The sequence below is a fragment of the Alligator mississippiensis genome, chromosome 10, assembly GCF_030867095.1.
Source record: "Alligator mississippiensis isolate rAllMis1 chromosome 10, rAllMis1, whole genome shotgun sequence".
Taxonomy (NCBI): domain Eukaryota; kingdom Metazoa; phylum Chordata; order Crocodylia; family Alligatoridae; genus Alligator; species Alligator mississippiensis.
In genome coordinates, this window is record NC_081833.1 from 37986651 (window position 1) to 38057794 (window position 71144).

Sequence of the window (71144 nt, forward strand, 5' to 3'; positions counted from 1 at the left end):
GAGAAGTTAGATGGGTACCACCTCCAGAGTATAGAGAGGAAATCATAACTGCTTGTCACAGCCTCAGGCACGAGGCATCTGAAGCCACAACAGCTAGGGTGCAAGAAATTGCCTACTGGCCAGGGATGTCCAAAGATGTGAAGGTGTGGGTGCAGAAGTGCTTGCACTGTGCAGGGGAGGGAGCAAAACCAAAAGACCCCGGACTCCTTTTCCATCGAAAGTTACTGGTCCGTGGCAAAGGATCCAAATGGATTACATTGACAAGCTCCCCCGCACAGCACGAGGAAACCAGTACTTGCTAGTGGTTATAGACTCCTTCAGCGGGTAGGTGGAGGCATTTCCTACGCGCACCCACACTGCTGAAGCCACAGCAAAGAAACTCTGGACAGAGGCAATATGCCGGTTTGGAGCTCCTAAAATCATAGACTCAGACCGAGGTCCCCATTTCACTGGGGCTGTTGTTAAACAACTGCTGCAAGCCTTAGGCATCAGGCAGCAGTGGCACATTCCTCACCACCCTCAGGCATCTGGGCAGGTAGAGCGAATGAATAGGACAATTAAGGAGTCATTAAGGAAGGTGGTAAATCAAACAGGTACAGACTGGGATCTTAAGCTTCCTTTTATCTTAGCTGCTCTCCGGAGTGGGAACCGCTTGGGAGCCAGCCTCCAGCCCTACCAGATCCTATTTGGCAAGCGGATGGCTCTAATACCTACCGGGCTTATCCCATACCCAGACAATCTGGACAATCCACAGCCTGAGAAATTATTGAATGGGTGAAAGAGCTCCCATATCGTTTGAGACATCAGGAGTTGCAAATTAACGAAGCTATTCAGCAAGCTCGGCTGCGGATGGACAGGCAGCTCGAACAGCTTCCCAGGCTTTGGGAAATTGGACAGTCAGTCATGTACCTTAGACTCACCCCAAAGGCACATGTCCTGGAGTCCAAATGGATTGGACCCTTCACTATTATCAATCGATTAAGCCCAACCGTGGTCCAAATTGATAAAGGGGAATCAGGAAAATGGGTATATGTGTCCCAACTGAAACTGCTTAAGGGGGTGGAATAGATCTAACCCTGAATCTAGCCTTGTTAACAGGATTCCTGGTGTCATGAGAGCATCCCAGTGACCCAGCTTGGAGAAGAGAAGAAAAAAAAAAAAAAGTGAGCCACCAATCTTTTAATCCTGCCGGCCACCCTTCTTGGCTAGCAGGAAGGAACGGCTCTGAGTCATTGGACAATATGCATCGGACGGGTTGATCAGTGCCCACCTTGATGTTGAGGCAGGAAAAGGCCAAAAATCCTTAACTTAGGATGGCCACCCTCCTGTAGGTAACTGCTCCACTTTTTCAGTATAAAAGAAAAGCACCCCAAGAATGGAAAATGCTGTGTGCACTGCCACTGCACGTCAGCATTGCACTTTGTAAATATGAATAATCAGCTACTGCAAGGAGTTTTCCTTGGCAGGTTTGTGTGTGTTTGTTTTCTTTTGCAGAAACCAGGGTGTAGTCAAAGGTGACCGACAAACCACGAGGCTTCGCTACCATCAGCAGCATCTTCCTCATCACAGCCATGGCAAAAATTGTCTTGTCTGTTTGTGTTGTCTTGTTATATGTTTTGTGTTTGTTTGTTTGGTTTAAGTTGTCACAGTTTAAATACATATGATATCATAAAGATATAATAAGGGTAATTGGTAATACCCCCTCTAAAAATTGAACCTGTTTGTGGATCCCAGACCAGAACACTTCTGTCCGGTTGGACTGAAAAGTTGTTCTGATATTTGAAACAAGAGCAGCAATTCTCAAAAGGTTTTATATTCCACTTGGTTAGCAAAAGGATATTTATTAAGGGTCATGTGTACTTTCTTTTTTGGGTTTTGTTTTGTTTTGTTTTTGTTTTTTCTCTGTACTTCTCTTAAGGATTTAAATGCTATTTAGAATATCAGTAAAACAAGATGTGTGTAAAAAAAAAACTGCATTCAAAGTCATATTTTAATAAGCAAAGAGACAACTATACCACTGTAACTGTTCAAATCAACCTCGTTATGTTATTTTCTCTCTCCGCCCCCCAAGGCTTTTCTCTTTCAATATCTTTTAAGTTTTGTTTTAACTTCAAACCAGCTGAAGATGGCACACCTCCTGGCTATATAGCTGAACAATGGTGTTCAAACAATATAGTGACATCACCCTTGTGTAAGGCCGATGTCAAGGGGGGGAATAATGTAGCAGAAAGCCCCCTTTTTCCTCTTGCCTGCATTTGCTCTCCCCTCTTTGGATATGTTTCTCTTTTTCTACCTTTTCTTCCTTCCTCTCTCTTTCACTTTAAGATAAGGAATTGTGTTTTAAAATTTGTATGTGTGCATTTTGTATCTCCCCTTGTATTTTGGTATTTTTATCTATTTGTGTGCCATGGCATTTGTAGCTTATATTTTATACTCCTCACCTTTCAACTTTCAACTGAATGTGTTTAGTTTCATAAGTAAATTATACATTGTAACAATGTTAACAAGGGCAGGAATCAAACTGCCCTTCCCTGTATCAGGTTGGCCCCTGAAAGAGCGAGTGAATCAGTGATTGAATGTGTAACATAGTAGCAGACAGCAATTAACACCTGGAAGCTGCAGATCAACCAAGGGAAGAACTCAACAGAAGACAACGTAACAACCGGGAAATCTCTAAACATCACTGATCAAGGGCTAGAAGCCCTGGCCTGAGTTAATCAACGCTAGGGACCAACTTTTGGGCTGAATATCTCCAGATCGACCACTCCCAGAGCCCTATTCTAAATTCATCAACGGACTCCCAAACCTGCACATACATGTGGACGACCCCTGGGGCTGACAGATGCTGTTCAGTAGCCACCGAGGGGGGGGAAGTCCCACGAGGGTCAACGACCCCTGGATTGGGCAAACCTGAAAACTGGGGAGTCACCAAAGTCTGCCAGGGACAGATAAAAGGCAGTGAAAAGTGACCCTCAGTGGCGCCCTCTTGATCTCCAACTCGACCAGACCTGTCCAACCAGAAGGACCAGCCAGCGACCCACTTCTGGAGGATAACACCACGCTGAAAGAAGCCTTGACTGGCCATCGATGGCAGACTCCAGAGCTTGTAGGATCGGTATACCTGACTCTGTAGCTTGCTACTGTGTGTGTGTGTATGTGTGTGCATGTGTGCATGTGTGTGGGGATCAGCCCCAAGGTTTATGATTTAACTCATTACAGTGTTTCAATCCGCCTAATAAACTAGAATTTTAAGGATCCTGAGTTGGACATTTGTAGCCAACAGGCTCATTCATTGCACAGCAAATTAGTGGACTCTTAACTGCATGCTACAATGCGTCTTACGTTAGGTGCATTGCATCCCACCCCACTCCCATGGTTACCAGTCCTCAGTAACATTTCTCCCACTTATTTCCACTACACAAATACTTAAGTAAACTTAGTAGCCAGACTTCATGATAATCCTATGCTGCCGGTACACTAGGACATATTCCACCTACCAATAGCTCAGCTCCCCTCAAGACGTCCAATATGTCCACCCTTTCAAAATCTTTTGATTTTGCCTTACATACTTGATGGCATGAAGAATGGTCAGCACAAGCACCAATCAATCACCACATCATCTCTAACCCTATAGTCAGTCAACCAGGATTTAACTGCCCATGCCATTATTGGGCACTTCTCAACCATTTTTGAACTGGACAGGGTCACTATGCCTCAAACCTATACCAATGGGGTCTTTACAGTGACAGCACATACTCCTGTGGACAAGTTCAAACCATGTCCCACATTACTGACTTGTGTCCATTTACTATGCTACCTGGTGGCCTTCATGCTCTTCACGCTGATGATGACATCATCAAAAGATGGCTGAAAGAATATGCTGAAATAGCATATGCTAAATAAATAAATAAACAACCTCTTAAAGACAACAGCTCACAAGGGATTGATGTGGCAGGCATCACATCTAGCCACCTTTGACTCCATGGCCCAATGTGGGGGAAGAGAGGAGGGACATCCTTCAGCAAAAATATGTTACCACACCCCACTTCGACAAGAGAAGTGGCATCAAAACCCCAGGTAGTTTGGTAAGTTTATGAAAGTGATTCTATGATGCTATCCATGATATCAGGGGACTGGAGTCATTGACCCAAAAAGTCCCATCCAGCCCATTCTTTTTTTACTGTTACTGGCCTCTGGATTGCCCCAGGCAGCAGAGGAAAGTTCTTCTCACACTTACCCTTTAAACAGGGAGTTTCAGCAGTCTTCTGATAGCTGCTGAAACTCGTTCTTGAGCTCAAGGAACTTGTGTGGGCAGGTACTGGGTAAGTGTCATACCCTGATCTCCAACCCCTTTCTACCAACACCCTTCAATCCTGCCTTGAAGCCCCTTTTGCTGTTCCAAGCCTGATTCAAGCACCTCACACAGCTCTGCCAATGAACCTTGATCATATCTTTCAGCATCCCATGCTGGGTTCCTCAGATGAGATGAGCCTTCCAAACATGCCACCACAGGTCAATGGCTGTTTTGTGGGAACTACAGTCCTGGAGTTACATTCCATAGGCCTTGCACAAAGGTTGGATTTTTTTTAAATGGTTGCTCAGTGCCATTCCTCTTGAATGGATGGTGGTATTTTCAAACTCAGGAAGAAAGCCATATTCACTATTTGCTCTCTAAATCAGGATCTGAGCTCATGTATCCAGGGTTATCCCACTGACAACCTTGCTTATTCCTTCACCTAGTAAACAGAAAAGAAAGCATGTAGAAAAGAGGGTTGAAAATAACTGCACTGGCTCATCAACCAGTGCTGTTCATTTCAGAACTAAGGAATGCACCTGGTGTTTCAACTTTCAGAAGGGGGAAAAAGTGGTTTTGATCTGAAATGCTTCTCAGAAAACAGCTCTGAAAAGTACAGGATGTGGAAATCTACTTGCTATAGAAATCTACTTGCTGTAGAAATCTACTTGTGCAAGCCCCCATGCAAGAATTTGTTTAGCCATGATTAAAAGCTCCTTTACCAAGTAATGGCCTTACTGAGGGCCAGCTCTTCAGGTGACACACCCCAGCATGGCTGTACTGACTTTGGTGGCACTGTCCCTAACTGCATCAGCTGAGGACTCAGCAAGTTCATCATTTTGTTCTCTCCTGCCCCCTCCTCCCTCCCCTTCTTGATTTACTCTCTGACTTTGCATAAGAACACTTCCTTCTGTGCTGCAAAACCTGCAGGCACAGCTCAGGGCAGAAAGCTGCTTGTGGAAACCAAGGCATCCTGCAGTGGACCGTGTGCAGAGCCAGGAGCTAGAAGACAAGCATAGGCACCTAGGGCAAAAGCAAAAATTGAGAACGACTTGAAGACCTTGTCAACCCTGCAAAAAATCAGCAAGTAAGTGCTACAGTCTGGCTGTCCAGGCTCAATTCTGATTTTGCAGACAGTAGAGTATGTCAGGATCAGGTTCATGGCAATCACAGATCTAAAACTAGTACAGGAAATGGGTGCATGGTAAACTGCAGAGTGAGTTTACAGAACAGGAGCTACCCTACCTCCTCAAGAGAGTTAATTGAAGTTAGGGAATTTTTGCAGTGTTCCTTCCCACTTTAAGATGCCACCACAACTCCCTGCTACCCTCCCCAGCTCAGATCTGTTCTGTGGTTTGTCATGTATTTCCTTTCTATTCTGCTTCAACCTGGACAATTCATTTGTTGCACGCAGGAGGTGGACATTTCTTCTGACCTCCTCTGGTTCCAAGGAAGCCTTGAGTGCACCACACAATCCAATATTTTGGATCATTCCTTGGCCCTTCTCCAAGGGCCTGTTATTTGAGCATCTCAGTCCTCAGCAGGTCACCCCACAACTGCAAAGCACTGTCCATGGCGGGTCCTGTTCCTTACTTCTCCTGAGCTCCTCAGGGGCTGGTCCAGTTGTTTCTTTTTCTTCTTAGCATTCCCCCTCCACCCCACCTATTCTGCTTTACTAAACAGAACATTTTTTTCCCTTCATCATTTTCATGCAGTCTTGTACCACTTAAGTTAGTTTGTGTGCTCTCTGCCTGCAGGGTAATGAGTATGTTTGTGTCAGGGGGCAGCAGGTGTGTCACAAATGGATTTCAGGATGCCTCAGCTGCACTCCCTTTGTTAACAACTAAAGGGAGGGGATACTAGAATTGCATTTTAGTGTAACAGGAGATCAGGATATGAGGAAAAGCTGATACTAACTGTATTATTTAGCATTCTGCAGCTTTCTTTTCTTGCTCAAAAGAAATACGAAATGTGTATGTACTGTATGTGTTTGTGTAGAATTATAGGGTTTGAAGGGATTTTTGTGGTTGTCTACTTCAGCATCTGGAGAGAGGCAGGATTCACTATTCCTAAACTATCCCAGACATATACCTTTCCAGCCTTTTGTAAACGAGCAGTGAAGGATATTCCACAACTTCCCTAACCAGCTCATCCCATTGCTCTACAGCTTTTATAATTAGGAAGCTTTCCTTGAGTTTTGAACTAAATCTCCTTTACTATAGTTTAAAATCTACTGTGTTGTCCTCCCTCCTGTGATAATGGAGTACGCTTCTGCAACATAATCCCCATAACTCACTTTCAAATACTGTTTTTTCCTTTCTGAGACACAGCGCTTTACACATGGCTTTATTGAGTTACATATTGTTGATAGCTTGATTCTCCAAAAAATATCCTGTACCCAGGATTCTGAGGTGGTGTCCCATCCAAGTACCAGTGGGACCTGAAACTTCTGAGCATCTGAGATCAGACGCATTTAGTCTGAAATATATGTCTGTGACTTCAAGAATGGCAGCCCACAAGTCCACTGGCAGTCGGTGTGTCTGGCCTGGTGATTTCCTGCCGTAAGGACCTTATATCATAAGCAGCAAAAATTATTTTTGATTTATTTTTAAATTGTGCATTAGTTTAGTCCCATTAGAGTGACTTAGTTGAGCTACTCTGTGAGGGGAAGAATTCAGGTTTAGCTTGATCACAGGGCATCCATCTTGATTAGGAAGAAAAAGATTAGAAAGCCCGAGTGACTGAAATGTTTAGAATGGATCCCTCTATAACTGAGGTTCATTAGCAGAGCAGCATGCCAGAGCCCAGCAATACTTGAAGCTTTGATAATAATCCTTAGCTGTTAGAAAACAGGGATATGCTGGCAGAGCTATTAACTCATCTTTCTATAGCTCTAAGGGACTGAGTTCAAGACCTCTTCTAGACTCATGCCAAAGGCTTCTGACAGTTGATCCAGCTGCAAATGGGTACCCAATCATTAGGGATCCAAATTTTCTGTTTGCTATGGAAAATCATGCATTTTTCCCTTTAACAGAAAAAAATGAGGAATTTCTCATTTAAAGGAGAAAATGATGAATTTCCACTTTAAAGGGGGAAATCACATGTTTCCCTTTAAAGAAGAAAAGCCAGGAAACCATGGGTTTCCCCTTGCAGGCTGGCAGAGTTCTAGCCTGCAAGGGACTGCTTGGAGTTAGGGAGCTGGACACAGGGGGCAGGGGGTGCCACCTGCATGTGTGGGGGCACAGGCAACATGTTGGAGGGATGGGGGCCCAAGGTAACACAGCAGGGAGGCACATGTCCCCCCCAGATTTCTGTGCCCACAGCAGAGCATGGGGTTGCAGCCAAGCCGGACCAGCTCTGGGCAGGAGCCACCTTCACGCCCAGCACGCAGGACCTGGTATGGGAGGGAGTGCTGTGCTGCCATGGCCACCAAGGTGAGGTTCAGCAGCAGTGGCATGGAATTGTGCCCTTACTGCTACCAGGTGGGCAGAGGGAACCTCACCTGGGTGGCCATGGTGGCACAGTGTGGCACTCCCTCTTGTACTGGGTCCCACCCACTGAACTCTGGAGGTGGCAGTGCCTGGAGCTGGTCCGGGCTGGCTGTAGCGATGTGTGCCACGGTGGGGACATAAATCTGGGGGGCATGTGCCAAGCAGGGCTGAGGGGGCTGTGGGTCGGGAGTGAGGGGCACTGACAGGGCTGGAGGGGCTGTGGGTCAGGATTGAGGGGCAATGGCAAGGCAGGGGCAGGGCACCAACATATCAGGGCTGCTCAGCACCACAAAGCTGCATCTGGAACTACATCCTGGTGAGCGAAAGGGGCAGGATGAACTCTGATTTTCTATGACAACCCCCCCCCGCCCCCCATCATGCCAAAATATATAGGTATTTAGAATGTATTTTATTATAATGATTGAAGCACTGGTAGGCTTCCAAATTGATTTAACATTGTAAATATATCAATAAAACATTGTGTTCAACTGATACCTGTATATATAGTGGTGTTTCATTTTAATCACTGAAAAACACGGATTTTTAATCAGAGAATCTGTGATTTTTAAACAGAGAAAACTAGGATCCCTGATGATCATTCAAGCTGCAGGGTCAAATGTGGCCAGATGTGATGATGGTCACATCAACCTTTTATGTATCTTACCCACACCAGCATACTGGGCCATTAGGCTTCCTTCCTTTACAAAAGCACTTTTCATCTGTGGCCTTCAGAGCAGTTTCAGTATTTTACAGGTGGCAGAACTAACACATAGGATCCATCTACACATGCAATTAATTCAAAGCAATAAACTCTGGAGCAGTTTGAGCCAGAGTAAACAACTCCTGGGTGCAGCATCTCCATGTATGCAACAGCAGGAATTAGAGCCAGGGCAGAGCAGTTTATGCCAGGGTCACTCCTGCCCTGCCCTGCCCTGCCCTGCCCAGGGCTCCAGGTGGCGCTGTTGGGCAGTGGAGGGGCCTGGCTGGGCCACCAGGATGCTGAAAAGGTGGAGCCTTGTAGCTAGGCAGCAGGAGTCTGGCCCCGACCTGGCTGGGCTGACTGGGTACAATTTATACCTGTGCTCATCGTCTACATGTGTATTTAAATCACAGTAAATTACTCCGCCATAAAATAGTACTGCCTCTGTAGACAGTGTAGACAATGAGGCTTTATTCTGTGGTTAATTAGTATACTCTGCAGTAAAACACATGTGTAGATGTAGCCATAGAAATTTGTCAGCAAGTTAAAAACAGCACATAGGCAGATTAACATACAGGCCAGCGAGGCCCAGGCAATATTGCCAAGTCTCACAAGAAAAAAAAGTGGCACTGCCTTTAAAAACAACCCCGAAACAAGCCCAACCCATTTCAAAGAGAGGGGAATGGGGATACTTGTTCAAATTCCATATTTTTTTAGTAGTCCTAGTTTTGCTGCATATAATATTAAATTACACATAAAAATATTAAAATAAATGTATGTGTATTTACATTATTTAAAAAGTTCATCTTCATACTCTCTACCCTCAGTGGTCTCTGTTGCCATCAGATATATTCCCATGTTGAACTGCTGAAGCATATCCCAGCTTGGGACAAAACCCTTGCAGCAAATCCCCAGTCTTTGTAGCCCGCACTGAGGGCATCCAAGCTGCAGATCACAGCTCTGGCCCAGCTCAAGACCACACCAACATCACTGTAAACCCAGCCCAGCCCTGGAACAGTTCCCCACTGTGCCAGTGTTGCTAGGAAACCCCAGCCCTACCCTATCACCCAAAATAAACCACTTCAAAATAAAACAAGCCTGAAAAACCTCAATCCACAGCTCCCTCCCCCCCCCAAAAAAACAACTTTAAAAAAACCCAAGCCAAATTCTACTTATTATAAACAGACTTGGCAACATTGGGCCTAGAAAACTAGATTCAGTGCTACCAGATATATGAAAATTATTCTTCAATTTTGACTCACTTCTCATTTGCTCACTGGCCAGTTATGGTAAGCAATGTAAAGCAAATAAGAAGAAGGCTTATTTGCATACCAGACACTGGAAATATGCAAATAAGTCCTCTTCTTATTTACTTTATATTGTTCACTGTAACTTAAAAGCGAGCGAGTGAGACCTGTGTCACACACCTCCACAGCACAAGTATTGGAAAAGGAAGAAAGGAAGAGGTTCTTCTCTTTGCTGGAGCCTAGTTTGGGGTTCCAACAAATTATAACCTGGCTTTGTAGAAGTCTCACCCTCTAGGGCATTGATCCAGCATCCTATAGCAGCAATGATATAGTGAAAATCAACATGTAAAAATTCATCACTGAATGCAGTGATAAGACCACATTTCTACCATCAGTAAAAGTAGACAAGTGTAGAAAAACTGTTTTCTGTACATAAACCTTATTAACAGCTAACCCAAGAAGCAGAACAGCAAGCAGAGATTTTTAATCATGTTTCTTCTTATTTTTATTCTTGTGAGTCTCTTCCACCTTACCAACAGACCTACCTCTTGTAGGTTTGTGTAGTAAAGCTGCACACTGTACTGGGATAGCAGCTGCACTTTTCCAACTCAGAGAAAACTTTAACATTCAAACTGTTCACCAAACACCTGCACTCTTGATGGCTGCTTGTGACATGTGTGCTGCATTGCAAGAGCCAGTCAGTGAAGAGCACACACCAACTGCAGATGCTTTCTCAGCCTGGTGAAGGATATTTATATGTGAAAGCTTGCAAAGAAGAATTTTTCCAACTATTTGAGTTGGTCTAATAAAAGATAACAGATTTACCCAAAGAACTTTGTCTGCCTATGTACTTAGAACAACATGGCTACAACCTATACCTCTGTACTGCAAAAGCACAAGGCAATTTTAGAGCCTGCAGCATAAATAAAGCTGAGGAACTGGAAAGAGATTTTGTTGCTCTTGGTGAACTTAGTTTCCTTCAGGTGCAAGGGATTGAAAGATTTTACAGCCATAATGAATAAGGCAGATAGAGGCCGTGTCACCTCTCCATTATACAAACCAGGGATCAAGGCACATGGAGGTTAACTGTGTGCCACGGTCACACACAGGAAGTCTGCACTAAATCTAAGAACTGAAGTCTGGCACCATAAAATCAAGTTATCTGAAGCACAAAACCAACATTTGCTAATTTAGACACCTGATTGCTAGTCCCAGCTGCAGGAGCCCCACTGGTAAACTTTGCTATCTATGACCTCTAGTACTGCAGTGCTATTTGAATTTTTGATCTGAACAGTACTGAATCTGATGCTGCACCTGCTTCTGTCTCACTCCTGCACTGTCATCACCAGCCTGACCAGAAATATTTCCCTCCTCCACTCATCCAGGCCTCCATCAGCTTTTTCTCCCACTGCTCTCATAACTCGCTCCTTTCCTTGGTCAGCCTGGCAGCTCCCCTCTCCTTACTGAAACCTTCCTCAATGCTCACTTCTTTACCTGAGTCCACACACACTAACTTAGCTCTGGGCAAATGCTGGCCTACATTTTGAAGAGTGACTACTGATTTAGGTACTTTAGAGACATTGTAAAAGAGACTGAATGCCAGGTTGTGTTGAACATCCACTTGCTGAAAGCAGACTTTTTTGAGAGGAAGGAGATCCTAGGACGCGAGCTAACTAGCATTAAGATGGAACTTGACCAGTCTGTGAATGACATATATGCTAGAAATGCCTGCCACAGCCTTGGACTGGACTCACTGTTCCAGGAGGTGTCTTCCAAGTCTGTGTTCCCACATGTCTCATTTGGCCCATTAAATCACTAATTGTTGTTAAAATGCTGGCTGCTGTGACACACCCACTTGATCAGATGCTTTTAAAAGTGTCCTAACATGGGACTTCAATGGATTTGGTTTAATTTATTTTCAGTGCATATGGCAATGGCTGTACTTCCTGTTGTCTTGGGCTGTCTCTGAAGTTTAAAAGCAATGGTAATGTATCAATTAAGTAGAGCCTGGATGTGTCTTGTAGGATCTGTGCTGCATTTGGAGCATCACTGGGATGGACTCTTGTCTACTGATTTGCCTCCTACTGCATCTCAGAGCCCCTCTTCTCCAAGTCACAGGTACCAATTCTTTTGTCCTAAAGCTCTGACTTCTCTGGGAATAGTTTTACCTAAAAGCCCATGCTGACACCTGCAACCAGTGATTGCAGCAAACAGGAGTAGTCTCTGGCATGCTGATCAAAGTAACTGTATCTGTGACTGGAATCACACATTTGGTTGCTTAAGGTACAAACCAGAGAGGGAATGGAGAAGAGCAGCAAGGGAGGCCCATCCATGCCAGCTGAGAATACATGCTCCTAAAACTGCTGAAGGCATGACCTGTTCTTTGTAGCCACCTGGCTTACCCCCCTGTTCTTTCAAGAGACCCTCACCCTGATGTATGGACAGAACCATGGTAGGAAGCAAAGTGCCCACCCAGCCCTCTGTTCTCTGCTCCCATGGCTCAGAGAGGCACTGGTCCAGTCTTCCAGAGCCAATTATGAACCCTGCTGCGCAGCAGAGAATGGGGAGACAGCCCCCCAGGCAGCTAGGCAGCTACCACCACTGGAAAGAGAAAGGCATAAACATACAGCACAGTGGAATATGGAAATAGAAATCAATCAAATTTAAGGGGAAAATATCAGAGAAGCAAAAAGGGACAAGGGAGAGAGAGAAACACAGTAAGAGGGTGACGGCATCAGACAATACTCTGGAGGTACCCATCTGCCAAATATCATGAGAGGGCAACAAAGAAAAAGGGACTGCTTACAAAAACTCAAAGCAAGGACAACTGGAGCCCGCTCTGCAACAGGAGGTAGATGTGAAACTGCAGTGAGAGTGAAAGCAGTTTGCTGGGCCCAGGGTCTCCTGTAATTTCTTTAAATGCCATTCTTCCTCTTTTGTTACTCTTTCTTCCTCTTCTGTAGGCTATTTCCTCCAAGCACAACTTAAATAACAAGGGACAGCAATTAAAAGACTTCAGTGGGGAAGGAAGCCTCCTATACCCCAGATCAGAGGTGTGGGAGCAGCTTAAGGAGAAACCACTTAATCAAGCCAAGCAGAAATAAGGGAGCATTTGCTAAACCTATACCCCTTTATTTTGATATATATGCCAAAGTCTGGGTTTTGCCATGTGGTGGCAGCAGCATCAAAACTGTCTGCATGGAGTCAGGGCTGCTGCTGTGATATCCTGACTTGAATTGCTTCCTTCCCCTCCCACAGAAGGGGCCCAACTGCATAAAGTAATAAATGAGTCAGAGGTGAAAACTGCCCAGCAACAAACTGATGCCCAACTGCAAAAGTGTGCAGCTGTTGGAGAGGCCTTGAAACAGTGAGTAGAGCCATCTCTGTGGTGTTATCAGTTCATGCACGAGAACCAAGTGAGGGATCAAATATGCCTTCACTGTCAGGGGTACAAAGGGACGTAAGCTATCGGGTCTTGACCCTGGAGGTTTCACAACCCAGGGATCAGGAACAGACAAGATCAGGGAAGCAAGGGGGGCAATTTGAGTCTGAGGCTCAGGAGAAGATGCATCAGAAAACCTAAGGGACCAGGATATAGGCAGTCACCCTGAGTAGAACCACAAACCACAAGCAGCCTGAACTGGTTAGAAACTTCCTTGTAAATGTTTTCAGTAAAAAATGGCCTTCCGATAAAATGGAAGCTGACACTGAAATTATTCGGGTTTGGTTAGAAAATGTGTGGGTTTTATCAACAAATAGAATTTTCTTTTAGTTTTAAAGCAAAAAAGTACGGTTTTGCAATGACAGCATGAAGAAAATCACATAAAAAAGCATGCTAAATTTTCTTTTCTGTTGACATTTGTCTGAGGGGAGCTGTTCATTCCCAGCTCTACCAACAGCCTCTCACAACATCCAAAGTCTGTTACCCCCTCTTCATGCCCCTCTGAAGTAGTTTAGCTTTATTACCTTCCATTTTACAGATGGGGAAGCTAAGGCCTAGCGTAAGCAGATTAATGAATCGGCAAGCTGGTCACAAGCCTAGGGGCTCCTACCAATTCAGGCCCCGGGATCCTCATCAGCAGGGAAGTGAAAGCTGTAGGTTTAAACTCAGCGCCCATTTTTCGCACCAAGTTTAAAACTGTGGCTTTCACATTCGCTTCCCTGGGAGCTGGAAGCAGGGCCTCTCCACCAATGGGGCTGGGGGAAGGAGAGCCATGCCACACCTGGGGGAGGGGGATGGGCCAGCTGGCACTGCATCTTGGGGGGAGGGGGCCAAGCCGGGCTGGGTGAGCTGTGCCCTACTGGGGAGGTGGGGAGAGGCAGGCAGTTGGGGCCGGGCCAGGCCAGCCAGGTCAGGAGCACCACACTGCACTATGCCATGCCTTTGTGGGCTATAGCCCCCCCAAATTCATCTTAGCCCAAGCCCCACCACAGCTACCCCTCCCAGTGCCATCGCCTACCTGCAGAGACATGGCGCGGCGTTCCTGGCCTGGCCTGGCCCAGCCCAGCCCAGCCCAGCCCAGCCCAGCCCAGCTCAGCCTGGACCTCTGCATCTGCCTGGCTGCATGGGACAGCTGGGCAGCAACTCTCTGCACATAAGTGTAACAGTGGCCGGGCAGGAAGTGAGACTGAGCCATTGGGAAGCTGAGGGGTGGGGGGATAGGGCAGAGGGCTGTTTGTGTCTGTGTGTGTGGTTCTGTGTGTGTGTGGGTCTGTCTTTGGGTCTGTGCATGTATGGGTGTGTGGGGGGGGGTCCATGTGCAGAGAGTGAGAGTAGAGTGCATGCACCCGTTTCTGCACACCTGTGTGTGTGCATGTATGTGTGGGAGGTGTAGGTTGTAGTCATGTTGGTCTAAGGACATGGGTAGACAAGGTTCTTTGTGTAAATCTCATATCTTTTATTATTTATTTTAAATAGTTGGAAAAACTTTTCTTAGCCAGGTTTGGGTTTGAAAAGGAGCTCTCTCAGGGAAGAGGGGGGAAGCCTGACTGCAGGAGCAGCATCTGACTGCTGAGGGATGGAGTATTCCCTGGTAGGCTGGAATGAGGTTTTAGCTGGGTGGCTTTAATCTATGTTACAGCCCAGGGGCTTGTGTTTTGTTGCTGCTTAAAGACCGGTGGTTTGGGTGAGGCTGTTAGTGGTTGGAAGAGGCCTCATAGGGGACCCCAGTGCCAGCAAGGGCGCAGCATTTGGGGTGCACTGACCCCAGCCCCAGAAAGGGGGCACTTGAGAAGCCCCAGAGAGAGGACATTGATGAGAAGCCCCAGTGTGGGTGTGGTGAGCCCCAGAGGAGGGGGCAGCATTTTGGAAAGCCCCAGAGGAGGGGGCAGAGCAAGACAGGGCCGCGCGGGGCCCAGAGAGGACAAGGGGGCCAGATTATAACAAGGTCCTGACTGAACAATGTCAACTCCAGCTGCGAGGCTTGGGGTGTGGTAAAAGGATGGTTGGAGCCACGCATAGCCCATAAGGCTAGGGTGCCCCTGAAGCACCCATTACAGAGCAGGACCCACAAGGGGTCCAGGAGTCCAGGGGGTCAGATATTACAACAAACCGTGTCCAAGAGGCCATAAGGCAGCCTCCCATATATTTATTCTCCATCAAAGACATGGCAGGAGAGACATGAGGGTGCCCTTTGGGCCAACTTGGCACGGGAAGGGGGCCTTGGGGAGATCACGGCCAGCCCACAGGACCCTGTGCCATGACAGCAGGTTTTGCATTTCTTGTCCTGGCATGGTCTGGATCCATCTGGTGTGTTTTGAGCTGTTGGAAGTTTGCTTCTGGTGATGAGGTTAGTGAGGTTCGGTGCTTGTTTAAAGGCTAGGATGAGTGGCTCTGGGAAGATCTCCTTAAGAATTGGGTCTCCTTCTAGTATGGGTTGCAGTTGTTTTGAGGATTTTCCATATAGGTTCTGGGGAGGGGTGATATGTCATAACCAGTGGTCTGCAATTTGTGGGGGTTTTCCTTCTGTACTGCAGCTGTTCTTCATGTGGTATCCAGGTGGCTCTTTCAAATGTGTGATCTATCTCTCTGGAGGAGTGTCTTTGTTGCGTGAAAGCTGTCTTAAGATTTGTGAGGTGACGATCCTGGGTGTTCTCCTCAGTGCAAATTCAGTGGTATCTGAGGGCTTGGCTGTATATCACAGCTTTCTCAGTGTGTTTAGGGTGATTTCTGCTTCTGTGCAGATGTGTGTTGGTTTGTGGGTTTCTTGTATAACGTGGTCTGTATTTTACTATTCTGGATGCTGATCATTATATCTAAAAAGGAGATATTGGTGCTGGAGTACTCAAGAGATGGCTGGATGGAGGGGTGATGATTGTTGAATTTCTGATGGAACTCAATCAGATTGCAGGTTTTCAGTCTAAATGATAAAGATGTCATTGATATATCTTCAGTATAGCAAAGATTTAATGGCGCAGTCTTCAAGGAATTCACTTAAAAGTTAAATTGTGTGTGAGGATGAAGTATATAAGATCAGTAGTATCTTTGGGTCTGTACTCAGTTATCATCTTGCTCCTGTAGGTATTTAAGGCAGGCTTGGATGCTGTCCTGGTGTGGGATTTTGGTATATAAGCTGGTAACATCCTTGGTGGCTAGGAGGATATTGCTGGGAAGGTGGTCTACGTTTTTAAGTTTTCAAAGAAAGTCTGTAGTATCTTGGACAAAACTCATTCTTTGGGTGACAAGCGGTTTAAGGATTGGTTTGACGAAACACACTGACTCCTCAATTTACATTTTCACGACTGGCTTTCCTGCAGGCATACCAGCCTCTGGCTTCTTTACTATTCATTCCATCCAGGAAGAGCACACACCAACTTCAGATGCTTCCTCAGCCTGACAAAGGGTTTTTAAATGCAAAGCTTGCTAAGAAAAATTTTTCCAACTATTTAGTTGGTCTAATAAAAGATATCAGATTTACCCAAAGAACCTTGTCTGCCATGTGTGTGTACATTTGACTGTAGTGGGGGCAGTGAACAGGGAGAAGAGGTGGGCATGTCGTCCCCCCCCCCCCGGCAGGGTCCACCCAGTTTCTTCCGCCAGCATGAGGAGGGGAAGGGCCCCTCTCCCTCTGCCCCCCCCCCCCCCCCAGCCCAGCTCCCATGGGGGAGGGGGCCTCCAATTTTTTTGCTTGCTCAGAGCCCCAGTACACCTTAATACACCTCTGAGGCCTAGAGAAATGAAAAAACTCATATTTTTCCAAAGCTTGGGGCAAGTATTTTGGCTCCTATCTGAAGACTTTCCTTGGAGCTGCCCAGGGACGCCCTGAGCTGGTGACTCACTGCCCAAGCTGTGCTCCCTGGCTTGAAGGCAGGATTCACTGGGCAGACACCACTTTCTGAAGGTCTGAAGAGCATTCAGAAACAATGCTCAGAAGTTAATGGTGTCAGGGGCAGGCTTAATCAAGGAGGAATTACTGCTTAAGGAGCCCAAGCAACGATCACTTATTGCCAGCTCTGCAGCCTGTGCATTGGAAACGTACACGGTATTGCTTCACTGTTCCTTCTTCCCTCCCTCAGTTCCCCTTGGGAGGCCAAGCCCTATTTTGCTATTTGCCCTTCTGAGCATAAATTTTCCTTTCTCTGTTACAGCATAAAAATACTAGAAAATCTGTTGCTGGAAGCCAGGTTTTGCAAGGGGAACTTCACTTACATGGCATCCACCATCCAGACATTTGTATTCAGTATCAAGTCCAGAAATTTCCCAGGGTTTTCTCTCAGCAGTGATGAACAAAAGGTCAGTATCAGCTTCATATCTCGTTTTGCACTAGATGCCACAGACCTTGCCATTTCACAGTTCTTCCCATGACAAAGGCTCTCATCTTGACCATATTCCACGGGGACTGAATGCCAATGCTAGCTTTCATTTCCATGGGACTCGGGCCTGTAGTCCCACCCCCACTGGGCTTCCTTTCCCCTCTTGTTTGGATGTGAAGCTCTTGTAAGCTCTGCAAATGAGTGATATCCCATCAGGGCCAGATTAGTTTAGTGTACCAGCTGGCTTCCCTGGTGATGGAGATGCTCCTTATAGACCAGGACAACCCCTATTTTGAAGCAACCTGAACACATGGGCTGCACACAAACAGCAAAGCCGGAACGCAGAGGCTCAACTTTTGCTGGGGGGAAGAATTCAAAGTGTCTCTTTCTTTTATACCTTAAGCTCCTCCCCTGAACAAGGCTGTGCATTAGAGCCTGATCTGAGATCCAGGCTAAGGTTTTGAGTGTTTTATTGTGGAGGCCCAACATCAAATATTTGAAAGAGCCACTCTGGCAGTCATCCCATCATGGAGTAGCCTGCAGACACTGAACTTCACTGGACAACCAAACCTAGCCAGCACCTTCCATAAGGCTTCATGACTGATGGAGTCGAATGCCATAAACAGCTCCTGGTGTTGCTCTTTACACTTTTTTCTGGATCTGTCGTGCAACAAAAATCATGCTGGTATTACCCTGAGATGGTCTAAAGCTACACTGGGATTCTGGAAGTACATCTTAGGCAAGGGGTTAGGAGGAGATTCAGAAAGATGTGAGTAAGAATCTTCCTGGCAACAGAGAGGAAGGCAATGCCTCGGTAGTTCCCACACTAACTAGAGTTCCTGTTTTATGTGGCTTATTATATTGTGTTCCTAAACACACCACCTTTTGGGCACGTGCATGGTACTGACAAAGCCCATCTAAAGTATAAAGTAGACAAGACAAAATTAAATAGAAACCCTAGGTCCTCCCAAAACTAGCAGCCCATTGGGATAGCACAGTCAAGACACATCACCCTCTTCAGCCAATGGCACACAAGAGAGGAAGATGACTAGCATCATATCTGGCTGCTTCTGACTCCTCAACTTAAAAGACCAGATACCTGCTTGGGGGTAGATCTGTACAGGGCAGGCTTCGGCACAAGTTCAGAGCTGGACTCAATCTCAAACTGCTGGTGCCACGGCAAAGCACCTTAACCACTCTACCACCATATCCATGGGCTAGAACCCACAATAAAAGCCTTTTCAAGTCACCCAGAGTAGGAGTCTGTTAATACTTGCCCCCATTCATTCAGGTTGCCCTAGCAAAAAACATCTGGTAAGAGAGGACATTACAAAATACCCTGATGTTCACATTCTCACTCTGCTGGGCCAAGGGGAGAAGGCATTCCAGAATAAAGGGCTTCTTGATGAAAATATGGTATATATTCAAAACTTTCTCTGGACTTGCATCTGGATATGAGTTCAGTCTATGAAATCATATCTGCAATGTGTTCCTGCACTAGGTGATGTGGACTATTTTGCACTAGTTGTGTGGACTGTATTGCCTTAGGGGAAGTGGCTGAGTGGAACCGTGAGTATCACTGTATTAATTCAGTCTGAAGCTGACAAAGGCATGCAGCCTTATGACCCTGCATGAAGCTGTAAGGAAGGGTCACAGACTGTTGTCTAAATTAAGGTTTGGTGTCTCCTAATTTCTATAAGAATCTAAGCAATGTGGAGTTCGTAGGGCAGATTCTCATCCATTGACTTCATTGAATGATTTTTCATTGAGAAAGAAGTGGAACTGCAACAATTCACACCAATAGAGGTGTTTTCTCTACTGGCATTGTTGCCTTGGAGAGCCATTTATATGATCAAAATCAAGACAGATCTGTTTTTATCACAGTCTTTGTCCAGTTGGTAAGTGAGCACACCAGGGTTGCAATCTAGTCCTACTTAAATCAATAAGATTTTTGCCATTGGCTTTAATAGGGTCAGGATTTCCTTCCAAATTATTGTGTTTTGTTGCCCTGATGAATCCCTGAGAATTTAAAAAAAAAAATACTGGGAAAAGCAAACACCAGTGCTAGACCTGTACTAAGTGTTGTGCAAAATGGGTCATGCTCTTGACTCTTGTGTCCCTAATACTTAATAATGTTCTCTCTTATGTCAATCAGTGTATACAGCACTATAAAATAACTTGGTGCCTAGAAACTTAGACATTTTCATTTATCACCCTCTGTTCCTCATCACTCCCGTCAGTGTGACAAGGTAGAAAACCAATGCCAAGCCTCCATTCCCATCCTGCTATGGATCAAGCCGCTTATCTCTACAGAGGTAAACACAAGCCAATGTAAGAGACAGCCAACAGTTTCCAGCAGCTTTTTCACTATTTCCTCTCCCAGCAACCCTCTCCCTCCCTTTTATCTGGTAAATTCTCAACTTAGCATGTTTCCCCGTATACCCGACAGTCATTGGTCCTTGGATTTTTCTCAGGCAACTCTCAGGTGTCTCCCCAGCCACCCAGCAGAGATGCTTTGGGATCTGAGACATTCCACTTCTTCTCACATCCCAAGCCCCTTGCTCCTGCCTTCACAGTATGGTCCTCTCTGTTCAGTACTGTTCTCCTATCATTTCTGTCTCCATTGGCAAATTGGGGTCTCATGCTTCATTGTCTATCATGACTACTTTGTGCCTTGCTGCGTGTTCAGTATGCCAGGAGTGTGATGTGCTCACAATTTGATGCAAGGAAGAACTTTCACTGGGGGCCGAGGCAATGAGGGAGAGATTTTGGCTTTATCCCCCCCTTGATTGAATTACAAGTGCAGCAGGCACTTAAATTCACTTACATGGCCATGAAAGAGTCTAGGAATTTCCTTAATGCTAGCCCCTGCATCGACTGCCTTGGGGGTTTCCAGTATTGATAGTCTAATAACATTTTGGCTCAAATTTGTTTACCCTGTAAAGCAGCCCTTTGTCTGAAAGAGTCTTTGCATTATTATTGCAAGAAGGTTTGCTGATCTCCATCCTAAGGAATGGAACTGGGGCTCATCAAAGCCAAAAGCATGAACTGCCATCTCTTGAGCAATGTGTCCCACAGCACACCTATAACAGATCTATATCCACTGCAGATCAGCATAGGGGCCGGGGCAGGGATAGTAGACTCTTCAGGGAGTTACCCAAGCAGTGCAGCAAAGTGTCCTTCCCAAGCTTTCTCAGATATACACAGCCTGGTGGTGTCTGGCCAGCAGCTCGTCCTCAGTGTATACAACTAGAGAAAAAAATGTGTTATAACTGTGCAAACTTCTCATCTGGATGTGTCTGCCACTCAGGTTCCCTACACAAAGAGCAAAAGATAGACTTTCAACCTCCAATTAACTAAGGAAAAGCAGAAGAAGACAGATTACACAACTCTAAGAGCCTAGAGAGGAAGGTTGGTCTAGGGGTTAGGGCACTGGCTTGAAAGACCTGTGTTGAAGTCCCTGCTCCACCACATGGGTACTGTATTACCCTAGCAAGTTCTGTTGGTCTAGCTCCACAAACGTATTTATGTGCTTAATTCCTGTTGAATATAATGGGTGTTGCACACGGTAATATCTTTGTGAATTGGCTCTTAGACTTTTGTGTCCCAGTTCTTCACATGAAGATCAAGCTTACCAAAGGGTAGGGTAAAGTGAATCCATGGCGAAGGTGGGCAATTATTTGGGCCTGCAGGCCTCATAAGAAGTTTTGCTGAGCTGTTGTGGGACAGGTCAGCATCTCCAACCCCTCCCTCCATGCAACAACTCACCCAGGGGTGACTGGTGCCTCCTGAGTCTGGGGGGGGCACAATTTTTGTGTGGACCAAAAACCCCATATCCACTCCTATATTTCTGTGTAGTAGCTTAGTACAACCGCCCCCCCCCCCCCCCCCCCCCATGCCACCGGCCCACGCAGCAAAAAAACTGCCCCATCCAGAGTGGTGCCAAGTCAAGGGCCAACCTCGGGGCGGGGGTATATCCCCCCCGCATCTTCCCCCTACCAGTCACCTATGAACTCACCAAAACTCCCTATGTGGGATGGGGGCACAGGGGGGGTGGGGAGCGGTGTTCAGGAGTGGGACAGGTGGACAAGGCTGGGATCACAGGGCAGGGTCATGGTGAGGTGACAGCATGGGGCTGGGGCCCAAGGCAGAGTCATGATATGCTGCCTGCATGTCCCTGTGACGGGTGCTGGTTCTGCAGGTAGGGACATGTGGGGAGTGGATTGTGGCCCCAACTCTGTGCTGTCACCATCCCAAGATCCCGGCCTCAGCCCCAGCCCCAGCCCTGGATGCAGTTCCTTGCCCACCTGCAGCCCCATGCCAACTGCCCAGCCATACGCCCTGCCCATGCAGATCCCAACCAGTCTCCATGGGCATGCAGGCAACAGATTAGAGCTCTTCCCCTGTCCTGGGCCCCAGCCCTGTGCCATCACTGTCCCAAGATCCCTGGTCTTGCCCACCCATCTCGCTTCTGGATGTTGCTCCCTGCCCTCCCACAGCTCCATTCCAGCCGAGCGCTCTGCCCGCAAGGGCCCAGCCTCTAGAGGTGGGTGTGGAGCAGACAGACTGGGGTGCCCAGGCAGTGGGGCTGGGTCTGCGAGCTGGAAGGAGCTACTGCTGGTGGGGCTACCAGGAAATAGAGTCCAGCCACCATACTCCCCCAGCCTCACTGTGCACATAGGAGTGGCAGGACCAGCTGCATGCAGCACAGCTTGGGCTGCGACCCCACTCTGCCTCATCCCCTGGACCTGGGAACCAAGGGATCCACCATGGGCTGGACAAAATCTCTCAGTGGGCCAGGTCTGGCCAATGTGCCTTATTTTGCCCACCCCTGAACCACAGGAATCAAACCCAAGCAGGGATGGATTGGGGGGGGGGGGGGGGGAGGGTAGGGAGTGCACTGGATGTGCATCTCTCTTTGATTCCTGGTCCATCCAAAGTTTAAGGCCAACTGCCTAGCAGTGGCAGCCCGGCTTCTAGTCAGGCAACACTGAGGGAGTCAATTGACTTAATAGCTCATTATAATTTACTTGTTTCCTTGTAAACTCTTCATTCTATAGGTGTTAACGACCCTATTTTCTTTTAAATTGTCCTTAATGGTTCCACTTCTTCAGCTATCCTTACTGCATAGATTTCCATAGATTTCATAGATGTTAGGCTGGAAGGGACCTGGAAGATCATCAAATCCAGCCCCCTGCCCCAGAGGCAGGAAGTGCTGCTGTGCTTCTGCAGTGCAGCTGTCTGTTAGTTGCTTCTAGTAATGTAGCTCCTATTTCATAGCCCTGCAGACTGTTATTTAACTGTAGCTAAAAACATTAACCCAGGTGTGGAAATATTAAGTCAGGTAAACTTTAGCTCAGGTGTGGAAATCACTTTCCATGTAACATTGGAGGCACTGTCCAGATGCTCAGGAAGATTTGATTTTGTTTTATGATCCTGAAAAATAGATCTATATTTAACTATAATGATTCCAGGACTAATAAAACAATGTCTTTGGATTAATTTGTGACTAGTTTGTTGTGTTTTATGTGATATAGTAAATTAATGCACATTCCAATATTTTTTTCTTTACTCTTAAACTGAATAATATAGCTCTAAGCTCCTACTTAATAGTGAAACTTCTAGTTTCTTTTTAGCTAGAGAAAAATGTGTGCTGCGTTGTACTGGTGATGCCCTCCACCCCCTCCTTTCAAAATCCTAGGTCTGTCTATGAACCCAAGCATAAGGAAGCATCAAGCATGTGCAAAGTGAATGTGCTGGTATTTTTTTACAATTCTACTAGTAAGAAAAGTGAGTGGTGATTTTAAGTTCCTCAACTTTCCAGGGGCCCAATTTGAGACAATGCTGAAGAGGGCAGGTGTGCAAATCTTCTGCAAATCAGGCCCTTTTAAGGTGTTTACAGTAAGGTCTTTAAGCATCAAGACACCTGGAATCATTGGCTGCTTGCCAAGATCTTGGTACAAGCCCTAATGCAGTGATTGATCTGAAGTAAACCCTCTTATCCAGACTGCACTATGTTAAGGTGTATAACCAAACCTTCAAACTAGGCCTCATCTCTAAAGCAAGCCATTACATCAAAGAGTCCAGCAAACTGCTTCTGTCTTCATACATTTGGTGCAGCTGAAAATTTCAGATAGCTCTAAAGCTTCTGTAAATAAAGGTGTGAATCAAGGAAACTGAGCAGGCTGCCTCCATCCTTTCTAATACTTTTGCTATTAGGTGACTGAGAAAATTATCAGCCTCAGTCACATTCCTAGTCAAATGTGCACTGTCATCAAATTAAATCCTAAACCAGTTAGTTATTCTCCACCAGAGTGCTGTGGGGTGCCTTGAGATCCTTTCAAGGGCGTCAGAGGTTGCCACACAATATTAGCACTGTTAGGTGTGGAAATATAGTTCAAGTGATAAACCCAGAGATTTCAAATAGGAATTCATGGCGTTAAAAACATTAGGACCTGCTGTGGTCTTTCTGAGTTCTTTGCAATAGGAATTGCTCTAGTATTTTTCTGTAGTCAAAAGTCATGTGTAGATGAAATGAGGGGCACGTGTGCATAACACTTTAAAGTGGGTTAAATGCTTTTGCACCAGTTTAATGGTGTTGGTGTTTGCATGCATCCACAGTGTATTGTGCAGTACTTCTAGCCACTGTAGCAAATTTGGTGGTGTAATGAGCCTTAAATGACTTGGGGCACAGCAAACTAAAACTCCTACAGCTGCAAAGCGAAGCACTATGCAGCCCCACGTCTCTACAGGAAGTTCTGCAGGCAGCCTGGTACCAGCCCAAAACCTGCCTGCCTGACAGCGGAGCCTGCCTGCCTGCCTGAGCTGCGCAGGGGCCTGGTGCTTCCCTCCATGGCTGCAGTGCCCCCCCAGCACCGCCCAAGGTGGGTGCCTGTGGGCAGGTGCTGCCTGTGGGGGGGGCTACTGCTGCCATGGAGGGAAAAAGCAGACCCCCCCCCCCGCTCCACCCGCCGGCAGCTCACCCTCCCCTCCACGCCACCAGAGAGCCAGGTAAGTGCATGGGTGTGTGCATGCAATGGGGGTTTACTTCACCCTAAATTGAAGTGCTGTTCTAAAAATCCCACTGCTTCAATTTAGGGAGCCTGTTTCATCTACACACGGCCATAAAACAAGTGAAAGCTATTAGCTGGCATTTTCTGAGCACTGCCTCAAGTCTAAAAAGGTTGAGAACAACTGTCTTAAGCTAACCACAGAGCAGTGGGAAATCTGAGGTCTCCTGATTTCCTTTCTCCACTTTTTAAACTATTCCCTCTTTTAACCTAATCTTGATTCCTGGATAGTATTTCCCCAAAAGCCCTCAGCAAGATCATAGTTTGCAGCTGGGCATTTATGCTACATTTATCACCTGGTAGCTGACCTGCTGCAACCCTATCTTATTTCTCTTTGGGTGCCTATAGATGTTCTCCAGTGTGTTCTAATTAGAATGCGTTGAAGCAGACTCAATTAATTGAGCCTGCTGGAGCATTCTAGTTACAGTGCGAAAAGCATGTCTCACCATCATGTGTATTAAGTGTCCTGCATTTCAAAATAGCTGCAGGGGAGCTTTAACTAAAACTCATCAAATGAGCTTTAGTTAAAACACCCCCACTGCCATTTTGAAATGTGGGACACTTAAAATACATGACGGTGAGGCATTTTAATTAGAGTGGCTCTCTGGGAACAGCTCTAATTAAAACGTAACTCCTCTCCTTCCTTCTTCGATTACATCTAGAAGCACCCTTCATTTCTTGTTCCTTCAGCTTGTCTAACACTGGCCTCCACTCCGTTCCTATATACATCTTTGCCACTTTGTGCTCTGCATATCCTGTTATTATACTCAATCATCTATTGCAGATAAGACTCCAAAAGCAGCAGACAGGAACAAGCTGCCACTGTGGTGAGCAACGCACAGGCATAGAAAAGACACCAAAGGGAATGATGGTCTTTGGCCTCCTCTGCTGGCTGGTCCATATAAGAGGTTTATTTTGGCATCTTTCTACCAGCTTAATCCTCTAGCTCAGCTGCTAGGAGTTTGCTTATTTAGTGGTCCAGATAGGGTCAGGTAAATAAGAGAATATTTCTGTCCCTCCAGCTACTGTTAAATCTCAGCTGAGCACCCCTATTTTTATCCTTTGGTTGCTTCACTTCTCCCTTCCTCAGCTATTATCTAATGAACAGTGTACTGAAATGCATGTTGGGTTGAAGGGTTTGCAAGGCACCACAACGATCAAGTTTCATCACAGCAACCTGCTCCCCCTACTTCAGCTATTGTCTTTTCCTGGTTTTTAAACACTAACCCTATTTTTGTTGGATGCAGTTGACAAACATTTCCCCCCATCAGCTCTCTAAGCAGATATCCTCGTCCAAGAAGAAAGGACATGCCATGAGTTTCCCACCTGCGCTGTTGGAGGGAGTCCGGCAAAGGACTGAAGAGCACAGATTCATCTGTATTTACATCAATACCTCTTGTGCCTTCCAGGTTAGACATGCTCTGAGGTTTTAACAGAGGGTGGGGCAGGTGGGAGGGAAAGACAGTTTGCATGTACAAACTTTCTTTCAAGCCCCTTTCATTCAGAGATCTTGGCAGACCAGTTCAGCAGAGCATGCTCATGGGTCACTGCACTAAGATGCAGGCAAGTTCAGGCACAGCATGGCAGCTGTGTCACAGCACACAGCAACACTGCTGGTTTACAGAGAGGAAATGGAAGGGAACCTAGTAGAACTGGAAGTTTATAGGAATTCAGACAGAGCCAGGGTATGAGGTATATTGTATCCAGCCTAGGTACCCCAGGCTAACATACCTCCTCTTGCAATGAAAGCCCTAGGAATTTGTAAAGACGTGGCCAGCTTGCGGCCAAGCTACAGCAAGAAATGCCAGCTGGGTTTATCAGCTTGACTGCAGCACACAGCCAGGCCTCCTCCAACCTTTTGAATGTTAAGTGAATAGCTTCCTACAGAGCTTCACACTGGAAGGGAGAGAAGGGGTCTCTAAATAATGTCTGTCTAGTCAGACCTAATACACTATCTGTAGGTGTCCACAGTACAAGCACCCATAGTGCATAAGTATCTAGGGCTAGTGAACAGTGCTGGATTGAGAGCCCCAGAGAGTGCCTTGCCCACAGAATAAGTGTAACATGGGCAGTAGCAGTGTGAGATGCTCTTTGCTGCCCACCACCATGCCTCATGGTTATGCCCAGCAGTGACAGGATAGCTCGGTCCTTATGGCTGTTCAGTCTCAGGAGCACGGTGGTGGTGGTTTTCATTGTGGGCATCTGCCTAGTGAAAAGTGAACTGAAATCACTCTGGTCATTTTACACAGGCCACCAGAATGCCCACAGATAGGAGCAAATTTGGTCATGGCCAGCCGATGGGGCATTTAGAGCAGCAACCTTCAGAGGAAAGGTTCCTGTTCCATTGCCTTCTCTGTCCCTGATACTGTCCTGGTCACCTCTCTCCTCTGGCTTTGCAGAATGAAAATAACAACACACTGCTAAACAACTACATCTTAGGGGCTACTCTAAGAAATACCTCTGTAAGGAACCTCAGCCACCCTGTGGAGATGCGCTTCTGGCATGACCGTGTGCTGGTAAGGGACCTGGTGTGGCTTTAGAGGGCTCAAGCAGGTTTCTTTGCTGTATACGGGTGCAGGGGCAGCTACCAGGAGCCATCTGTCTTGGGGCAAGTGAAGTAAAACAGATCTCCAGAATGCTGGAGGGAGAAAAAGGACACCAGTGAAGTTAGTATCTCATGAACTTGTCACAGCAATCACTCAGATTCAGTGTGATTCCAGTCTGCTGCTTTTGGGGAAGACTCTGGCCAGTGTCTGGCTATCCATGCAAAGGTGACAGTGAGGTATAAAGAGTGAGTCTCAAAGGTAACTGTCATCCCCTGCTCTCTCCTAGTGGTCTCCCCTGGTGGAGTTGCCTGCCAGAGGATGAGAAAAGTCAGGCTGACAGCTAAGTCTCCTTCACTCTGTACCACGTGGTAGTACTGCCTGGGCACAGCAAAGGAACTGTGTTCCTCTTGCAATGAAGGGATGTGGCAGACATGCCCTGCACACTGCTGAGGAGCCCCTCAGATAAGTTCTAGCAGAATAAGATGTACCAGAGAACAGAAGCTCCTGCTTCAGGGAACAGTTCTTGGAAAATGACCTCCCCCTGAACCCAGGAGGGAAGGATGTGTGCAGGGTGGGAACAGAGTCTGCATGGACCTGGGTAGAGCTGCAGCAGGGACAGTCCCTGGAACACAGCTAGGTTCTTTGTGCAAACCCAGTACACCTCATTGCCTCCTGCCAATTCCTATCTGAGAAAAGGGGCTGTTGAGACTCTGAGGGCCAGCCCCTGTGTCTACTATCTTGGTCCAGACTGGGGAAAATGTGGTAGCCCTTGGGTGAAGAGAATGCCAGCCAAGTCAGTATAGGGCAAGGTAAACAAATTGTGTGGCCCTATAAAGAATCCATTTGACTTTTAAGCCCTGCTCAGTACTGTGTGCTCTCTTCCATCTTCCTGCAGGCACTTCTGAAAGAACCAGTGTACAGGTTTCCCTCGCTTTATGTATGTGTAAATTGGTTCTTATGCAATGACCCTTTTCATACCAAAAAATCATTATATGCAAGGTAAATTCACTCTTGTGCAATCAGTGTGGTGGAAGCCCAGTTAGCTGCTTTATGCGCTGCATTGCGGGAGTGACGTGCACCAAAATATAGTCTCCTGTATGGATTTGTGCTCCTCGCTTATTATCTGCAACACATGTTTCTGTAGTTGCCATCTCCATTATGGTAACATTCACCACCACCCTGTGCTTGTGTGTACTGTCTGCTGTTGGTGAGTACCAAAATTGTCTTGTAAAAGTGGTAGAAGTGGGTTTGGGGGTCAGTACAGTCGAGATTTTGGAATGTATCTCTATTTGTTACATTGTAAAGTGGGTTCCCTTTATGCAAAATTGAGTTATGTGCTGTTTTCCAGGAATGCATGTACAGCATAAAGTGAGGGAAACCTGTAGCTGATTTTGGGAGAGAGGGACTGAAACTGAGGGAAAGAACGCAAAGAACAAAAGGATGTCTGTTAACCAAACAATAACTAATAAGCTGTAGAATAACTGATAAGAATGGAGGGCTGGATCACCAGGCTGTTGTATATCTGCTTTATGGAAGCTATATTCATTTAAGCCAGCTGGAAATCTAAGCATGAACAAGGAAAGAAGGAAAAGGTATAGGGTGCTCCAATGCATAGCAGCAAGCAGGAGTAATGGATGAAATAGGCTGAGTGGGCTGAATATCCAATATTGCCTTGGTACATTATGGGAGCCACCTAAGGGAGGCTGCCTCATCACAAGCTCCAGTCAGTACTGGCCTGGGCAGAATTGCAAGGCATCCGCTATGGAGGACAATGCTGCCCATCTTGGGGTGATGGACAGAGTGATCCCCCATAGCAAGACTTTTCCCTCATGAGACCAAGTTTCACTTGTCACAGGGAATGAAGGGAGCACCCCCCCCCTCACCATTAGGGCTGTGCAAAACAGAAGCGTTTAGTTTCAACCAGCGATTTGACATTTCAACAGAACAGTGTTTCATTTTGACTTTTGTTTCGAGCCAACATGGCTGTTTTGTTTTGTTTTGTTTCGTTGAAATGTTTTGCCGTTTCGACCCTGTTTCGACATTTTGCCCATAGGATATAATGGGGAAGGTCAAAACAGGCTATAACTTTGTCATTTCTGGCCAGATTTATATGGAACTTGTAGGAATGGTAGCCCCTTCTGAGGGCATGATACATGCCAAATTTCAAGAAGATAGGTGCAGGGGGTTCGGAGAAACTGCACCCCAAAATCTTGGGAGTAAAACTCATGTCATGTGTATGTGTGAAGCCACAATGGGGTCAAAACTTCAGGGGTGCTAGCTGCAGGGATGCTAGCCCCTGCTGCGGCAACACAGCCTGCCACATTTCAAGGAGATAGGTATAGGGGGTTGGGAGAAACTGCAGGCCTGGCTGCTAAGCTACTGTGTTACCAGTTACCAATTAATCATGATTCACTCAGTGACCAGCTCGATACACAGGACCTAGCTACTACATGCTCGACTTAACGAGCATGGATTAATTCCTACAAAACCACAGGCTAAGGAGAGGCAATAATGAATACAGACAATCAACTGCCCCAAGAGAGACATGGTCAATTGCACAAGCACGCATGTCATAAGTTTTGCCTGCCAGCAGCTAGGGGTGCAGGGCCCCAGAACCCCCCTGCACCTTTCTCCTCGACATCTGGCAGGCTTTGTGGCTGCAGCAGGGGCCACCATTCCTGCAGCTTTCACCCTGCTGCGCCTTAACACACACAGTGTCACCCATGTCATGAGTTCTGTTTGTCCTCAGCTTGAGGTGAAGTTTCCCCCAAACCCCTGTACTTATCTCCTTGAAACTTGGCAGGCTTCATGGCGTCAGCAGGGGCTAGCACGCCTGCGGTTTTGACCCTGCTGTAGTTTAACACATACACGTGATATGAGGTTTTCTTTCAGGATTTTGGGGTACAGTTTCTCCGAACGCCCTGCATCTATCTCCTTGAAACTTAGCAGGCTTTGTGGCCTCTACAGGGGCTATCAGGCCTGCAGTTTTGACCCCACTGTGACTTAACACATACATGTGACATGAGTTTTGCTTTCAGGAATTTGGGGTGCAGTTTCTCCAAACCCCCTGCACCTATCTCCTTGAAACATAGCAGGCTTCGTGGCCTCAGCAGGGGCTAGCATTCCTATAGTTTTGCCCCTGCTGTGGCTTAACACATACACATGACACAAGTTTGGCTCTCAAGATTTTGGGGTGTAGTTTCTCCAAACCCCCTGCACCTATCTTCTTGAAACTTGGTATGCTTTATGCCCTCAGAAAGAGCTACCATTTCATGTGTCTTCTGTTTTCCTTCTCCCATCAGGACAACTCCACTGCAACCTGTGTCTTTTGGTTGGAAGAAGCAGGTAATTACAACTCTCATGGACCACCCCCTAGCTCCGTTAAAGCATCCTTGACCCTCACGGTGCCACCTGCCAGAATAGGGAGAGTAACAAGGAAAAAGTTCAAGTCAGTGGAGACTGTGCTGCCTCAGAAACCTGGATAAATGTAGGGAGAACATATGCAGCTGAGAATTACCAAGATTCATGCTATGGCCTCCCATGCCCACTAGCCCACTATGGTCACCCCTCTAGCCCTGAAAGATAGGCCTTATGACAGTGACAAGTACATCAAGTCCCCCATGTCTCCTCCCTCTCCACATTACTATCTATGGAGAGTCCCCAGCACACTCCACTTTGGCCAGGACCCTGCAGCTCCTAGGGCTACCTAGCGGTCAACCCAAACACCTAAAACTGGTGGCCAAAATTCTATACCCCTTATCACATATGACAGGGGTGCAGATCTGGCACCAGAACAGGCAAGGCACCCTGCACACAGCCAATCAGGGCATTGGCAGCCTCTGCACACTCAGGAAAGCAATCTCCACTTAAAGTTTTGCTTCCTGGCAGGGTCCCTCAGTACAGAAGCTTCCAGGGCTTGGCAATGCTCACAGCTGGATCTGACAGGATGGGGGTGCAGGATATCCTGCCTGAGCAGGACTGAGGAGCTAGCTTGGGCATGTTTTCTCTTGTCAGCTTTATCCAGACATTCCTCTTCACACTTTGAGAACAGCTCTCAATGATTCAGCACCAACGAACACAGATCCTGGTCCTGCTTTAGCCTTGACCCAAGCCCTGACCCTGAGTCCCAACTCAGCCCACATCCCAGGGCTGCCTGGCTCTTCTGTTCACACTCCCAATGCCACAGGAGCAAAATATGAAGCTACAGTTGGAAAGACACTGAAATCTTATTGAAAATCATTGTGACTTGGGCTTCTAAATCACTTAAATGCTTTGCACTATGTTGCTTATGGCCTTTTACAGGGCTGGTCTTGTTGCTCTGTAGCCACCGGCTGTTTGTTTGTTTTTTTTAAATAATTTCTCCCTCTTGCAGAGAGTGACAGCCGGGGGACCTGGAGCAGAGAAGGCTGCAAGACCATCCATGAAAGGCACATGGTCCTGTGCCAGTGTAACCACCTCACTTACTTTGCTGTGCTGCTGGTAAGGGTGCCATTTCTCCCCATGGCTCTTGCTTAGTAATGGGGGAGACAAATGGAGCAAAGACAGACTCATTTTCTTAGCTGCTCTAAAGAGTACTGGCTTCTGTGGCTGTTTCCCACTTCCATTTTCCTTCACTCCCTTCCTCTCTTCCCACCCCTGTCTTGGAACTCCAGAAGAAATGATCCAAGAGCACCTCCCACTGCATTTGCACTGTTCTCTCTCCCCTCTTTCCCTCAGTGCAGCCAGACACCTTCAAAGCCCCCCTGGTCTCCATCACAAGGTTGTTTCCACTACCCTATTCTTCTGTCAAGTCTTCCCTGGCATTTTCAGAATGATCCCGTGCCAGGGAGCATCACCTCTTTCCCCAGTGTGTGCAGGATTTCAGAGGCACACATGGCCATATTCTAGGACAGCCTCACTCCATAACCTCAGTTCTGTGGGGCTGATACATGTGTGTGCAGGACTACAGGAGATAGTTTGGTGATCAGACAGTAAGGTGCAGTAGGGCAGGGCATGTATCTGGAGAGCACCTTATGGACGTGACAAAGTGCCTTTCTTTTAAACAGCAGCAGAGGGTTGGTGCAGAAGTTTCACAGAAGGCTCCCCCTCAATCACCCACAGAGCTATAAAAACAGGCATGAGATAGGACAGACAGACACCAGTGGTACCTGGAAAGCTTCAAGGATGTGTTGCCAGGCTCAGGGAGTGACCTAGCTAGGAGGTCAGTGAGAAGTTTGAGGAAAGGATCAGAGATCAGGGCTCCAATGAAGAAAGAATGTGCACAGAAGGCCTTGTCCTTTATAATCCTAATCCCTGCCCTCTTCTCTTTTATGCAGCAAAACTCCTCAGAGGACATCAATGAGAACCTCCTGGCTCCTCTCACCTATATCACCATCATAGGTTGCAGTATCTCAGCTGCTGCCTCTCTTCTCACCATCCTCTTATACCTTGTCTCCAGGTAACTGTGCTGTAAATCTCATAAAGCTACCCTTGCCATTGGTTTTTTTACGTCTTTGAGGTGAAGAAGGGAATTCTGGCTGAGCTGGTCCAATGGATGCCCCCTAGAGCATTTCTGAGCTAAGCTGAACCCTGAAGATGAATTGCTCCTGATGTCCATTAGAGTTGCACTATGGCTGAAATCATCCCTCTCTTCACAGACACATTTGCCTTTACAATCTCCAAGCTGTCATACTCTTGCCTTAATATCTTCATCATTGACTCATTTTCTCCCATGCCCACTCCAGGGAGGGATCCAGTTACCCCTTTCCATTGTTGTGGCCTTTACAGTAGAAAAGTCAAGAGGCCAACTCTTCAGCTGGTGCCAATCAGTATAGTACCATTAAGGTTTATGGAGAGACATGAGTTCACAAAAACAGGTGATTTAGTTGAGGTCTTGGCTGTCATGGTTATGAAGTAATTTACTGAGGCTGCTGGGCACATATCAATCTTATGGTTGTGTCTGGCTTTTTAGCTCACAAAGGAATCAAGGAAGGCTAGGAAGTCTTCAGTAGAAAGGTCTGGCCTATACCAGTCAACCCTCCCTGTGGAGAGATACCTTTTACCACCACAAGGATGACTGGCTCCCCAATAAAATAAATTGTACCAGCAAGAGCACTTTAAGCCAGCATAACTGTCACCACTGGGCTATGGCTGGTAGAGAATTGACACAAATAGCACCCTCTCTAACCCACACTGCTAGTGTCAAAAGTCTCTAAAGTACATCTTGCCCAACTGTGTATACTGCCTGCAAATAACATACAAGGTCTCCTTAAATCATGAGCTGGATTTAGCTTGCATGGAAAGAACTGCCTACTACACTACACCTGGGAAATATGCAGTTTCCAAATACCACGTGATGAGACCATCTTGCATTGATCAGCAAGATGACACATGTATGGCATTCTCCTGAACCTCACACTGACCTTTCAAAACTATACTTACCTGAAAAGGCAGGGAGGGGTGTTAAAGAAGGAAAAACTAATTTGAGTAGGTGTATGTTGTCTGGTTTTCAACCCATTCCTATCCCCATAGCATGTGCAGCCAAAGGGAAGTCTTCCATTTTACTGACTTTATTTATTTCAGAAAAAAGAAGGGTGATAATACAACGAAAATCCACATGAATCTCCTGGGTGGCCTCTTCTTTCTGAACGGCTTCTTCCTACTCAGCGAGCCCCTAGCATCGTTTAATCTCATGTGGCTCTGCAGGACTGCTGCTGTATTCCTCCACTACTCCCTGCTCTGCTGTTTTACTTGGATGGCCATTGAGGGCTTCCACCTCTACCTGCTCTTGATCAAAGTCTACAACGTGTACATCAGGCGATACATCCACAAGTTGTGCATGCTTGGCTGGGGTGAGCACAGGTTCCTTTGTCCTGAAATCTCCCTACCTGACAAGTTATTTCCCATAATGAGTCGTTGCTATGCAGGCATCTAGTATTTGTATACACAAGTACTAAATGACTGTTCAGAAACTGGAGTTACTGCACAGTAGTGTCACCAAATGACTTTTAGGTGACACTGACTGCACAGTAGCTCATTACTGCTCCTCCTCCGGTCATTCTTGATGGGCAGTTGGCTAGTTCATCTAAGAATTGTTTAAAAATTGTGTCTATTGCTTGTATCGTATTGACTTGCACAGTTAAGGAGATAAGGGCTGATTGTAAAATAGATGTCTGGATTTGTTTCCCAATTCCTCCCCAAAAGCTGCAGGGTTTTGATTACTGCCAATTTCTAATGTGCGTGTTAAGTATTTAATAAAAGATGTTCCTGTTAACCTGGAGCAGGAACATCAGAAACATTCTCCTGGGTGGCCACTTCAGTGTACAGTAATGAGGTGGGACATGAATCCAACTTACAAAGGAGTTTCCTGTCTTGATGTTTCTATTCTCTAAAATGGCTTGGTATGGCTATACAGCTTTCTCTCCAACCTTCCTATAGAGAAGGTTTTGCCCATCTTCGCTCAGCTCTGCACCATAATTCTTTCATCATTTCTTTCATCTTCTATCTCCCCAACTGGATCTTCCCTTCTTCCTTTCTCCAATCTACTCCTTTCTCTAAGGACTAATTCCTTTGTAGTCTATCCAGCTTCCCAACACAATTCCATCTATGTGTACATGTGTATGTGTGCTTGTTCACAACTGTAGGAATCTTTTACCTGGCTTTTCCTTCCTGGATAAAGCCTGTTTTGTTTTGCAACCTCACAGGTCTGCCAGCAATAATAGTGATTGGCATTCTCATCGCTAAGAAAGAGGTCTACGGGTTCCATCAAATCAAAACCAGTGGTCACAACTACACTGCTACCATGTATGTAAGTGCTGAACAAATAAAGGATCTTCTTCACATGACAAATAACCATGTTGTGCTGTAGTGGCAACTAGCAGGACTAGATCCAGGGTTTCCCAATTGTAAAGTGCCTGTGTCCTAGCTCTGGTTCTTTCTTCTCAGGATGAAAAAATGGTGGCAATATTCCAGAAAGCCTTGTATTGTACTTCCACAGAAACTGCTATCCATGAAGCACTCTATGCAGATTCATCAAAAACAATAATATTCATTTTTATTATGACAATACAAAGCTTCTATATAGCCCTTTTCACCCAGAAACCTCGAAGCACTTTACAATGGAAGCCAGTATCATGATCCCCATTTTACAGATGAGAAAACTAAGGAAAAGCAGTTGGCTTTCTGGCAGTTCTGCAGTGAGATCTGCTTTCCTGTCTCATATGCTTTGCCATCTCTGGGTTCCCTCTGATTGCAAAAGCTGGATCCTGCCTATGAATCATGTAATCTCAAGAAGCTGTGCCATTCCCAAATTATGACTTCTCTTCTCAGCTATAGTGCTAACCCCCACGATCTGGTGTCATCAAAATTATTATCATAGTTTCCACTTTTTCTTCTTCTCATGCAGGTGTTGGATCACATCCAAGAGTATCCATTACTTTATCAACCTGAGCTATGCTGGGGTCACCATGCTCTTCAACATAGTTGTCTTAGTCATCGTACTGAGGATGCTGAGGAACATTCCCAGTCAGAAAGAACGAGCAAGAAGGGACATAGTGACAGTGCTAGGGCTGACATGCCTGCTGGGAACAACCTGGGCCTTTGCCTTCCTCAGTTTTGGTGTCTTCTTGACTTTTCAGATCTTCCTGTTCACCATCATAAACTCTCTCCATGGTTAGTGAGACTGTAGGGCACCCTATTCAGACTGTGGGAGATGGGGAACGTGGTGACTGGGATGAAAGCAAAAGTGGCTTAAGACCTGGAACAAAGCCCCCTCAAAGGGTCTCTGCAGAAACACTGGATGCCACAACTGCCTTGCCTCAGGGTAGTGGTCTCCAATCTTTTTAAGTATGAGATCACTTTTTGAATTAAAGTGCAACCCAGGATCTCCCATGCACCACCCCCCTCTCTCTCAGGTGTCAGTCTGTGGGAGAGGGGAGGGAAGGGGAGGGGAGGGGCGGGGGGGCACAGATTGAGGCCCCCGCAGTGAGGGAGGGAGTGGGGCAGAGGCAGGGGCAGGGGTGAGTGGGCTTCATGCTATCTTTGCTGTTATTCTTAACCCTAGTATCTGGAATTAGGATCCTTTTGTTGATAATTCCTGGGATTTCTTTGTTGTCTTATCAGACTCAGGCTGATGAAAAGAGGTTCTAGAAAGCTATGAGTCCCCCTAGAGTATAATGAGGAAGCAAGTGAAGGCTGAGCTGGGTGGTGGGAGGATTGGAGCCCAGGTGGCTCATCCAGGCATGCGGGGGGTGGGGCGGAGGGGCTCCCACTGCTGCATGTACCCTGAAGAGGCCCGGGGACACATGCCCCCCCAATCTGTGTGTGGGGTGGAGGCAGCTGCCACTGCACACTGGGCTTCGCACCCTGAACCCCACTGCAGCTGCCCTGGGAGTGGCACGATGCCACGTGTGTCCCACTGCTGAACTGAGCCACGCTCCCTGCCCACCCAGTAGCAGGATGCATGTGGCTGCAGCAGAGCTCAGGATGCAAAGCCAAGTGTGCAGCAGCAGCTGCCTCCACTTTGCACAGAGATCAGGGGGCACATGCCCTCTGGGCTTCTGCCAGGGTATGTGCAGTGGCAGGAGCCATCTGTGCCCCTGGACCAGCCACTTGGGCTGTGACCCTCCCACAACCTGGCCTGGCTGAGGCCCCACTCACTCAGTGGCAGAAGGCATGGCAGGGTACAGAGAGGGACTGTCCCACTCACCCTGCCCAGTCCCAGCGGCAGGGTCATGGCTCAGCCCAGTGGTGGGATGCATAGCATTGCATTCCTCCTGGAGAAACTGCAGCTCTGTATCTCAGTCTGGGAGGTTTGAGCTCAGCCACCCCGCACCCCCCCCCCCCCGACTGAGATTTTGTCAGAGACTCTGAGATCGACCAATCAATCACAATTGATTGGCTGATGACTACTGCCTCAGAGGTTTTGTTACCACTTCTTAGGAGCAGCCGAGTACAGGGTTCTGTGGCCTGCTGCCACTACTTCTATGATTAGCACAGTTCCTAGCCACCACCTGGTCATCACACTTAAGCTGCTGCTGCCTTTGAATCTGGGCATTGCAGCTTTTTCTGTGAGGGGAGTAGGAATGGGAAGAGATGTGTAAGTCAATGTAAGGCCAGTGAACAACGGGCTTGGTGTCACCCATTGGTTACCATGGATGTGAATGGAAGAAGTGTAGTGGCCAATGGTTTACATTTGGTGTTTCTGTCTGCCTGCAGGGTTCTTCATCTGCCTCTGGTACTGCACCATACATCGGAAAGTGGATGGTGGCTTTACAAGTGAGACTTTGCAGACAACAAAATAGACCATTCTCTTGGCTTGTGCTCCAGGATGGCACAGCCCAGGGGCAAATAATGGTCCAAGAACAGACTCCCTCGTAACAGAACCAGCCTGCTGCTGGCTGCTGCACATATGAGTTGCTTTGAGAATTGACAGGTGTGCCAAGGGCGTTCTCTGCTTCCAATAAGAAAAAGATACAGTCTTCAGGGCCTTAGCAAGTGAGGCACAAACAACATAATAAACCTTGAATGGCCCTTACAAAGTGTTCATCAGGGGACTTGCAGCCCAACACAGTCTGGTGTGTTCTGCACACTCAGGAGACTGAGGTGCAGCAGAACAGCTATTCTCATGCTACAGAATGGCCTGTTCCCTACAAGTCTTAAGGAGACAGTGGGGCTGTTTGGGGTATGGGTCCTCTCTGCATTGCACCAGGCAGCTTCCTTTGCCCCTGAGTGCACAGTAGGTATAAGCTGCTACTGGATCAGCATTAGCACATAATCACACTGACAGCACTGTTATTCCACACAGGTGTAAATGCCAATGCAAAAGAACAGAGCGGGGCAGAATCACACTCTGCGTGCTTGTTCTCACCAGGAATTACAAACAGCCCAACAGGACCGTATGTTTGCTTTCGAATTACATAGCGATAACTTCCTCATCAGGGCTATGGAAGACATTAAAAAAGCCAGAGCCTGAGTGATTCAATCTTTGCAGGTTAGTCTAACCTGCCTAGACTGAACTGATTTGCAAGTAAACAGACATTTGCTTTTGACTCCAGAAATGCTAGCACATGCATGCAGTGGCTCAGGCCAGGCGCCAGGGGGTGCTAGAGTGTGCCTTTGGCTGCAGGGAAGCTGTGTTGGGGGCGAGGGGGCAGCCAAGGCAGTAGCTTAGAGACAACTGGGCAAGAAGGTGGTTTAATTCCCTACTCCCTGACCCACTGGCACAGACCCAAGCAGGGGTCCTCCAGGTGCTCCCCCCTCACTACCTCAGTGGTGGGGGCAGGGGTGCAGCCAGACACTGGCCAGCATGGTCCCCTGAGGCAGAGAGGGTAAGGAGGTTTATTCCCCTCAGGACCACAGCCAGGGTCTGTCAGCCCTGACCGCCCCCAGCATGGGGCAGAGCTGCCACAGACTGTGCTGGGTGAGCAGTAGCACTGGGGCTGGGAGGGGTGGCCATAGCCCCCCAGGCCCCACCCCCAGTGCCGCTCGCCCCGTGCAGTCTGCAGCAGCTCCAACTGCCCTACAGTGCGCCCCCTCCCCCAGGAAGAGGCTTGCACCCCAGCACACCATGACAGGGGGTACTGCCCCCATCAAGGGCCCTGCCCCCTCGCTGCTTTAGCTGGGGTCTGGGAGACCTCAGCTGCGGTCCCACAGGGGCAGTGGGAGCAGAAGGGGGAATAACACCCCCTCCCTGTCCCTTCTGCCTCAGGGGCTATGTTGGCCAGTGTCTGGCTGTGCCCCTACCCCCGCCACTACAGCAGTGAGTGGGGAGTGCCAGGCAGACCCAGCTTGGGTTCATGCTGGTAGGACAGGGTGGTGGGGATTAAACCTCCTCCCTGGCCAGTTCACTCCAGGCTACTGCTGGGGCTGGCCATGCCTCCACCACTGGAGCAGCCAGTGGAGAAATGCCTGACAGGTCCATGCTGGTGGGACAGGGGAGGGGCAGGGGAATAAACCTCTTCCCTGCTCCCTTCTGGGGCCAGCATCTGGTCAGATCCCTGCCCCTGCCTCTCCCTGCTCCAACTGGGGAGCAGATGGGCAGAGCCAGCCCTGCTCTGCTGGAGCAGAGAACACAGTCCAGCCCACAGATCATGCCAGGATGCTGGGGGACTTCGGTTTAACTTAAACCAGGAAGGGGTCTGAGACAGAAGTTGTATAAACTGGTTTGAGCTCAATCAGTTAAGTCTGATACCACATTCAGCCAGGTTTATCTCAAACTGTTTTTTGCCAAAACCACCATTTTGAAACTGGTTTATTTGCCCTGGACTTATGTTCTGTTACAGGTTTAAACCAGTTTCTGATCACTTAAACTGGTTTGTGTGTAACTTATGTCCCTAGCCCTGGGCATCAGTCACTTCACCCTGGAACAAGATTCAAAACTCAGCTAACTTGCCTGGCATAGGCTCCTATCATTTGTGCTAATGCACAAGATATTTGTTAGATGGGCAGGGCTATATAAAAGCATAATGCCATACTGGTTCAACCCAATGGTTGGTCTAACCTAACATCCCATCTCTGACAGTGACAGGAATGAATGCTTTAGAGGGAGAGCATTGAACAGGGTATATCTAAAATGGAAGAGGGCAGCATTATATTCATACACACACACACACACACACACACACACACACACACACACACACACACACACACCTGCTCACTCATTACTAGTAATCATATGTGCTCAACCATGCCAGCTTCAGTCCATTTTCTTGGTGAGCAGAATGACTTTTTGCCACTCTTCCTTCTTGACTCTGTAACTTCCCTTCTCATAGATTTCTAGGGTCGGAAGGGACCTGGTAGATCATTGGGTCCGACCCCCTGCTCCAGGCAGGAAAGAGAGCTGGGGTTCTCAAATTACTGAAAAAAGTTAGATTGATCACTCTTGTTTCCTCATGTTAGTACAAGTATGAAAGAAAGTGCAGAACCTGAAAGCCAAACACAGAGCCAGTCCTTTAAAGCCTAATTTTTTCACAAGGATGTGGGCTAGCATCTGTAGTGAATTTCACTTTTCTTAGCACCTGCATGGCTGGCATCCTTCACATCAGTACTTGGACTCCCCCATCTCAACCCCCAGTATGGTAATTTACAAGGAAATAATTTGAGGATTTAGCTGATGCATAGGTGTATTTATATGCACTTCTGTGATCACAAGGTCATATGTCCCAAGGAACCCCACAAATTTCAGAAATTCCTATCTGGGATGAATAGATCTTGTTTGTTATAACCTGTGGGCAAATGTTTCTGTTCTGTGAAGCCTGCTCAAATCAAAAAGCCTTTTCAAAACAGCTTCCTAGCTTTCTATGGGGGAATTAAACTGGTGCTGATTTTATCAGTCATACAATCCTGTTTCAGTCTAGTCCCCAGGTCTTTCCACATATGATAGCTGCTCATATGATCTATTTCTCATATTTCCTGAGGATACTTTCCCAGCCTCAAAAACCACACCTGGCTAAAGCAAAATCTCTTAAATTAAACAAATTGCAGCAGAAGCAATAAACAGAATCAGCTGACGTGGACTAGATAAGCCAATTTTGCTTTACCAGTTTCCCATTTGAAAAGTGGCTTGAAATATGTAAAGCTGAAAATGTTCTTCTACTCTTACCCCAAAGGAATCTCCTTACAATTTATTTCTGCTGGCACTGTATCCTTTAACAAAAGGTGAAGTGGAATTTGACTGAAGAGATCATTTCTCTAATGCTGCAAGGCAGGGGCAAATTAAAAGCCTTACGCATACAGGATGTTCTATATTCATGATGCTTTAAAAGTGTAGTTAATTATTTTAACCACGATAAGAAGCATTGCTGGGTTATTTGATAAATTTAGAGTAATTTGTTTGGTGCAGTACATAGAGGGCAATGTAAAACCTCAACATGATTGAACTATGTGACGCTAAGCAGTCAATTATAGGTCCTATGGGATTTCAACCAGTTTGCAAAGTAGATGTTTGGGAAGAAACAATTGAGAATGTTTTATAAATGTCCAGGGCCCAGGTTACCCTTTCATCATACACTAACCACCATTTAGTTCAGTGGGTGTTGCATGCAGGTAGTTGAAAGTGAATTGGGTCAAAAATTATTTTTTCCTTATTTCATTTTTTTAGAAGTAGCTTTATTGACTTTAAAGCAAATGAAAAAAGATTCATAAACATAATGTAATCTCTGGACAAGGAACAAAGCACCACTCTGCAGAAATACTGGCCCTCTACCCCATCTTCTGTTCCCCCAACAATTTTCATGTACCTCTCACTTGCCAGTCTGTCTCTTACTAGAGATGAGAGAGAAATTTCTTCCATGTCATGTGAAAAGCTTTAGATTTCCCATTCATCTCATAATGAGAATCTCATAGGAAGTAATATTGCCTAGTCAATTTTAAGAGAGGCATGCAAAAGCTATCTGTGTCACTGGGTAAGGATCAAAATATTTCTGCAAGAAAGTCAACTACTGACTATGTTTAGAAAGATTTTGTAATCTCATCAAAATGAAAAAACTGACATAGTAAATAATTATTTGGTAATTGGTAACATATTTAATTTTAGAGTCACAGGGCTCAAAGGGACATCTACTCTACTAAATATACACATGCAAGTACACACACACAAAACATAGCACACATATGGATATGTAATTTAAAGAATTGGAGTCCAAAATGTCAGAAATGAGGAAACTGCAAAATAAGTTTTCAAATAACCAACATGATTCCTCAAGCGTTGCTTTGTCCTTAAACTAGCTGCATCCTTCTTGCAACCAAAGGAAAAAAATCTTAAGCGCCATTCGTATGATATCATTAGGGACCTGGCAAAGCACTGCAAATCGTTTCTGTGATGCAAGCAGTGTTAACAAATCTGTGAAACAGGAGCTTTTTCTTTAGCCCCCTACTGATACTGCATTTAGGGAGTGGTTGTGGTTAGTACCTGATTCATCCAGGTACTAACACATGGGCTTAATATTAAACAACCCAGTAGTTTCCATTGACTCCTTCTTCAGGGACATTAACATTGCCCTCTTAATGGATGAGATGATTGCATAGTGTGAAATAAAGCACAGTGAAAAACTTTGCTGGAGCAGGCTAAGCTCATAGGATGTTAAATGAAGCCTTGAGATGAATCCTTAATGAGCATGGAACAAAACTAGGAGGGGCACAGCTGGCCAAGACCAGAAGAGCAACGAAGTAGGCAATAGCTTCCTCTGAAACAGGGACAAACTGAGAGAGAGTTGTCAGGGGAAATGGGCTGCAGGCTCCCAGCCAGCAGCTAGATTCCCACCCCCTCTCCCTCCCTTTCCCCCCACCCCCAGCTGGAACCAACAGTGAACTTCTCTTTGGTGTGGGGGAACCTTGTAACTCAAAACACTTCCTGCAAAGCATTCTCAGTTACAGCAGGGAGCTGCACTTCTGTCTGCACCCTAAGTTAGCCTTCACACAAATCAAATTACACCATAAAACAGCTTTAGGTTTGCTCTCCATCTTACATATAGCAACTAGGGCTGTGTGAAATTTTGCCAGGTGTTTTGCTTTGAAGCTGTTTCGACATGTTTTGAGCTCAAAACAGTGAAATTGAAACAAAACAAAAGGCTTCAAAACAGCTTTGAAATGAAATGAGGGCACTTGAAATGTTTTGAAAGCTTCAAAACATTTTGAGTTTCAAAGCCAGGCTTACTTAGCTTCAGCACCAGTCCCAGATGGCAATGGCAGCTTGCTGTCATCCTGTGCACAGATTTGGGGGCCCGCGCCCCCCAGGAGCAGTCTGGCACAGCCCCACAGCCCTACGCCAGTCCCAGGAGACAGCAGCAGCCTCCTGTCATCTGCCACACAGATCCAGGCGCACACACCCCCAGGAAGGTTGCGGGGCTATGCCAGACTTCTCCTGGGTGTGTGGGCCCACAAATCTGCATCCCAGATGACAGGTGGCTGCCACTGCTGGCAAGTGTCATGAGTTTTGCTTTGTACAGTTTGAGGTGTAGTTTTCCAGAAACCTCTACATCTATCTACTTGAAACTTGGCAGGATTCATGCCCTCAGAAGGGGCTACCAGGCCTACAATTTTTATCCAAATCATGTAAGAAATGACAAGGTTTTAGGCATTTTCATGATTCCCCATTATAGCCTATGGGTGAAAAGTCGAAACACGTCCAAACAACGAAAGAGGTTTGACAAAACAAAATGGAACAGTGCTTCGAAACTAAATGAAACAATGAAACAAAACACTGTCCCTTCAAAATGGTGAAATGGAAGCCAAAACAAAATGGTGCTGTTTTGCACAGCTCTAATAGCAACATATGCATAGAAAAATATCTCATTTTCAACACCTCACACCAAAGTAACATACTTTCACACCTTACCCCATGAATAGTGATAGTTAATAGAGGAAAATGACATGAAACTTCCACATTATCCAGCAGCATTCATTTAATACACTAAATCTAAAACTCTATAATAACCAGCTACCTCCACTTCTATCGAGATGTACAATGAAGAGAGCTTCATCTCACGGAAGCTTGACACACATGCACATATAAATACACATATGTATCTCCTTTAATTGGTCTATAAGGTGCAAATCTCCCCTGCCTGCTGCTAAGCAGAGGCAGAGCTTGACAGTTATGAAGACAATCCAATTGTTTAAACTTCAGTAGTATATGGGTGTATATCTTGTCAAACTGACAAGCCCCACCCCTGACAGGTGACCTGTCCCTTGCCCTGCCCCTTACCCTGCCCCAGCCCCACCCTTAGCCCCGCCTGTTGGCCACCATCTTTGCCACCATTTTGGCCGCCATCTTTGGAACCGGAAGGCCCGTCCCTAACCCCTGACCTTTGCCACCAGAAACCCTGCCCCTTCCCATGTAAGTTCTCCATTTTGGGGTGTTTCTGGCCCTGAATCAGGAAGTCCTGCCCATCACATGCCCGTATGACATCAGAAGGTCCACCCTTTAAACTAGGCTTGTCAGGGGGAGGGGAAGATGAGGGCGGGGGAAGCTGTGGACCACCAACCATGTGGCACCCACAAGGACAGCCCAGCCTGAAGAAGGAGAACATTGGGAACCTGCAAGCCATGGAGCGGCCAGCACTACAGCACAGGTAAGCAATGAGAAGGTAAGCAATAAGGGGCCCCTTGGGACTCGGAGCGGGGGGGCAGCAAAGGCACCAGGCGCAGGGTTCAAGTGCCTATATACTAATGCTAGGAGCATGGGGAACAAGCAGGATGAACTAGTGCTCCTGCTTGCACAAAACACCTATGACTTAGTAGGGCTAACGGAAACCTGGTGGGATTCGTCCCACGACTGGGCGGTACATATTGAGGGTTATAGATTGTACAGAAAGGACAGGGTGGGGAAAAAAGGGGGAGGGGTTGCACTCTATGTCAATGAGCAATATACATCAACCCTCATCAAGATGGAATCAAAGGATGCGGAAGTAGAAGGATTGTGGGTTAGGCTACATGGCAGGCAAGGAGAAAGGGATTTGGTGGTAGGGGTCTGCTACAGACCCCCACACCAAGGGGAACAAATAGATTCGGGGCTCCTGAGGCAGCTCTCAGAGACCATAAAAGCTAAAGAGGCGGTAGTCATGGGGGACCTAAACTACCCAGACATCTGCCGGGAGACGCAGACGGCAAAGTCCCACCGTTCACGCAGGTTTCTAACCTGTGTACAGGACCTCCACCTGACACAGGAGGTACACGGTCCCACTAGGGAGAATGCCATACTGGATCTGGTATTGGCAAGGGGGGATGACATGGTAGGGGACCTACAGATCGGTAGCCATCTGGGGGACAGTGATCACCTAATAATAGAATTCTTCATAAAACATCGAGTAGGTAAGGTAACTAGTAGGGTGAAAGTGCTAGACTTTAGGAAAGCTGATTTCAATGAACTCAGGCGATTAGTCAAGGATGCACTGCAGAGTAGGAGTTTTGAAGTGATGGGAGACCAAGAAGGGTGGCTGTGCCTTAAGGAAATGATCCTTCGGGCACAAAGTGAGACGATCCCGATGCGAGGAAAAAGAGGGAAAGGGGCCAGGAGGCTTCCCTGGCTGACCACAGAAATCCAGAGCAGCCTAAGGGCCAAAAGGGGAGCACATAAAAAGTGGACACAGGGAGAAATCAGCAAAGACGAATATACCTCCTCTGCTTGCGCTTGTAGGGAGGCAGTTAGACAGGCCAAAGCTACCATGGAGCTGAGGATGGCATCCCAAGTAAAGGACAACAAGAAATTGTTTTTTAGATATATAGGGAGTAAAAGGAAGGCCCAGGGAGGACTAGGACCCCTGCTAAATGGGCAGAAACAATTGGTGACAGACAGGGGGGACAAGGCTGAACTCCTCAACGAGTTCTTTGCCTCAGTGTTTCTAAGCGAGGGGCACAACAAGTCTCTCACTGGGGTTGTAGAGAGGCAGCAGCAAGGTGCCAGACTACCATGAGTAGACCCTGAGATGGTGCAGAGTCAATTGGAAGAACTGGATGCCTTTAAGTTGGCAGGCCCAGATGAGCTCCATCCAAGGGTGCTGAAGGCACTTGCTGACATCATTGCACAGCCACTGGCGGGAATATTTGAACGCTTGTGGCGCACGGGCCAAGTCCCGGAGGACTGGAAAAGGTCCAATGTGGTCCCCATTTTCAAGAAGGGGAGGAAGGAGGACCCGGGCAACTATAGGCCAGTCAGTCTCACCTCCATCCTTGGCAAAGTCTTTGAAAAAATTATCAAGGCTCACATTTGTGAGAGCCCGGCAGGACAAATTATGCTGAGGGGAAATCAGCACGGGTTCGTGGCAGGCAGATCGTGCCTGACCAATCTAGTTTCTTTTTATGACCAGGTTACGAAACGCCTGGACACAGGAGGAGGGGTAGATGTTGTTTACTTAAACTTCAGGAAGGCCTTCGATACGGTATCCCACCCCATACTGGTGAACAAGTTAAGAGGCTGACTTGGATGACTACACAGTCCGGTGGGTGGCGAATTGGCTAGAGGGTCGCACCCAGAGAGTCGTGGTGGATGGGGCGGTTTCGACCTGGAAGGGTGTGGGCAGTGGGGTCCCGCAGGGCTCGTTCCTGGGACCGATACTCTTAAATGTCTTCATCAGCGACTTGGACGAGGGAGTGAAATGTACTCTGTCCAAGTTTGCCGATGACACAAAGCTATGGGGAGAAGTGGACACGCCGGAGGGCAGGGAACAGCTGCAAGCAGACCTGGACAGGTTGGACAAGTGGGCAGAAAACAACAGAATGCAGTTCAACAAGGAGAAATGCAAAGTGCTGCACCTAGGGAGGAAAAATGTCCAGCATACCTACAGCCTAGGGAATGACCTGCTGGGTGGCACGAAAGTGGAAAGGGACCTTGGAGTCCTAGTGGACTCCAAGATGAACATGAGTCGGCAGTGTGATGAAGCCATCAGAAAAGCCAATGGCACTTTATCGTGCATCAGCAGATGCATGACAAATAGATCCAAGGAGGTGATACTTCCCCTCTATCGGGTGTTGGTCAGACCGCAGTTGGAGTACTGTGTGCAATTCTGGGCGCCGCACTTCAAAAGGGATGTGGATAACCTGGAGAGGGTCCAGAGAAGGGCCACTCGTATGGTTAAGGGCTTGCAGACCAAGCCCTACGAGGAGAGACTAGAGAACCTGGACCTTTTCAGCCTCCGCAAGAGAAGGTTGAGAGGTGACCTTGTGGCTGCCTATAAGTTCATCATGGGGGCACAGAAGGGAATTGGTGAGGCTTTATTCACCAAGGCGCCCCCGGGGGTTACAAGAAATAATGGCCACAGGCTAGCAGAGAGCAGATTTAGATTGGACATTAGGAAGAACTTCTTCACAGTTAGAGTGGCCAAGGTCTGGAACAGGCTCCCAAGGGAGGTGGTGCTCTCCCCTACCCTGGGGGTCTTCAAGAGGAGGTAAGATAGACATCTAGCTGGGGTCATCTAAACCCAGCACTCTTTCCTGCCTATGCAGGGGGTCGGACTCGATGATCTGTTGAGGTCCCTTCCGACCCTAACATCTATGAATCTATGAATCTATGAAACCCCTGAGCGCTGTGTTGGCGGCCATTTTGGCCGCCATGTTACATCTGGAAGTTCTCCATTTTGGGGTGTTTCTGGGCCTGAAACAGGAAGTCCTGCCTCATCACATGGCCTTATGACATCAGAAGGCACTGACGTAGTCACCACGTCAGTGGCCATCTTGGCTGCCCTGTTATGTCCCAGAACACTGTGTTGCCATCACATGGTCTGCGATATCATAAGGCCCAACCCCTCATCAGAAGGTCTGCTCCTTAACTGTGAAACACCTCCGTACAAGAATGGTGCCGAACCAATCAGGAAGTATAGGGGCTGGGACCTAGGCTGGAAGTCCCTGGCCTGCCTCTTTTTTAAAGACTGTTAGGAAACCCTCCAAAACAGCCCACGTGTTTTCTGAGACCACGCCAATGCAAACAGAAACAAATATGCATTCTTATGCTTTGGAAGCCTCAGACGCTGTTCAGACCCCTCTCAGAAGCACTATGGATGAGATCTCAGTGGTTGAGACAGATTCCCAGACTCCCAAAACAGATCTGGGCACCTTGGCAGACCCCCAACAGACTGCATCGGAGCCACCAGCAGAGATCATGGAAGTGGCAGACAAGCTGAACTCCAAGGGCTCTGCTGAGGTAACTAGTCTAGATTTTTTTGTTGTTGGAGGAAGTGGCTCATTACAGTAACAGGGTGGGTCTGTGCTAACTATATAATTACTTTGCAGGTAGATCAAAACCTACGCATCAGTGGACCTGTGAGAATAAAGGTCTCTTGCATCAACTGTTTTTGTTTGTGTCTAAAAGACAGCAGTTCAAGACAAGGCTGAAGATGAACGTATCAATTTTGTCTGAGTCCCCAGAGCCCATGTAGGAACCTATGAAGGTTGCGGAGCTCCCCTCCTGTTCAGAGAAGGATTTTCTGCAAATCGAAAAGAGAGGAGTTCAAGGCATGACTGAATAACCCTGCATGTGCTGCTTTTCGATGTCTGATTAATAAACCTTGTTTTGCCACAGTTTAAATTTGTTGTCAGACATTTAAATCCACCATACACATGTTGGTGAGGAGGGTACTATGTCTACAACATGGGAGGCTTTGTTAAAGGAAATTTATTACTCTCCTGGGGCAATGGGCAGTTTTGGTGGGGTGAACTAATTTTTTGAAGCGGCCAAAAGTCAGAATAAGAATCTGAACAGAAGCCAGGTGATTGCCTGGCTTTCAGATCAGGATGCTTACACCCTACACGTCAGTGAGAAGACAGTTTAAAAGGACTAAGACTGTTGTTTCAGATATGGATGCACAATGGCAGGCAGATTTGGTGGATATGCAACAGTTCTCGACACATAACAGTGGTTTTAAGTACATTTTAACAGTGATAGACATATTATCCAAGCATGCCTGGGCCTTGGGACTAGAAGACAAGTCAGCAGAAACTACAGCCTGACTGTGGGAAAGAATTGTTAAATAAGCCTTTAAGCACCATTTTGTTAAAAATAATGAAGTGAAAGCCGCAGTTGTAGAGTGGTTTAACAGAACTTAAAAAATCAAAGATGTGGAGATATCTTACAGCCCACAACACCTTTTGCTACATTGATGTATTACCAGAGTTTTTAAAGAGCTATAACCATAGCTTTCACAGAACTATCCATGCCAGGCCTGTTGATGTGAACTCCTCAAACTCTCCCTGGGTGTGGAAAACAGTGTATGGAGACTACTTTAAAACAAAAGCAGCAACACCCCTGTTCAGAAAAGGAGATCACATGAGGGTATCTAAAACCAAAAGGAGATTTGAAAAAGGTTATAAACAAACTTTTACCAATGAATTTTTCATAGTGGATGAAGTCATTAAGCAGGTGCAGACCCCTCTCTACCACCTAAAAGATTATGAAGATGAACCTATTGAGGGCACTTACTGGCAATTGGAGCTGCTGTCTGGCTGACTGGGGCCCCACCCACACAGTGTGGGGCAGGCTGACAGCTCCAGCAGCCCCATGCCAGGTCCTGCTGCCCCCCGCTGTCCTGTGCTGCCTGAGGGAGCTCTGCTAGGAGGCCCCGGAACCCTCCCCCCCCGCTTCTACGGTAAGTAGAGGGGGTTTTTTTCCATTTTTTTCCTTTTTTCTTCTTTAAAGTGGAGGTGCCAGAGGTTGTGGGGGCAGTCATGGAGGCCTGGGGGTGCAAGTGGGAGGTGGGGTTGGGTGGGGCAGCCCTTGGGTGGGTCTGGGCGAGCATGGCTGGGGCTGGGTGGGGAAGCCATCGGGGGGTTGCAGCAGCTGGTGGGGGATGGGGCCAGGTGGGGCAGCAATCGGGGGGCTGGGGTGGGGCAAGTGGGCCTTGCAGGGGGAGTGGTAGCCCCTGTGGGGGTCATTTGGCCCTTGTTGGGGGCTGAACCGCCCTGCTGGGGGGCAATAGTCCTTGTGTGGGAGCCAAATCCCCTGTTGGGGGGCCATAACCCCTGTTGAAGGGCTGTAGCCTTTGTGTGGGGGCCAAATCTCCTGTTGGGGGGCTGTAACTCCTGTTTGGTGGCTGTAGCCCCTGTGTAGGGGCTGAACCCACTGTGGGAGGGCAGCAAAAAACAAAAATAAAAAAAAATATATATATATATATCTGTAGATGTATCAATAAAACATTGTCCAACTGATCGCTGTCTCTGTCTCACTCTCTCTGTCCCTTTATAGTGGTCTTTTGTTTTACTTGTGGAGCAACATGGATTTGGGGGTATCTTACAGAGTGACTTCAGGATTTTTTTTTTATCAGGGATTTTTCAGTTTTCCAATAGGGAACACCAGAATTTCTGCTAGGGAGGCCAGTGGCAGGACCCTGCCTGCTCAGAGCTGGCACCTTGGACTCAGCTGGCTGTGACTGACATCCTGGCCAAATGGGGCCAGGAGGACATGCTTTGACAGTTCAAAGCAGGCCAGCACACCCAAAACATCTTCCAGGCGATACCTGCCCAGATGGCTGGGCAGGGGGGGCACGTGGCAGTACTGCTGCACAGAGTCCAACCCTGCAACCACAGTCTAGTGGCAGCTGGCCCAGAGGGCCAGATGCCTCTACTGGTTGTGCAGTCCCCATCCGGGTCTGGCAGGTGCATAGCAGGTCACAGCCAGACAGCAGGCCACACTGCCAGACTGCTCCAGTGGGTAGAGGGTGCAGGGAACTCTCAGGGCTGCTTCAGCAGTCTGGCTGACACAAGGGATAGTATCCCCAGGTACCAATTGGCTGGGCCCCAGAAGCTCCTGAGAGCTAGTAGCCCTGAGCTAGTTGCCAGGGCAGCTTTTATACTGCTGGGGCCAGGACAGGGCAGCTTTTTATACTGCTGGGGGCAGCACAGGTGCTGGCCCAGGATTCTAGCTCCCCCTGGCTGTAGATCTGGGAGGAGCCAGGCAGGGTTATTTTGCCCCAAGTGGCATAATTTGCACCACAACAAAGTACATGTCTGAGCACATGTGCTGAGGCAAAAAGCCCTGGCTCAAATTTGCACCGCTTCTATGTGAGCTGCTGCAAGCGCACGTGCATGTGTGGCACCTAATGTGGCCAACTGTGAAAAAGTCAACTTTGTGAGCTTGAGAGATCTCGTTCTTGATTACGGAGCAAACCCCATCAGGGACACTCTGGGAAGGTTGGGAGTACCTGCATTATGGACAGCCCCAAGCGAGAAGACCCAGCCGGCCATCACAATCTGGCTGTACTCAGGAGGGATCTCCCGATCCTCTCCCACAGAGCTTTATAGACTCACTGGGTGCCCCAGATTGGTGCAATTATATGGCCTGGAGCTATTTCCAGTGGCAAGCAGCGGCAAGAGAAAAAAAAAGACATAGAAGAGAGAGAGAGAGCAGGGGCAGCAGGGAGAACCACCCGCCTGCTGCCCAAGACTGAAGTCCCTGGGAACAGGGCAAAAGACCCATTGAGTCTTCAGAGCTCAGAGGAGCTCAGAGAAAAAACAAAGCAGAGAGCGTGGGAGAGCAAAAGCAGAAACCCGGCTCCACGTTAACTGGCTACAGCCGGCACCCGATTAAGCCAGCAGGATGGCAATTGACAGAGGGAGTGGGAAAAAAGAAAAAAAAATGCTTGATCGTTGGAGTCATGATCGAGAGACTCATAAAGGGAACAAGGAAGGAGACAGAGGAGCCGCTGCGGGGTCTTGGAGGGGTTTTTTTTCTGTTATTCTTCTGGTCCCTTTATTTTTTTGCGTGTGTCTGATTGCACTGTTTGTCCGAATGAGTGTCAGCCAGCTTTGGGTCAGGGAAACCATCACCCTCCCAGACTTAATTAAAAATAATCAAAGATGTGGCAGGAAAGATAATGGGACAGAAGCCCAACCCAATTCCACCGACTGACGCCCACCCTGGCACCAGCAAGACAAGTGGATGTCCTCAGGATGCCAGGTCCCGTGTCCGTACCCTGTGGTGTCCTGACACACCCCTAAAACCATTGCAGTACAGCAGAGCTCTATTGTCAGGAACAAATGGCAGTGGACAATTGAGACCAAGACTATTAAGAAAATGCAGAAAGTAATTTATGACATCAGGGTCTTCACAGAAAACTTTAAGTCCCTCCCCCACAGTTTTTGAATATGGATATGCACTGGAAGCACCCCTTTTCTGTGATTCTTGCAGGACCAAGCAACTGTGGTAAAAGCTACTTTATAAAAAACCTTCTGGATAATACTGATAGCTTGTTGACGGTTATGGTTGAGAATATCATGTGGTGTAATAGCTGCTGGCAGCCTTTGTATAAAGAACTTCTTTGTAAATATTCTTCTAATAAATTTGTGGAGGGACTGCCTGACAGTCTTAATGATGACCAGTTGTTTCCTCCAAATAAAGTACATATGTTTGTGGTGGATGATTTGATGGACTCTGCTTGTGAGAGTGGTGAAACAGAGAAAGCCTTTACCAAGTGCGTACATCACAGGAATCTTAGCATCATATATATATTTCAGAATGTTTTCTGTCAGGAAAAAGAGTCGCACCATTACCCTCAACACAAAATACATAGTTCTGTTGAAAAACCCCACGGATAAGCTACAGGCTCTATACCCGGGTAAGGCCCAGTTCTTTCTAGAAGCTTGTGAGGATGCCACTAAAAAAACTTATGGGTATCTGATGATAGACATAAACACTTCTACCCCAGAGACTTTTAGATTAAGAACCGGGCTTTTCCCTCCCGACCAGCTGGTGGTTTACACTTTGAAAAAAGCGGTAGGTGGACATAAAAAGAGATGATGTAGCAGCAGGCTTTTTTTAAGCTCCCGAGCCTGCAGAAGGGAAACATGTCTAACTGTGTGAAGAGAAATTTGGCTCTCTTAAAACTGCTTATTCAATCCCCCTTGCAGAGGAAAGCTATACTCTGCTCAGCCTTTGAGGATTTAGTAGCAACCATTTCAGAAATTGCTCTGAACACCTTAAAAGGAAAAATCCCTTTGACGCCCCACCAAATCCATGTACTGAACAAGAGACGCAGAATCCTAAAAAGCCTAAATAACAAAAGACTGTCTCTCAAAAAAAAGAAACAGCTGGTGAAACAGTTTGGAGGATTTATTGGACCCCTGTTAAGTTTTGCCATCCCTCTGATTACGGGACTTTTGACTAAGCAGTGATGGAGTATGCAGAAAAAATGTACCTGGTACCAATCACCAGCTGGAGCAATTAAGGGCTCCCGTGCTACCTCAGGAAAATATCAGAACTGAGACAACCCACTTATTGGATGCTGAAATGAGGGACATTCTCCAAAGGCTGGGCTTAGCAGAATATGATAAAGTTAACTGTATGCTGCTGTGCTTCAAAAATACCTGCTGCATGTGAAGCAAGGTGATCTGGACAGAGGGGAATTAATCCTGTTTATGCCAAAACAGAACCCCCTAGAAATGGCAAAACCCTTAGAAACACCAATGAATCCTGATCCCACTGTTCAGGAAGTGTTAGATAAAGTGTCTGCCCGATACAGGAAAAATGCTGAAGTGTTGCTCAGCAAACTGAGCCAGCACAAGCGTATTTCTCCTTGGGATGATCAAGGGGGTTTTGTATTAGGGCTGTGTGAAACTTCACTGGCTGTTTTGTTTTGACACTGTTTCGACTCATTTCAAGCTCAATACAGCGAAATCAAAATGAAACGATGGGCTTCAAAACAGCCTCGAAACAAACCAGGCCAGTCGAAATGTTTTGAAAGTTTTGAAACATTTCGAATTTCAAAGCAGCCAGCCAGGTAGTGAGAGGCAGGGGAGACCCAGGGCTGTGCTCTGAGCGGCTCCGCAGCCCCATGTGGCTCAGCCCAGTGGGGAGCGCAGCCCTGGTTTTCCCACCTCCCGCTGCTGGGCTGTGCTCCGTGGGGCTGGCAGAGCCGATCAGAGCACAGTGCTGGCTCTGCCTGCCTTCCACAGCCGGGCTGCACGCCGCCTGGCTCCACCAGCCCCATGGAGCTCAGCCTGGTGGTGGAAGGTGGGACAGCCAGCGCTGTGCTCCGCCTCCCACTACCAGGCTGAGTTTCATGGGGCTGCAAGCCACTGGCAGCTGAGCCTGGTGGCAGGAGACACTTCCCCTGCCAGGCTGAGTTCCCTAGGGCTGTGAGCCACTGGGAACTGAGCCTGGCAGGGGGAGGTGCTTCCCATTGCTGGGTTCAGTTCCCAGTGGCTCAAAGCACTGGGGAACTCATCCTGGCTGGGAGAAGCTCCTCCCACTGCCAGACTCAGTTCCCAGTGCTGGGGAACTCAGCCCAGCTGGGGGAAGCACCTCCCGCAACTGGGGCTCAGTTCCCAGCACTGGGAACTGAGCCTGGCAGCAGAAGGTGCTTTCCCCAGCTGGCTGAGTTCCCCAGTGCAGTGAACCACTGTAAACTGAGCCTGCAGGTGAGAGGCACTTCCCCCAGCCAGGCCCAGTTCCCCAGCGCTGGGACCCAGGTGGCAGGAGCAGCCTCCTGTCATCTGGCAGGCAGATTGGGGGCCTGCCCCTGGGAGGGCTGCAGGGGCTCTGATGGACTCCTCTTGGGGGTGCAGGCTCCCGATATGCCTGCTGGACCACAAGACGCTGCTCCTACTCCCCGGCTCTTGCTTGTCAGCAGCTTGAGGTTCAGTTTCCTAGAAACCCCTGCACCTATCTCCTTGAAACTTGGCAGGCTTTATGCCGACAGCAGGGACTACCACCCCTGCAAGTTTCATCAGAATCAGGCAGGAAATGACGAAATTATAAGCTGTTTCATGCCTCCCCATTATAACCTATGGGCGAAACGTTGAAACAGCATTGAAACAGCAAAACCATCATGATGGAACAGAATGGAACAGTGCTTTCGAAATTAAATGAAACTCAAAACGAAACACTGTTTCATCAAAACGTTGAAGCAGAAGTCGAAGCAGAACGCTGCTGTTTTGCACAACCCTGTCAACTACAGCAATATACTGTGTACTTTTTCTAGCAAGTGAATAAATATTTTAGAAAAATTAGATAATCACTTAGAGGGAACATACATTTGAAATTTTTATTCATTAAGAAGGAATCAACACTTATATACACATTTTCCAGTTCAGTGGACAATTTCTAATTTGCCAGCTTCTCAGAATATAGAGAAAAAGAGAAAAGACAATGAGAGAGAAGCCTTGTCTACAATAGAAATTGAGTAATATTAGGAATAAGTTCACTGACCTAGAAAATTTGTACATAATTGTATATACATTTGTGGTGTCTTCTAACTAAATCCAAACTTCAAATGTATGTTCCTACTAAGTGATTATCTAATTTTTCTAAAATATTTATTCACTTGCTAGAAAAAGTATACAGTATATTGCTGCAGTTGACAGGGGAAAAATCTGATGGCAGGCAGTGCAAAAATGTGATCAGTCCCTAATAGACTGAGAGGCCAGTTCCTTTCTTCATTAGACAGTTTCAGACTGTCTACAAAAATACTGAAATTGTGTTCAACCATGGCTAAGAGGGGTGTGACACTTGATGCCAAATATAAACCCATTTGCAATTCAAAGAAAACCACCGACATATGTATGTGAGAGAGAAGGCACGAGAGACAAGGAAATAGAGATGTGTGTATGGAGAATGGAATGAGTAAGAATTTCTGAGTGAGTGGATGAAAGAAAGTATGAATGAACTGTCTTAATAAAATACTAGCAAATAGATAAAATTCCTCCCCCATCACAATAGATTTCGTCACTGGTTTAGATCATTACTGAAGAAGGCTGCTTTAATGTTTTTTAGGGTATGTGCAGCTAAATAAATTGTAAGAACACATAGAGATTGTTAGTACTACCTGTTTTGAAAAAACAGACCTGTTTAGGTTTTGAACATGCATATTGCCTTCAAATTTCTCCTCCAAGAAAGCACAGTAATTAGAAGGAAGGGGGTAATTAAAATGTCTAAAGTTGTTATGGTACCCTGTAAGAATTTATGTTAAAAAAGCACATAAGCTTGATAGATGGAGGTAGCTAACATATGGCTCTTAATTTCACATGGAGGCTCCTTAAAAATTAATTATTTTCAAAATTGTGGAGCACTAAAACTGGTTTAAATGTCTCTAATGGAAAATGCCATTTTGACAAAGTGAAATATTCACAGAAATCGACTTTGGCACCTGGTGTCTGGTATAATTTAAAGCAGCGTAAGACATCAGAGAGAGATTTGGAGAGGAGCAGTTGTCCCTTTCTCTCTCCCTTGTCCCAGATACGCCTGTGGTTTGAACAAATGATGCATGAGCCAGCTTGGAGCCAGCTGAGACCCTCCTACCCAAAGTAAATTTTTAGCCAACCAGTTACAGATAGATTCCGTCTCCATTTTTGTACCACTCTACAGCACAGGGAGGACTCTACCCTGAATCTTCATAGGCTTAGCACACAGCCTGGAAGCCTATACTAATGTGCCAGGCTCGCTGCTTTTGCACAGCAAGACAGGCTTGGAGAAGGACCCTTTGGATTGGTGGAACGTTTCCACCAATCAGGTAACAGCTGGGAGGGGCTTTCTCCACCCCTGCTCCAATGGGGAGGGGGGCGAAGAGCCCTTGGACCTGATTGAAGACTGCACTTTGCAGGTTCGGTGGACTTCAGAGTAAGTCCTCCAGTGTAAATAAAAGCCCAGCATGCTCAGCATACTGAGCAGATGCCGCAAGGGATGGCGAAGAGAAGAGCTCCAGAAAAGACCTTTATCAGGACCCTGCCTGAGCCTCAACAATATGTAGATCAGTGCATGGAGAGCCAGCCCTTAGAGCAGCTGGAGGCTGCTCGGGCCCCACACGGTGTGCAGGTTGGCAATGGAGATTCGACCTTGAGAGCTGCTCAAGGCTGCTCAAGTTAGCCCTGGCTAAGTTAGCCAGAGCCCTGCAGTGTGGCTCAGCATTAAACTAAAAGAGCGCCGGTGCCCAGACCAGGGCCTAGGAAGGGGAAAGACCCCTGGAGTGAGGCTGGGGAATGGGAGCCAGTAAGGGCTTGGCTCCCACAAGAGCTCCCTTGGTGCCCAGTGCGGGGCACAAGGCCATTGGAGAAGCCCTGGAGAGAGGCCGGGTGGGGTACCAGGCCATCAAGAGGAGCCAGAGGCACCGCTGGAGAGAGGCCGTTACGGGACTGGCCACCAGGGGACGAGCCTTGTCTATTTCAGAGCAGGAGCAGGAGTTGAATGACAAGGTGTAACAGGGCTGGGCCTCATTACTACAGGTGTGGGGGAGCCTGAACAGCCCCACACCCTGGGGAGCACCTCTTCACACCCTCCCAGACCTGGAAGGACTCACTGAAGGCTGAGGATCCAGGTCCTGGGATGCAGTGAGTCTCCCAGGAAGGAAGCTGACATAGGTGTGGTGAATGAGGAAGTGCAAGCCGCATGGATGCTGAAGAATTAAATGATAGTTTATTTGTTTAACTTTGCTCATTGTGCATCCTAACAAGCCCAGGGTGGCCTCGGGGTGCTATCTACTAGCTCTGCTGCAGCAGAGGTGAGGGCCCTGAACAGTGGATCCTTAGCCAAAGCGAGCAGCAAATGTAAAAGTGGTTAGCTCTTACTGGCATGACCAAACATACCTGGCTGTGATCTGCCCAGAATGTACCCATAACAGCTTACGCAAGGCTACAATTGCATCAGTAAGTTATGATGCCTGCACCAACCAACTGTCTTTCACTCTTGGGAGGTATGACATCACCTTTGGAAGAATAGAATCAGCCTTCAGAATTATTGTGTTATTCTATTACAAAAGGGGGCTGTGGTAGCAGAGCAGCTTGGGCATCTTACTACCTCTCCTCATTGCACTGTCTCCTATTATGCCTTTTGTCTCCCCTCTTGAATAGGGGAGGTAATGCATCATAGGACCCCTGTGGGGAGGGGAGTATAATCCAGCCTGAGAGCCTGGATCATACAGAGGAAAGGGGATTCAAAGCACATGAACGCTAACTCCTGTGAGGTGTTGTGGCAGCATATACACATTAGCATCTTACAGTATCAGACTAAAATAGTTCAGTTTTGATATACTATTTTTCAACCAAACCAAATGGGAAAACAGGCACTTTTCACGAAGAAATGTATTTAGTCAAAAATACTTTCTATGAAAAAACCCCAGCTTTGATAGAAAAATTTTAAGGAGCCCAAGTAGTGATACTGTTCCTAATGAGAACTTTTCAGTATCTCATCTAAGTGTTTTAGACATCTGGAGGTGCTTGAGCACAATACAGAAACATTTTCTGGTTCTGTCTCTTCAGTTAGCTTCCCAGTCCCAATTTCATCAGAGTTTTTCTTTACTCCTAAACACCCCCACATCTAGCGTTCAAGTCTGACAGCACTTCCCTGATTTCCCTTTCCCACCCTAACTATGACCAAGAGTTCAAAGGGCAGCCCCACTAAAATCCTTCCCACAAGAAGGACTGGCCCCAGGATGCTGCTGAATCCTTCACGTCTCTACTAAATACTTGGACTAGAAGGTATGTGCCAAGAGTTGAAGAAGAAACATCATGCTTTTATAGGGTTGCAGTTCACCTGTAGGACCAGTGGATGTCACTAACACTTAATATAAAAAGTCTCCAATAATTGATTTGTATATATGCTTAAAATGAGAGCACTTAAGAGATCTGGGACTGTTATTTGGGGGGAATCTATGTGACCTGGGACATTTTGCTGGGTTTCTAAGACAAAGCCAGCTACTTCAGTGAAGTTCAGAAACAGGAGGCTAGACTAGATCACAGAACTAGGGCTTTGCTTAGGAAACAGGGCATTCTCCATAGATTATCCTGGTAACCAGATCTAGAAAGCGATTGAGAGAGACAGAAATGATTCAAAGAGGCGGATGTAGAGGACAGAAGAAATCTACAGTACTGCCAACCCCACATGTTTACAAATAATGAGTCAGATCCCTATGCTACAAACCATGAGCTTATTTTAAAAATCATGAGATTAAAATACATGTTGGGTTTTCTTTTGCTTTAAAGTCTCTTGAGGCCTTAGGTTGTACTCAAGTCACATTTTCAAGACTTGCTTTGTAACTATAAGGGCTGGAAATGTAATTTAAAGAGAAAAGGGAACCTGAAATTCTCACCAAATAACATGATTCTAGGAACTGGAGCTCTAAGTAAAAAAACCCCAATCCATTATTGCAAGGCTTGTAGTAAAGTCTCAAGAGTTGGCACAAGTGGATCTAAGCCAAGCTGCTAACTGCCTCTTCACAGTCCTTATTTCATGCATGGCAAGATGTCAAGGGGCAGCTGAGCGAGAATGGAGAAAAGGTCTTTATGATGAGATTGTCTAAAATACCTAAGGTATTTAAGAGCACAAGTCCCAGGAAAAGGCAATGGGTCTTGTGCTCCATAATCACCTATGCATTTATGTCAATCCCACTCTCAACACTTAGTCAATGTTATTTTAGTCTGAGGATCTCCCATTATTTTGCACTGTTGTATCTATTAGTCATTCAGTCATGGCAACGGGGCATGAGAACTCTTTAGATTGCCAGGACAGAGGAAACTGACAACTGTTTCATAACTCAGCCAGAGAGAGAGATTAACTCCCCTTGATTTGTCTTCTTCCATGGGCTGTAAAAAGTCATGGGGTTGATTTCCTTCTGGCTTTGATAAGGATAGAGGGGAGTTCATCTAATTAGGAAAGAGGCCACTTCTAAAGAAGCACTTTGGGGAAGTCCAGGGTTAATGTAACTAGAGGTGACTTCCTTTCTTGCATCAGGGGAAATCACTCCTTTTAGTTTAACACTGGCACCCTCTAGCATAGCCATGTGGGGAAGCCCAGGACTGAATAGAGAAGGGTCATTCTTATTTGGCCCCCAGGGACACCAAACATCAGTGGTCTCTTTCCAGGCCACAGGAAGGGGAGATGATATCCAGCTTTGTGGCATTGGTTGACTGTGAATATGAGACTTTGATTCAGCTCTTATCTGTACATTTTAGCTGCACAACTACCTGCCACAAATGAACAGCAGCTTGGGCATGATTATTTCCACTCTGGGACACTAAGCAAATCATGTCACTGATTCAACTAGATAGTAGATAAGAGATCCTTCCACAGTCTGGTAGAAATACATGATGCTGTCATTAGTGAGTCTGTGGAGGACTGGATTTGAATATCTCCTGTGTTCATAAGAGACCAAAATCATACCATGTCATATGCCACCAGAAAGGGATTCTCTCTAAATTTGCAAAAAGGCCTCCACTTTAGACTACATCTTTGATATATTAGTAACCTGCATGCAGGTTGCACACAGACAGCATCTAGCTAGGTTTGTAACACAAACACACATATGTTAAAAGAACATTGTTAAGATGGCCAAGTCAGACACTTAAAAGATGGGTTAGTAATAGTAGGGCTGCCTATGTAATCTTGCTTATGCATTATGAAGCATTATGCATTATGAAGCACTCTTTAATTACACAATCGCATCCTGATTTTCTTTTAGCATCAAGCCCTGCCTAGTCAGTACCTTGTTTTATCTCTGTTGTTCAATGTGTAATCCCAGACCTTATCTACTGAACACGAATCAGTCTCTTCTATGTGGACAGGATCATTAATTTCTCAACAAGCTTTTCTTTGGGACTTATCACTTCAATAGCTGAATGGTTCCAAAATTTGAATTTATCTTGACAGCACTGCTTTAAGAGAAGGAAGCAGTATTATTCACACATTAATACAGAGAGCTGAGGCAATGAGAGATTAAGGCTAACAAGATTCCATTCATCTTGAGATCCCAATTTGAGACAAATAGAACCTGAGTTTTTCAGTATAGCCACCAGCTCCAGCTCCCATTGACTTCAGTTGAAACTGAGTGCTCAGCCTAGCTGTGGACCACTCCCTTGCATGTCAGACCAGTCATCCCAAAATGAGAACTGTGTGCACAGTTAGTCCCTACCTGTGAGAAGTCTGGTTTAAATTGGCTTGCCAAGCATCACACAGGAACCATGTTGCAGAGGTAGGAACACAGTTCTTCAGAAAGAGATTTCTTGTGTCACAATAGTGGTTGGTTGGAAGTGCCTGATCTACCTTCTCTGTGCTGTACTTTTTCTTCTTTTTCTTGCCCTTTCACTATCTTGTATGTCTCTAATAGAGCTGAGTGAACACTTCTGGAAGTCTGAAATTTCAACAAGAATTTGACATTAACAATTTCTTTAAAAATCAAGAAAAATGCCAAGATTTCCACAATTTGTCAATCTCTAGAGCCCTGTGAATTTTGAAACTTCATAAAACAAGGGAAACGCATGCACAACTCCTGCATTAAGCAGTTCTGACATTAATCATGACTCCTCTCATCCCTAAGGGTGCACACCAGATAGGTGCAGCTGTTAAGTACATGACCATTGTAGAGCCTTATTACTTTGCTCTGAGAAAGATAAAGGGTCAGCTGGAGAAGAGGTCTTTTACAGGAGAAACCCTAACCTAAGGAGAGCAGTAATGCATCCTGAGGGACGATGTGACTGTGAAAGAGCTGCCCTTTGTGGCTTGTGTATTGCCAATATATGATGATACCTCTCCCAGGCTGAGAACCTAGCCTCATCCTCACCAGCAAGTGGCCCCTGTGAGTACTCCCATCTTGCTGCTAGATGCCAGACTAGATTAACACTATTTCAGAACAGAGTTGACAGCAGAGTTAAGAGGAGTCTGTGGAAGGGAAGTGTCTACTGGAGCTGCACAGAAATTTCCTGGCTGGGCAATGGGGAGTAGCAGAGAGAAGATATTGGGGAAAATCACTGAGGAAGGGACTTACTTGCTCCAGGTGAGTGCACAAGGAATTAGCACAAAGCCCAGGCATCATGTAATCCCTCTAAAAAGAGCATGAGCCTGGGCCTCATGCCAACCACCCCCCACAAGCACTGGTCTATCTCCATTCAGAGTATGAAGTGGTATATGGCTGTTTCAGGCACCTGCCATGTGCTTGTACAGAAAGCTCTCATGCACAAGTTTGGGGCACACACATGAACAGAAATGGGTGATCATTAGATGGTGGCCGTAGTCAGACCACAAGCAAATTGCTGGGAAGGGTAGAAACTGAAGCACAGATTTGTCTGTATACCTGGTTATCCCCAGCTATCTTGTTATGGACAAGCTCCCCAGTGGCTCTCAGCTTGATTCCGGATGATGTTACAAAGAGAACAATAACCTCAACCCTGACAGCACTGTTCCTTTCATACCAACATTAAGGAGTTCATCCTCCCAGAAGTCTTCTGAGGTAGAAATCAATCCTATTTAAAAGATTTGAGAAGCTGATTCAGAAGGCGATGAGGTGTTTTCCTCAAGTTCACATGCTGAGTCAGAGCTGAGATCATATCTGAACCAGCTTCTGGATTGCAGCCCATGTTCATTCAATGACTCTGCCTCTGAAGGTAAGCTGTCAAAAGGGAAAGGAAGAGGATGTGTACAGAACAAATACCATTGACAAAGCTTTCAAAGCAAACACATTATTCATGTAGCACAAGCACATCAGAAGTAGAAATCCTGCAGGAAAACCATCATGGAAAAGTCCCAGAGAATTTAAACAAGAATGAGAACTTTTTATTGTAGATTTTGGGCCATTATAAATAGTCATATAATACACTCTTGTCCCTTCTATAAAAGTATGTAGGATAAAGGCTCTTAACTCAATTCACTTTTATAGGCTTTTATTTTCTTAGAGAAATGACTATTACATTTCTATGGAACTTTACTGCTTTTCAGTTTGACAAGTTTTTCCACTGTGGGAGTCTGTCAGATCAGGGTGCAATCAAAGAGGATAGAGAGACTGTAAAGTAGCAAAACGATATCCCTCCACATTGGTCTCTGGCATACAAAAATGAGGAAATGATAAAGCCAGTGAGAGCAGTGAATAAGCATAGCAGTTCTACAAAAAAAGATTCACAAACTGAGCTGGAGTAAGTCAGCAGGAGAAGACAATACTTACCACCCGCATAGTTCTAAAGGCACAGGAAGCATGTCCTTTGTGCTTAAAGACAGCTATCCACTGGTGACTCTTATTGGGCAATTTACACCTATCTTTGAACATGAAATGACATATGAACTCATACATGTAACCCAGAGCAATTACTGGACTATAATACAGCCACACAGATGACTGAAAAATCTCTTGGAGAAAGTGGCTTCTTTCTGATATTCTAGAATTCTGACAGAAATGTAAGGTGAATAAAGGAGTCTCTGTGCATGTACAGCTGACAGAACTGTTTTGACCAAAGTATCACAAGAAAGCACATTAATATGGGGAGTTGTGAATGAGCGAATGGTGCTGTGAATTTCTACATGTATTGCCATAAAATGCCAGGGTCACACACTGCTGCGCAAATACTATCCAGAGCTTTCAATAAGCAGTGGGGAGAGAAGAATCAAAGTCCATCCATCAAGTCTTCTCTGTGACAATTATTTGTGGGCCATTGTGGGATACCACAATGAAGGACACCAGTAAAATATATAAAGCAGACAAATGCCACTCTTTTCTATAATATAATAAATAATGGTATATTTTTTGCAGTATCTGAAAAACTGGATTTCATAGATTTCATAGACATTAGGGCTGGAAGGGACCTCACAAGATTATCGGGTCCAGCCCCCTGCCCAAAGAGGATGCAAGATAAGCATCCAAAAGCTTCTTGAATGTCTCCAGAGTAGATGCTTACACCACTTCTGAGGGGAGTCTATTCCAGGCTCTGGAGATTCGGACGGTAAAGAAGTTTTTCCTTATGTCCAGTTTAAAATGTTTTTCCAGCAGTTTGTGACCATTAGATTTTGTCTTCTCTTGGGGAGCCCTGGTTAACAGACATTCTTACAGATCCTGATGCACACCCCTGATATACTGATAGGCTGCCACCAACTCCCCCCTAAGCCTACACTTCTCCTTCCTGAAGAGTCCCATGCCTCTTAGCTTCTCCTCATAAGGCCTGCTCTCTTGACCTCTGTTCATGTGCCTGGATCTCCTCTGGACTCTCTCAGGCTTCTCCACGTCCTTTTTAAAGTGTGGAGCCCAGAATTGGATTCAGTATTCCAGCTGCAGCCTCACCAAGGCCAAGCAAACCAGGAAGATGACATCTTGGGTCTTGCTTGAGATGCATCGGTAGATGCAAGCCAGGGTTTTATTTGCTTTGCCTGCTGTGACTCATATTCATCTTGTGGTCAGTCATGACCCCCAAGTCTTTTTCGGTCATGGTGCTAGTGATTGTAGCACTACTGAGCCTATAGGTATGATGTGGGCTCTTTCACCCAAGGTGGAGTACTTTGCATTTCTCTATGTTGAATGTCATCAGGTTTTGATCTGCCTGTGGCAGAATGCCATCTCTGTCTCTCCCCAAACTGTGCTATTAGGCTAATTACCTATCTGACAATTTGGTTACCATGTTCACTGCAGAGGGCAGACACCCTTGGCCTAGCATGGGAGACTTATTGGGAGAGGGGCTAGATTATGCCTTGGGGACCCCTTGGTTTGGCTGACTAAGGGAGACCATTATTTGTGCTTCAGACTGAGGAAAGCACCCCAAGTTCTTGCAGTGGGTCAAGTACCCTCAAGCACTACTAGGCCTGTGTTTCCCAGAAAGCACAGGTCCCAGATCAGTCCAGACTCTGGGTGGTGGCAGCGTTACCCCCAGGCTTGCGGGTGTGCTCCAGGAAGAGGGTTGGCTGGACGTGAGGCACCCCAGGGAGGCACTCTGAGTGTGGAAGGTGGTTGGGTGCAGTGAGGTAGGTGGCTCAATGCAGGCACACCCCCTACTGGCCCACCACAATGCCATCCTCGAGGAAGTGCAAGACACCATGCAGAATTTGAAAGACATGGTTGATGAGACCCATGTTGAATTACAGACGTCACAGGACACTTTCAATGATGCCTTTCAGAGTGTGCAGAAGTTCCTAAATAAATGGGTACGTCGTCCGAAAGGGAAAAGTCAGTCCACTCGTCTTGCCTCTGTGCAAGATGAGCGGAGAATTACAGCTGAGCCTGTTCCCCCCTAACTCAGTGGGGTCACAGGAGGACCTTATGACTGCCAGCAGGGCCAGGAGATCACCACTTCATATTTCAGGGAGACAGGGGAGGTTCAGGGTCATGATGGGGTAAAGGCAAAGAAACACAAGTAACTAGTGTGTTGCAAACAATAAAACTTCATGGTTTCCTGGCTTCTTGTGTCAGCCTCCATATCCACCCTTACGCTGCTTGGTTGCGAAGGTGCATTTTGTTCATTGTTTGGGTTCATTTCTCTGTTTGTTTTTCCTGCCACTTGCTACATGGTGCCAGGGGGGAGGGACTGACAATTTCTCTTGCACAGGTACACAGGGAGGCTACAGAGGTAAACAGGGGTGCCTGGGTGGGTCGCAACACACAAGTGCTGGCCTGCACACCAGCATTTTGCAAAGGCAGTGTCCACTCTGCAAAGTCACTTTTGAGGACATATGTACTTACTGTTTCTGATTTCACCTCCCTTAGTTGGGAGAAGGGGAGTGGTGTGTCACCCCACCAGCAGCCTGGTTTGTTTTTTTGGAAGTCACAAGCCACTTTGCAAAGTCGTCCACAGGGGTTCATGCTTTTCCAGGCTCTTTGGATCACCCTTCACAACCCTTCCTTGCATTTTCCCTAGACGGAAACTTTGAAAATGCCCTTTTTCAAGATTCTTTTTGGGCTCTTTTCCAGCCAGGTGCCAGGAACTGACTTTGTTTTGGAATACCAAAGTGAGGCCGTGGTGCGGGTGTGGCACGGGGTTTAAGACCAGCTTTGCTTGTACACAAACCCAGGGACTTTGCAAATGTTTTCGCCTTCTTTTGGCGCTCTTTTCCAGCCTGGCACCAGAGTGTCTGGTTTTTTTTCCACACCAAAATTAGGCTGCTGGGGGGGGCAGGGCTGTTGCCCAGCTCAAGCACCATACATTTGGGGAGCAGAGGTCAGAGTGTGCATTTGCTGTATCAGTGAGGGAGGTTTGAGGTGGGTGAGGGATGACAGCACTGTGGGAGCAGAGAAGGACTTATCCCAGTCACAAGACTTGCTCCCGGCAGGGCACAGCGATGCGAATCCAGGGTTTGAGAAGACTGCAGGCTGATCAAGTGGGGTGCAATGAAGCTTCGAGTGCTATTTGATGTCCCCACCTTTGCGACATGCGACTCAAAAAAGGACATGGCAATGTGCTACATGCCACCTTTGGCAAGTGACACCTGACACTTGTCTGTGTCCTGAGGGTGGCAGGGTCATCCCTAGGGGGGTGCGAATACAAGCAACTGCCCCAGGCACAGAGCTTTGGGGGCCTTGCAGAGACAGGCGCAGTGGACTGGGTGACTCCTCACCGCTGCTGCCAGCCTTGCATCCGGACGCTTACCAACTTCCCTCCCCCACTGCTGTGGCACATGGCATTGGCTCTGCGCGGCGGAGCGAGGAGCTAATTTGCCTAAGGCCCTGCACCAGTGGCATACTGTGGGTCTCTGGGGCCCGGGAGACAAGCCCAAGGTGCCACTGCTCTTGATCCCACATGACAAGCTGCCTTCTGCGGCAGGTTCGGTGGCAAGTGAGAGGGAGGGGAGAGCAACATGGAGTGGTGGCGCCCCCTTCACACCTGCCAATGGTGCCCCCTTCACATCCATGCCAGGGTGGCTGCGCTGCCCACCGCCATCAGTACACCACTGCCCTCTACCCTGAGAGGGTCATCTCTGGTTTGAGGGGATGCATTGTTTAGTTCAAATTTATTGTAAACGGGGCTGGTGGAATTTTATGGGTGTGAAGGAAAGTACATGAGGTGCACAAGAGGCACCAATACAAATTCTGATGTTCTTTCTAACCTCCCTCCCTCTGGCTTTTAGATCCCCTTCCACTGCTAGTCACAGGCTGATTGACCTCTGTTGGTGTGACAAGAGGCAGAAAGAGAAAGGGAGAAAGAAAATGAAGAGGATGACAACACTTCCTTCAGTATTCTCTCAACAACTCAAGTATTATGCATTATAGTTACAGTTGACTTTCATCCTGACTTATATAGATTTATAATACAATAGGTAATACTAATAATAGGAGTCAATAATACTATTAATTCCAATAGTAATATATTAATAAGAGTTTGTAGTAATAGTAATATTAATGATGATTTATTAATGGTCAATAATAATTATAACGGTTCAATTCCTTATCACAGCATTTCAAAGCAGATAGATCTCCCTTATCACCTGCACACATCACACATCCTGGCCTCCACCATATATATATAGCCAATGTATGATATAGACTTATGTTATATAGATTTATGTTATATAGACTTATAATTACAGTTAAATTCCTTACAATGATAAAACAGATACTGAGTATAAGGCAGGTGATTATGCGCCCTCCCTGCCTCTTTCCCCATGCCGGGGGGGGGGAGACGGGGAGGAGGGGAATGGAAGGAATTGCTCACCTCCTGGTTCAAGCTCTTCCCTAGGTCCCTCTATTCCCATGGAGAAGAGATATATATACCCTTCCACTTTACATAACACCCTTACTGAACTTGTATTACTTCCTCCTCCTGGTTGCTGGCCACAAGTACTCCTCAGGCTTCTTTTCTGTATACTACTTGAATTGTGGAGGCTTTCTTCACAGGCTTTGGCTGAGCATCAGCTCCAGTATGGTAGGAGTTGCACAAGTTCTGCAGCTCCATTTCATATTATTCTAGCCCTCCTCCTGGTTGCTGGCCCTGTTTGCTAATGAGCGTATTATGGAATTGTAATTGGAGGATTGTTGCTGGCCACAAATGTGGAGGCTTTCTTCTTGGTTGCTGGCCATGACCTCTGGGGTCTGTGTAGTAGGCTCTTTGCCTCACTTGCCCACCTCTGCATCAGTTTGATTTGCACAAGTTCTGCAGGCCCATTTGATAGTCTTCTTGCCCTCCTGGTTACTGGCCATGTCCCAGCAAATTCAGACTGGGGTACATGTCTTCTGACACCCATCCACCACTCTGTCTCCTTGAGGCTTCTATCTACTTGAGTTTCTTCTCTGACTTGTGGAGGAAAGGAAGATTTTAAATAAATAAGGATAACAGAAAGTAGAAAGTCTCATCCCCCCCTCCCCACCTGAGGGGGTCCCTCCCTACCTACCTAAGCTTTGTGGCCAGCAAAGGTTCCAAAGTTACAATGTAATGGAGAGTAGCATGGCCCGACTCAGCAAGCCAGCTGAGTTGAGCCATACATCTGCACCTGAGGGGGCCTATAGGGGACCATGCCTGGGGACCCCCACCTGAGGGAGCCCCTTTGGGACCATGCCTGCCCCCACCCCGACCCAGCTATCTTCCTGCTGGGACATGTTCAGTAACTGGGAAGGGGGTGCAGGATGCCTCAGTCCCTCCTTCTCCCCCATCCCACCCACCCATGGCCTGACTCAGCCAGTCAGTTGGATTGGGCCATACGTTTAAACTTGAGGGAGTCCCTAGGGGAACGTGCCTGGGGGCCCCCACCAGAGGAGGCCCTTCCCCCCGGACTAAGCTTTGTGGGTGGGTTTGTTTAGTTTTCTTTCTTGCAAGAAATGCTGGCTGCACACTAGCTCTGGCCAAGCATTCAACCTCCCTCCATCCAATTACAGTCCACCCTGCAACTTTCCAGTAATGCCATGACTTCATAAAAGTCATGCAGTCATCAGCTCTCCAAAAAGCACCCCACCCACTCACCCTACATTGGACATGTGTGGCATATAGACCAAAACTAAGACACTGCTGAGACATGGCCGGTAACTATGAAGGACCAGTAACCAGGCTGGCTGTTTGCTTGTCTCCCTGCCTCTTGCCCTCCCATCATGCACCCCTCCATCCATCCATATCACATCAAGGGATTACTCAAGGGACCGTGGGAGCATATTGTGAATTGGTGTTTTATCTTATCGTATTGTGTTTGCTGGCAATGGCTGTACTGTAAAAAAATGTATTCACCAGTTGACTACCAATGGCATTGTTGAGCAACAACAACAAAAAAAGGTCTATACTGTTTTAGCTTTATTGTGATTTCTCAATCGATTTTTTTTTCACAATAAATTGAATTGCTATCGAGATGAGGAACAAAAAAATGCTGATTTGTATTTGCTTCTGCTTGATTTCAGGGCATGAACTTGGGAGTGGGGGAGTGGTTGCAGCCAGCCAGGGGCAGGAGTGCAGTAGCTTCCCAGGCTGGACACAAAGCTGGTCAGGGCCCATATTTCAGATTGGTTGGCCTCCCCTCCAGGCACCTCAATAATATGGCTGGGGATAGCCATCTGCTGCATAACACTTCTGGCCTCTCCATAGGGAACAGAGTGCTTTTTGAAACCCTGGCCATGGCTAATTAGCAGCTCTGCTTTGCTGCGACCCATCTGATGAGGACATGCCAATACTTAGCATAGGAGAAGAAGGTATTACAAATTTCTTGAATTTGGATGAAAATAAGTTCTCCCTCACAATGATGCTTTCTTTGAATACACTTGATTCTGCAGAGGCCTAGAGGTAGCTGAAGAGATTACCCTGGGCTACTTTGGGAGTGCTGCTCCTCATTTCCCTCTCACTTTCTCCCTGTCCTTTGAGAAAGCTGAGAGGAGAGATATGGCAAAGGAGGACAAATCAATCCTGAACAAAATTTGATGAGATGTCTCCAGAGGGGGAGCGGGGTGCAGCCAACTGGGGGAGGGGGCGGGGGGGGGGGGGGCGCAGTCTGCAAACCCAGCTCCAAAAGGTGCTGCATGCAGGGTTTTGTAAAGAAAACATTACATTGCAAAGAAAGCATTGAAAAAAACTCATTTTTGCATTGCATCTCCTATAACAGTACAGCCTGCAAAGTAAACAATCAGAAAAAAGAAGTGGTTTTGGAGCTGCGGCAGGAGGCATTAACCCCAACCCCCCACCCATTCTTGGGGACCATGCATATGAAATGTATTATAATGCATTAAAGACTTATTAAAGTCTTTAAAGACTTGCTAAAGGATAAAGGCTAAAGGTCCTGGGAGGTCCATGCATGGAGAAGTTTTGCAGATTGCCTGCTTGCTGCTGGGGGTGGGTGGGGTTGTTTAGTTGGGGTTTTGGGGTTTTGGGGTTTTTTTTTTACAAGACCTGCTGGCTGCACCATACCCTAGCTAGCACTTAACAAGCATTTGACCTCCCTCCCTCCAATAACAGTCCACCCTGCAACTCTGCAACTCTTTCCAGTAATGCCATGGCGCAGGTAAAAAACACTTTACTGAAAATGCTGCAGCTTTAATAATAAATATATATTCAACTTAACACTATAAAATATATACCAAACGTAAAAAAAAATTTTTTTTTAAATGAAGATATTTCACTCTCCTCTCCTCTTTACTATCTTCATTCATTACTGGGCTGTGGGCTGGTTGCTGCCCCTGGTGAGTTTCACCCACATTAGTTTTCTGTGAGGAGAGGGAAAAAGGAAGAAGAGGAAGAGGAGGGGGGTTTGGCACACAGTCGAAAAACCGGACTCCCCCCCGACACACACACACACACACACATACACACACAAGGTTGTGGGACATATTACCTAAATATCACTGGACGCTGCATATCCTGGGCTTCGGGTCTGGGAGGCAGCGTCCTGCCCCTGGACTTTTTGTCATGGTTCTGAAATGGAATGTGATGAAGTTCAAAAGGTTTGCAATATTGAAGGAAGTCGTGTAACCACTCACTTCAAAGTTTCAAACTACTTGCAAAAACCTTACCATTATGGGGATGCTGCAGCTGTTGTTGGGAGCTATGTCCACCAGTGGCACCATATGACAGGAGGTGCGGGGGGAGCAGGTGGAGGGTACATGGGTGGGGTGGGAGGACAGGAGGATACATGAGTGCGGGGGGAGGACATACACTATAGGTGGGGGGGCGGAAGAATTAAGAGGGGTAGAAAATTAAGGGATTACTTGTCTCCCACATTTTAAAATAATAATTGGTCTGAGAGGACCCATCCTGACCTGAACTCTGTACTGTGAGGGAGGAGGGAGGAGTGAGGAGTGAAGGAGGGTAAAAAAGATCACACGGTGGCACCTACTGGCTAAAGGTCAGAACACAGAGCCACCTTGTGGTGAAGGGGATTAATTAGAAGTCTTTGGAGTCTCTGACTGTTTGCATGAACAAATCCACAGTTGGAGCAGCGTAACTGGAAAGTAGCGTAACTGGACAGCGCTGCAAATTAACACATCTCTGAGTAGTGTTAGTTTAAGGCACTAAATGGACTTCAAAGTGGTGGAAAATCCTGGGTCATGCAAACACAAACACAGTTGCCTCGATGCAAATGGGAAATATCATTTTGTCTACACACACTGATAGAGGCCTGCTTAAAATCATCATAAATATGCTAATATAAGCTGGAAGTGATGTCTCATGATTTCTTTTCAGACGGTGCAGCTGCAAACTTACATCCTCTTCCATTTCATAGATTCTTAGATGTTAAGGTCGGAAGGGACCTCAATAGATCATCGAGTCCGACCCCCTGCATAGGCAGGAAAGAGTGCTGGGTCTAGATGACCCCAGCTAGATGCTTATCTAACCTCCTCTTGAACACTCCCAGGGTAGGGGAGAGCACCACCTCCCTTGGGAGCCTGTTCCAGACCTTGGCCACTCTAACATTTATGCAATTGTCATCAGTATTTTGTATTTTAACTTCTGTGAGTAGGCCCAGCTCAGTTTGAGTTTCACAGTCATCAGAGCAGATGAGTAAAAT

At 46.8% G+C, this 71144-nt stretch overlaps 2 protein-coding genes and 1 long non-coding RNA gene across 5 annotated transcripts in view; 2 read left to right on the forward strand and 1 right to left on the reverse strand.

Moving 5' to 3' along the window:
* The first annotated feature begins 11754 nt into the window (after positions 1 to 11754).
* On the forward strand, positions 11755 to 41582 carry ADGRG5 (adhesion G protein-coupled receptor G5). 3 transcript variants are annotated; one of them, XM_019497343.2, is made up of 12 exons: positions 11755 to 11850; positions 12991 to 13099; positions 17320 to 17464; positions 25826 to 25963; positions 26954 to 27070; positions 30403 to 30445; positions 31473 to 31579; positions 32416 to 32537; positions 33662 to 33930; positions 34783 to 34882; positions 35484 to 35749; positions 37295 to 41582. In XM_019497343.2, exons 1-12 carry the CDS (start codon positions 11787 to 11789, stop codon positions 37378 to 37380), a joined length of 1566 nt encoding a protein of 521 aa, XP_019352888.2. In that variant the 5' UTR covers positions 11755 to 11786; the 3' UTR covers positions 37381 to 41582. The 3 variants fall into 3 exon arrangements, with proteins under 3 accessions (XP_019352888.2, XP_019352889.2, XP_059569668.1); XM_019497344.2 differs by having other exon boundaries at positions 11756 to 11850; positions 34783 to 34886; XM_059713685.1 differs by lacking the exons at positions 11755 to 11850; positions 12991 to 13099; positions 17320 to 17464 and adding an exon at positions 22384 to 24495.
* Positions 41583 to 45988: 4406 nt separating this feature from the next.
* LOC132243452 (uncharacterized) lies at positions 45989 to 48098 on the forward strand. The gene is made up of 2 exons (XM_059713275.1): positions 45989 to 47714; positions 47804 to 48098. The coding sequence occupies exon 1, from the start codon at positions 46295 to 46297 to the stop codon at positions 46964 to 46966; it is 672 nt and encodes a 223-aa protein (XP_059569258.1). The 5' UTR covers positions 45989 to 46294; the 3' UTR covers positions 46967 to 47714; positions 47804 to 48098.
* Positions 48099 to 69679: 21581 nt separating this feature from the next.
* LOC132243453 (uncharacterized) overlaps positions 69680 to 71144 on the reverse strand; it is a 14085-nt gene continuing 12620 nt past the window's right edge. Inside the window, exons 2-3 of the long non-coding RNA XR_009455029.1 lie at positions 69972 to 70051; positions 69680 to 69843 (exon numbers count right to left, since the gene is read on the reverse strand). This is a non-coding gene — a long non-coding RNA (uncharacterized LOC132243453). The remainder of the gene's footprint in view (positions 69844 to 69971; positions 70052 to 71144) is intronic.

Coding starts and splice junctions, on each gene's coding strand:
- LOC132243452 (XM_059713275.1), top strand. CDS start 46,295: ATGCAGTTCAACAAGGAGAAATGCAAAGTGCTGCACCTAGGGAGGAAA.
- ADGRG5 (XM_019497343.2), top strand. CDS start 11,787: ATGGACTCTTGTCTACTGATTTGCCTCCTACTGCATCTCAGAGCCCCT. Junction 11,851..12,990: donor CCCTCTTCTCCAAGTCACAG/GTACCAATTCTT, acceptor CCCCTCCCACAG/AAGGGGCCCAACTGCATAAA. Junction 13,100..17,319: donor GTTGGAGAGGCCTTGAAACA/GTGAGTAGAGCC, acceptor TCTCTGTTACAG/CATAAAAATACTAGAAAATC.